Below are 72,089 nucleotides of genomic sequence, written 5' to 3'. Positions count from 1 at the left end.
TGTGATGGCCTATGAGGGTTTTATCTCATAGGCGACAATGTATTTGTTCACTTGAGCCCTAAATACCATAACCTACTTCAAACTAGTTAGCCTGTTTTTTGGTTGAAAAACTCGTATTGCATGGGATTGAAGGACCAGTGAGTCGATCCTTTATGTTTTGAAGGATTTTATCAATTCTCATACATATATCAGCTAGTTCCAATCAGATCATGTCGTCCATTCAACATTTGAAAAGTTAACCACATCGCTTGTAGTCGAAGTTTTGATTTTTACTTAACAGTCGAAGTTGATTAGGCCAAGGGTTTTATTAAGCGTTACCCTGTCGAAGTCGATTATGCTAGAGGCTTTAAGTCCGCTAGGACTTCAGTTAGGCCAGAGGTTTTATTAAACATTACCTGTCCGAAGTCGATTATGCTAGAGGCCTCAAGTGCGCTTGTACTTCCGTTAGGCCATAGGTTTCATTAAACGTTACCCGGCTGAAGCCGATTATTTCAGAGGCTTCAAGTGCGCTTGCACTTCAGTTAGGCTAGAGGTTTTAATAAACATTACTCGACCGAAGCTGATTATGCCAGAGGCTTCAAGTGCTTTTGGACTTCAGTTAGGTCAAAGGTTTTATTAAATGTTACCCGACCGAAGCCGATTATGTCAGAGGCTTCAAGTGCGCTTGGATTTCAGTTAGGCTAGAGGTTTTATTAAATGTTACTTGGATGAAGTTGATTATGTCAGAAACTTCAAGTGCGCTTGGACTTTAGTTAGGCCAGAGGTTTTATTAAATGTTACCCGACCGAAGCCGATTATGCCAAAGGCTTAAAGCGCGTTTGGACTTCAGTTATGCCATAGGTTTTATTAAACGTTATCTGACCAAAGCCGATTATGCCAGAGGCTTCATATTACATGCTTGACACAATATATTTCTCCAACCATGGGTGCCTCATTAAAAATAATCGTTAATGCAAGGGAAAAGAGTGCATTCCCATAATTTTTATTTATGATATTTATTACATAGATTAGTTATGATTAAACTTAATACCAATTACACTATAGGTCATAGATCTTTCTACATATTATAAATCATCCAACTTATAAGCCTCATTATTCACCCTATGACCGACACTAAAGGAACCTTCCCCATCCGGGATCAAATCACCTTTTTCCCTGAAGCCCATTATCAGACTTGCTCTGTGATATCCTTCATGTCAGTCCTTTACCTTGAACTTCCTGGTAATTATTTGCAGGATTGTCATGTTATATAGGCCTATGAATCTGATTTCTTCATTCGGTGTATGACGTCCTCAAGTAGACATGGTGTCCCTGGTCCATAACTTTCTGATTCTGCCTTGATCCTTGCTTACTCTGGACAATACAACTCTACTTGTTGGCTCTGATGTTTCCCCTATATTGAAGTGATCGATAGCCCCTACTTGAAACTTCATTTGTCCGGCCGTCACGAGTAGTGAGCGCGAAATCCTCGGTACCTGTTTACAAAACCTCCACATTGTGCTTAAGAGGTCATGTACAAGAGTGTAGTACCTTATGCTTAAATTGACTCCAACATTTCCATCCTAATCTTTTGATATCTGAACAACCCCAATTTGAGTTGGGTGAACTGATCGGACGTTGTTTTACATCCTTTATGTATTCCCCTGTGTGTTAGCTGGTTCTTTGGTAGCTCCTCTCTCGGATCAATATTGATTGAATTTACTTTTAACTGATCACTCTTGATTGGTTTGTCAGCATAACTCATTCTTTTCAGTCTTAGAATATCTTTATAACATTTCCTGGATAATCCTTGATCGCCTTTCATTATTCCGACTCAGCCTTCCTCTAGAGGATACTTTAATGTAAGATATAGGGTGGACAACACCGCTTTCAGAGCATTGAACGAGGGCCTTCCAATAATAATATTATATGGGGATGTAGCATTGACAATTAGGTACCTTACCTGGATACTTTTCGCATGGTCTCTAATGTCGAAGGTGGTTGTTATGGGCAGATGCCCTAGTACCTGTACATGCTCTCCCGAGAATCCTGCCAAAGTACCTTTGAATGGTAGTAACTTAGTGGTATCGAAGTTCATCCCTTTAAATGCTTCCCAATATAAGACATCTGTTAAGCTTCCAGGGTCTATCAAGACTCGCTTTATGCTCTAATCACAGATATGTACTTTAATCATCGTGGGATTGTTTTTGTCAGCCATAACTCCTTCTGAGTCCTTTATGGATAAGTTGATCACAACTGAATCCTCTTTTCCCTCTGAAGGCGACTTCTATTTAATGTGCATTAAGCATATATTTCCTAGCCGAGCTAGTTTCTCCTCCTCTTGTGAATCCCCATGGTATCGTATTCAGCGTATGACATGTTACCCAGGCTCCGCAAACCTCTTATATATTATTTCCCTTCTTATGTATACGATTTTGCGAATTTGGGTCCTCTCGGGGAAGACTTCTCTTTCTGGGTTGACCTCCTACTCTTTCACATATGACAACAACCGACCTCTCTGAATTAAGATTTTAATTTCTTTCTTCAATTGATGATAATTTTATGTGTGGTATCCTCGAAGTCTGTGGTATGCACACCATGCACTTCTATCTTTTCCCATCATAATATGCACCCCTTTTAGGCTTTCTATTACGGGGAAATTTTTTAGGTGATAGACCTATTTTAAGATATCTTAGCGTCTAGTGTTTAACAGTGTGTACTCCTGCTTTTTTCTGAATAGTCACCAGGATGGTCTTTCTACTGGCCAATCTCTGGGTCCCGGCTTATAGTATTCCTTCCTATTTCCAGCTCCTTCTTACTTGGTCTGCACTTTCTCTTTTACATCTAGGGATCTTTTTTTCATGTTATTTTCCTCTCCTTTAATGTAACATTCCACTCGGGTGATAACCTCATCCATGTTAGACGTTGTTTTTCGTGCTAAAGATTCGTTGAACTGTACGGCTTTGAGGTCATGCTGAAATGCCTCGGCAAACATTTTTGATTCGGGTGAGACACCTTGATTGTTTCTTTGTTGAATATTGTCATGTATTCTAGGAGAGACTTTAAGTGCCCTTGTAGGACGTTGAATAAACTAGTAGTCGACACTTTCCTATGCTTACTTTCTGAAAAATGTTGCACCATCTTCTTAGTTAAATTTTGGTAGCTAATGATCGAGAACCGGGGTAGACTCATATACCATCTCAAAGCACCCTCCTTAAAGGTCTCGACCATAAGCCTACATTTGAGTGAATCAGAAGCCCCTACTATTAATGGCAATAATATGCTCATGTGGACCAGTCTTACATTTGAAAGACACTAGCATTGGTGGCTTGAAGTTCTTTGGGACCTGATCATGCCAAATAGCTTCAGATAAAGGCTGAGAATCCAGAGACAATGTGTTCAACATATTATACCATAATTGATAGATAATATAAAACAAAATGATAAGTCATAAAGAAAATGACGAACACAGAGAATTGGTAACCCGATTCGGTGCAACATTACCTACATTTGGGGGGCTTCCAACCCAGAAAAGGAAATTCACTCTCAATAGTATTAGTACAAAATGTCTTAGATGAACAACCCCTCTTAAATGCCCATCTTCTTAATACTACACACGTATTTTTATTTAGGACTCCCCCTAAATATGAGAACCTCTCTCACTTTCTCTCAACAACTAACCCTAGTGATCAAAACAATAATAAGTTTAAAGATTTTTTAATTAAAACTCAACTAACAAACCAATATTTATGCCTTTAGATATGAATGCATGCGCTAGAATGGTGCACAAACAATAACATAAACAAAAGGCTCAAGAACTTCCAAAATATTTGGTGGCACTTAAGACATATGCTTCAGGAACTGTTGCAATTATGGAGACATTACTGGCATATACACAAGACACTTGTGTTAATGGAAATAGAATAGTTCATCGACTCTTTTGGGTGTTTCAATCATGCTTTAAAGGTTTTGCATTTTTCAAACCTATTATCCAAATTGATGGAACATAGTTATATGGGAAATATAAGGGGATATTACTTATGTAAGTCACATAATACGATAACATTAATATCTTTCCCGTTTACTTCGATCTAGCTAAAGGTGAGACTAGTGGTGGTTGAAGTTTCTTTCTTAAGAATCTCATAACACATGCCGCTCTAAAACCCAACCTCTTTTAAATTTTAGATAGACATGTACCTACTAAGAATGCATACAATAGTTCTGATAATGGTTGACAAAATCATCCTTCTACACATGTCTACAACATTATACATATTGCACAAAACTTCATGTGTGAAATCAAAGACAAGTGTCTTCAGAAAAAAGTTGTGAACGTAGGGTATTGTAGCGGTAAATTCATGACCATTAAGCTATTGATGAACTTAACATCAATAAAACCAGAGTCGCCATCACACTTTTATTGTTTCCAAGGGAAAAGGGAAAAGTATGAACAAAACCCAAAGATAAGAAGTTTTCAAATCAAAACTAATAAAATGCCAGAGATTACAGGTAAGGGGGTTGGTTACACAGAGGGAAGGTGTTAGCACCCAAAGTGTCCTAGGTACTCCTAGGGAGCCCTTTTTTGTGTGCATATGTGTTTTTTGTACAAAATGATATTTGCAATAACAAAGTGTGGGGATGAGAAAAGAATTCATTAATTACATTTTTGTGATTGACAAGACCTTCGGACTTGTGCATACGTACCAACATAAAAATGAGGGATCAAAACCTCGTAGTTCGTGGTATTAATTTCAAAGTGGATGAGTTGCTTTTAACAAAATTTTAAGTTTAAAAGAGACACAAAATCCTAAAAGAGTTTGAATGGGTGTTAGTTCTTTTTGTCTTTTCGAAATCTTAAGTAAATATGGTTAAGTTCATTTACAAATTTGTTTAAGAAAAAGAGTTTAAAAAATGCAATGGCATAAGGCCAAAGTTTCGAATTTGCAATAAAGTCTAAGTTTAGAAATCATCAAGCAAAGAAGATTTTAAAAGGAGGGAGAGATTTGAAATTAAATAAGTGAGAGGAGATGAAGAGACTGATCCTAAGCAAAAATTTAAAAGTTAAGAGTTGAAAAGATCTGACCAATGGAATGCAATCCAATAGACAAGAATGTCATATAGAAACCCAATTTTCCCTTGGACTTTAGAATCAAGCAATATCAATACACAAATAGCAAGATGAAGAGCAAGACATCAAATAAAGATAGTCACATCCAAGCTAGCAACTTCATGATCTTCTTCATAATCTTCCATGTATCAGACGAGCTCCTCCTTGATTGACTTATAATAAATCATTAGACACAGGTTCAAAGTAATAACTTCATCAAGATCATGTAGCAGATGAACTCAAAAGGGATCTCAATACTTATATCAGATGAAAGTTCACTTCACAAGCACTTGGTTTCAAGAAAGTTGGCATTGGCCAAGTCCTTTTGCATAGGGAGTGTTGCCTAATTCTAAGTCCAATGTCCCAGATCAAATCCAACAGTGCATACAAATCTTTTTTTAGAGTTTTTGTTGTTATTATGTACATTAAGGTCAAAAGACCACAAACAAAATACACAAACAAATATATTCAATCATAATACAATCACAAGATATGGCTAAAGTGAGCAACATGAAAATGGCATTAAAGTAAACAAGTTAAATGATATGAATAATGGTAAATGATAAAAGACTTGAATTTAAAATGCATAAAAGTAAATAACTTGAAATTAAATGTTAGTTGAAATGTTAGTTGATTAGAAGTTAGTATTGCTTTTGCTTTTTATTGTTTAAGTCATTCTTTGGAGAACACTCAACCCTCTATTCATAAGCATGGATCCTTGAGGCAAGACATCCAAAGGAAGTAAAAAAGACTAAGTTTCCACACAATACCATGAAAGGGGGGAGACTTACAATCTCACTTACTAGAATGATATGCCTTTTGTGTCAAAATTTAGCGCTATGTTAAGAAATCGTAATTGGACTCATGTAGAAGTCACAAATATTTGAGGTCGGGCAATAATATATTGGTGTTAGTGCATGTTAGAGACATGATATAATGAACCATGCTCCTAAAACATACCACACACAAAAAGAAAATGGCAAAAGGGTGAACATAATCTCATCCATACTTATGTTGATTTTTCAATCAACTAGCCTTAGGATATAGAGATATCATAGGTCAATGAAATGGATAAGGATAGAATGGGATTAAGATGAAGAGGGATGGGAAATGAGACAAACACAAATTGGTCAAATGATGACTTTTATCAAATTAAAATTATTCATTCATTTTGGAAGATGAAATGTACATTTCATCAATCCCCTAAATCTGATGATTTTAATCCAACAAAGTCAAATCAACCTTGACCAAGGTCCAACGACAATAGTCAAACTCAACAAGTCAATTAAAATAGATCAACATAATTTATTTGCAATTAAACAATTAAAAATCAATTAAAAATGCATTAAATTAAATTATGGTTGGTCAAAAACCTAAAACCTCTTCAAAACACCAAATAAATGTCCAAGATATTTATAATAGGTCAAACAATGTCAAAGGACCTTGGAGAATTTTTTTCATAATTTTTGGAAACTTAAAAGTATTTTTAAAGAATTAAAAAAAATATGCATAAAAATAATTAAATCATGAAAAATATTAATATTGATCCAAAAAGTAATTTTAATTCAGAAAATGAAATAGAAAATTATTTGAGAATTTTTGGTGAAAGTCCCATATTTTTTGGATCAATATTAAAATTAATATGAATTAATAAAAATAAGGCGATTAAAACAAAAATCAGAAAATAGCAAAAAACGTGGACCACTTGATCTCCCTCATTAATTAAGGTGGTAGATCAAGTGGATCAGAGCGCGCGTTCCACCAAGTAATCAGTCAACTATCCCACACGCGTGGTAATTACTTTGGACGCTCAAGATTAAAATATAATACGAGGATCATGTGGTTCTGAGGCGTGTCAACACACCACCGGAGCCAGAGCTCCGGTCTTCTTCTCTGGTGGACCTCACCGGACTGGTCCACCCTCAACCATCACCAAAATGAAAAAGGAGGACAGGAATTTAAAGTAAAAATGCTCAGGAGCTCGAATCTGACCTCAATTTCATCTAACTCCAAGTATATAGAAAGATACAGGAAGTTGAATTTTGAGGATCATGATTTGAGTTGCTTCGATTTAACCTCAAAGCAACTCAATCTTCTTGCCTACATTGGTAGGACTTCGGACAACCAAAAATGATCAAGAATGGTGGAGAATTGAATGAGAATCAAATAGATGAAAAATTCAAAAATTCATCTTCACTACAGGTTCAGATGGGCACGATCTTGCTCTTAATTGTGCTTGGCCTTGCTTATGATGCTTGATGGAGTGGAAATGGATCAAGGAAGAAGGAGGGCTCTTGGAGTTTGAATCTCAAAACAGTGGGAGAATTCAAACTCGATTTTTAATGAAAATCACAAAGGTTACCCTTTGAATGAGAGGGTTTAGTGTTGTAGCTTTAAAGCTGGCGCGCAAGGGTCCTCAATTCTGAGCATGGACACTTATATTTATATCTAAGGCACTTGATATTTGCACACTTCTTTAAAACTTTCAAAAATAGAAAATTCCCTTTGCATTGATGCATGGGCGTGTGATAGGCCCATGTAATGATGCATTCAGGTCCAAAATCATGTGCAAGCAATGCTGAAGTCATGTTAATAAGCCATGCATTCAAGTGTGGAAAATGGAAGTTCAAATATGCCAAATGGTCAATCAACTTTAATCCATGTGTAAGTCATTCATTCTTTTTCCAAATGGGATGAATTTTGACTTTTGGAAAGGATAGATCGAGAGGAACAACTTTCATGTTGAACACTTTTTCATTTGAAGCTTGGATCATGATGAACTTTGAGGTGGAAGTTTGGAAAATCAAACCTATCAAAAAAAATTCTAAGTACCAACCCATATGTTCACTTCTTCCACATTGAGTAACTTTTTCTACGAGCTTTAAATGAGAAAAGTTCCTTCATAAAAGTTGTAACTCTTCTAAATACCTTCAATTTGGTTACACATTTGACCTTATTTGGATTTATCATGAAGGAGTTATGCATTTTAGAAGTTGAGGAAAATCACTTGTTCAATGATATTGGCCCAAAATGACCTATAATGTTTCCTCATATCACATGTACTTGCAAGTTGAATTTGCACTTCCTACAAACATAAAAGTTGAAGTAGACATCTTGAATTTGATCATGAAACTTTAATGGATTTCATCTCATAAAAATTGAGCAAGTTATGGTCTTGGAAATTTGACTTTCAAGTTAGGGTTTAGACAAAATGACCTATAATCTTTCACCATAAAAAATGACTTTACAAGCAAAACTAGCTCTAGACCTCAACATGAAAGTTGTTCGAAATGTCATTTAGAGTAACGTTTATCTTGGAATCACTTTCATATGACAAAAATTGTAGGAGATAGGGTCTAGGGAACCCCTGTTTTGATCACTTGACTTCCTCTGGTCAACCACCATGAACCATCTTGCTAGCTTGCTATTCTCTTAACTTTTGGGACCCATGGGAGATCATATATGCATAATATGATGAAATTTGAAGTATCCCTTGAAAATTGTGATCAATTGTTAAAGAAGTCACATAAGATACCCATATGAATTAGGGTTTTCAAGGCAAACAAACTTCAAACTCTTGATGCTTTCTTGATCAAAATAACATGTTAAGATCATGGGGATCCATATATGATGTATAGAGCCATAGTAAGACAATATTGATTGAGATCCTTGCAATGAGGGTCTTAAATCCTAGATATAAACTTGATAGATCAAAGGTGAGCATGTGCACTACCTGCAAAAAAGTTAGGCTATACAATGACATGTTTTTAGTATTTTGGTTAGTAAACAAAGAAAAATGAAGTATGATACAATCAAATGTGCTTGGTGATCTCTCCCAATGTAAACCCAATGAATGAGGTGTAAGGAGGATGCCAAGGTGTGATCCCAATGCTAATGCATATGATGAGAATGACATAAGGGATATTAGGGTCAAAATTGGGGTCTTACAGGTATGCTTTAAATAAACCATCATTCATACACTAATGCGACGAAATTAGTTTGTCAAATATGGATGCATTAAGATTGGTCTATAATATTCCAATGGAAAAGTGGACTAGGGCATTTGACAAGGGTCGACGATGAGGCCATATGACAACAAACCTTGTGAAATTAATGAACTCTATCTTTAAAGGAATTAGAAACCTACCCATAATCGCATTTGTGAGAGTAACTTATTTTAGGTTGGGATCACTATTTACAATAAAAGGCAAAAAATGGAGTTCATTCTTGCAATCAGGGCAATTGTTCAGTGAAAGCTACATGAAAGTTATGAAGGAGGAAACTATCAAAGATAGCACACACATGGTTATAAGATTTGAATGTAATAATTACAATTTCAATGTAGATGAGACAATGTACCATAATAAGGGGAGGCCAATGGGATACTATCGGGTCGAACTAAATAAAGGTTAATGCAATTATGGAAAGTTTCAAGCTTTATTATGTCTTTATCTCATGTCATTATGGAATGTTAAAGTGTTCGCTAGGAAGTTTCTTGCATCTATGAGTCGTTTACAAAGTCATAAACTTATTTAGTGTATATAACAATAGCTTTCCAGTGGTAGCAAAAGAGGAACATTGGTTTGCATATCAAGGGGATGTAATTTGGCATAACGGAAATATGATAAGGAAGAAAATGGTCACCCCAAGAGAGTGTGGTATATGTCGTCAGCCCAGACAGACACAAAAACATGTTAGAACAAGCTTTATATGATAATTTATTATGTTGTTTAATTTTTATGTAACCTTAGAATTTAATATAGATACTAATTTTTGGTTACAACAAAACAAACACAAACATGCCTAAAATAAAAACACAAATAACAAATAAAAATACTTAACACTACAACATATCTAAGAGCATACAATAATCAAAACAATATCATCTGGTAAAAATATCATATCTCTAACATCATTGTCATATTTAATGGGCACCCACATACACTGGATATCGTCATTGTCATCCATAATAGAGATGCATGAAACAAGTCTCTCAATTATTCTAACTCTTTCACTATCATTAATCTCTTTGTTTAACCAAAGGATCAAGTTCCTCTCTGTTACAGTTTCAACAGGAGGTTTTTTTTACATTAGGGTCTTTCTTTATGAGTTACACACATTGTGAGACACACACCACATACTCACCCAAACCCTTAAGGTGATAGGTGTCTGGGTTATCTCACTTATAAATTATCAAGTATCCACTTTGCTAATCAATGTGAGACTTTCCCATACTTTGTTTCTCAAAGTTTCTAACTCACACTTGTTATTCTCAACACCCCTCTCAAGTGTGAGTATGTCCACAATGTCCCCCTCATGTAAAATCTCTTTTATCCACATACACTTGTACCGTCGTTGTCACTCTTCAACGTGACACCTTCTCACCACTTATGGAGAGTACTTTCGATACAAGGAAGTTGGTCCCCCACTCGAACCAAAGGCTTCTGATACCACTCCTCTTTGAATTTTTCTTCTTCTTTTGTTGTGATCATCATTAACACTTCATCTTCTTGTTTTGCAAGTATGACATTACTTTCTTGATTTTCTTTCTTGCCTCCTTGACATTGACTTGCATAATGTCCATGCTTTTGACAATTATAACACTTAATATATGGTTGCTTTGCTTTGAAGATTGTCTCTAACTTGGTGATCGAGCTTCTTGTTAGTGACTTATACTAGTTAAATTGTTGTTAGCCTCCTCTACCTTTGTTTCCATTCCATTTTCCTTTGTCTTTCTTATAGTTGGTGTGCCTACAAAGCCACATCACTTTTTGTCTTGCCTGCAGATCTTTCACCCATTATTTATTCATGAGATTCAAGCGTCCCTTGAGGTTCTTCTTTTGTCATGCTTGACAAATCCTTTGATTCTTCTAAGGCTACTGCCACATGATCGAACTTTGGAAGTAATAACCTTAAGATCTTTGCAACAGCTGATTTTGATGTCAAGACTTCTTCATGCATCTTGATTTGATTCACCAATCTCATTACTCTGGTGAAGAAATCAGTAATACTTTCGTTTTCTTCCATTTGAAGCAATTCATACATTCTTTTGTGAGTTTGTAACCCCACCTCTTTCACCTTCTCAACACCTCTAAAAGATTTCTCTGGGATTCCCCATGCTTATTTTGAGGATTCTACATCTCCTACCTTCTTAAAGTTGTCTGGATCAAAATAGTGGTGGATTATAAAGAGAGCTTTATAATCTTTCTTCTTCAAATATTTATGTGTAACCTTTTTTTTCGTCTATGGCATTCTCGTCAATTGGTGTTACTTCATTCTTCACAAGATCCCAAATGTCTTGATAGTAGAATACAACCTTCATCTGTTTACACTAATTATCATAATTCTGGCCACTTAAGATGAGAAATTTTGTTGGAAAATGCCCATTCGGATGATAAGTCATTGTTTTATGCTTCCAAAGAATCACAATCAATGCTCTAGATACCAAATGTTGGAATTAAACCCCAATATTGAAGATAATCCAAATCAATCTTGATGAACAAGAATCAATCTTTCTGATTGACCATGCCTCTCATTCTTCACTTGAGTGATTCAACCACACATTGGTTGCAAGATGATTCCTCCGCACAATAATTTGAAGGAGGGGGAGGATTTTGAGAAGAAAAGAGAGAGTGAGTTATGGTTTTGGGAGAAGAACTTTATTTATTTATTATTCTAACTGAATTAGTGCGTGTATTACAAATGAGAGTGTCTCCTTATTTATAGCTGAGATTACTTGCACAACAAGTAATCTCTGACTAACTAACCTTATTCGACTGGCTGATATCCAACCCTGTCGAGTACACAACTTGTTAACTAAAATATGTATTCGACCTCTTGTTAAATACAAGCACTTACCACTACTAAAGACTGTATTTGACTACTACTCTGTTGAATACGGCCGACTTCGACTCTGTCGAATCTTACAAGCATGCTTAACACCAAGAATTACATATTTAACATGTTGAGTCATCAATTTGGAGGTTTGAACAGGCTCTGATACCACTGTTGGAGTTTCAACATGAGAGAACATTTTTACATTGAGGTCTTCCTTTATGAGCAACACACCTTATGAGAGACATATCACATACTCACCTAAAATCTTAAGATGTTAGGTGTGTGAGTTCTCTCACTTATAAATGCTAAAGTCTCCACTTTTCAAATTAATGTGGGACTTCTCCACATTTTGTTTTTAAAAATTTCCAACTCGCACTTGTTAGTCTCAACACTCTCAAGTTGCTTGAAACTCTGAATATTTTAAAAATGCATCTTCATCGGAGGTTTGATACTCGAATAAAAAACATGTCCATGTCTTTTACTACTTGTGTTAGAACAAATGAAAAAAATATTAAGAAGAAAACGCAAAGAAGCGTAAAAAAAATGGTAGAAGACACACCTATATTTATAAAAATGATACTTATTAAAATATAATATTTTATTTTTAATTAAAAAAAAGGCAAACAAAGTATACACCATATGAATTGGCTCCTTATTTGAACTCCAAAACATAAATGCAAATTGAATTGACTTTGACCATTATAAGAGTCAATTGTGCTAACTTACCTTATGCAAATTGAATTGACTTTGACCATTATAAGCGTCAATTGTGCTAACTTACCTTCTAAAATGTATAATGCATGCGTCAATTCGTTTGACTTGAGCTTCGCGCTTCAATTTTTTATTTATTTGAAACATGAGCATTTTAAAAAATAGTTAAAAAAACAGTTATTTTAATATTTTAATTATAAAAAACAGAATTATATAAAAAAATCAATGTCCTTTTTAATTGAGAAATATATTCATATTTTCAAAACTTATCAAAATTTCTCCCTTCTCTGTTTCTCTTTTTTGTTTAATATCGAATAATATATTAAATTTATTCCATTTCTTATCTTTTTCTCTCTTCTCCCGCTCTCTCTTTTCTTTTTCTCTATTCATACATTTATTTTGTTTTCACTGATTTTATCCTTGAAACTTCTTTTACAAGATGATCTAAAAAATGCCAGCTTACCAATTAGATTTTGTAATTTAATTCCTTTTCACATTTAAAATAGAAAAGATTAGCAATTTTTAGTCAAAAATAAAAGAGTGAAACTCATTCGTGTGGACCAAGTATGGTTCCTTTAAATGTCTGTCGTTTTTCAGACATGCAATGTCACAAGCCACGCGCCTCACTCACTCACGTATCATCAACACCTCTTCCCATTGGACTACACTGGCGCGTACACTTCCACACCTACACAAACGAGTGTTAATGTTTTATCTTTTGAATCTCTCCCTTATCAACGGCTTCTCCACACTGCTCCAACACTTTAATCACAACTTTCAAAAAATGTCTTTTTTTCAACCTCTCATAAAAAAATACATAAAATAATAGAGTAAAACCAAAGCATTCATTTCCATTTTTATATTCAAGCTTCAAATTATTACCATTATTTTTAGTTCAAACCTCAAGCTTCAAATCTTGGTACCTTTTTGGTCTACACTCTCACTCCACCCACTACAAAAAATCATCACTTCAACTTCAACTTCAACATTCTCTCTCTTTGAATGCTGCATCAGAAACTTGGTTTCATTTCATTCCCACCATAGAACTTCAAAATGAAAATCACCATTCTAGCTTCTACTCTCTTTGTGATCTTCACAACACTTTTCAACCATTCTTCACTTGCTCTCACTCAAGATGGTAACAAAAAAACTATGAAACCCTCTTTTATGTTGTGCTCTACTTTTTTCTACAAATTTTTTTATTCTATTTTTGTATAAAATAATAATTGCATTTAGTACTTTTCTACCCATTTTAGGATTTTGTTTAAAGATTTAAACTTTAAGTGATTTTTTTTTTCTTTTCAAATTGTTAGGTCAAGCATTGTTGGAGATCAAAAGCACTTGGAATGATACTAAGAATGTTCTTAGCAACTGGCAGGATTTTGATGAGTCTCCTTGTGCATGGACTGGAATCTCATGTCATCCTGATGCTGAACAAAGAGTTCGTTCAATGTATGCAACTGTCTCCAACCATTCTCTTCATTTTTTTCTGAGCTGAATATGATACTTTATTTGTCTTTTGCTGTTCAGAAATTTGCCGTACATGCAGCTTGGAGGAATAATCTCTCCCAGCATTGGTAAACTCAGTAGATTGCAGAGATTGTAAGTAGAAAATGTTCTTCTTTTCATTGTGCAATTTGTTTGTTTTAGATTATTCTCATTCTTATTCTGTTTGGTTCTTTGTTGAATCAGAGCACTTCATCAGAATGGTTTGCATGGAATCATTCCGGTTGAAATTACCAACTGTACTGAGCTTAGAGCCTTGTAAGTGAAATAAATAGTTCTCTATTTTGATGTAATTTTTTCTAATACAATCATGAATGATTCATTTGACTCTATTGAAAGGTACTTGAGGGCTAATTATTTCCAAGGAGGCATACCATCAGGCATTGGAAATCTTTCATTTTTGAATATATTGTAAGTTCAACTGAATGGTTTTTTATTTTTAAGGGCTTTTTTTTTCATTTTCATTTATGATTTTAATGTAAACTTTCAATGTAGGGATGTATCAAGCAATTCACTGAAAGGAGCTATACCTTCCTCTATCGGCCGTCTCTCGCATTTGCAAGTTTTGTAAGTCAATTTAGCATATATAGCTCAGTGGCATGATGATACTTGAAACATTGATTTTCTGTTATGCTAATCTTCTTTGTTGTGTTAGGAACCTGTCCACCAATTTCTTTTCTGGTGAAATCCCCGACATTGGAGTACTAAGCACCTTCCAGAAGAACTCGTATGTACTCTTGCCTTGTAAATTCTTGTGGTTTGGTTGATGCATTGTAGCTCTTAGACCGAATAGGATTTGAAATTTTGTGGAATTTTGTAATATGAACAGGTTTATTGGAAATTTAGATCTTTGTGGAAGGCAAATCCAAAAGCCATGTCGAACATCACTTGGTTTCCCTGTCGTGATACCGCATGCCGTTAGCGATGAAGCTTCAGGCAAGTCATATCTTTGGACTGGTTTCGAAATACTATCTAATATGACTTACTATACTCATAAATGGTTTTCATGTTTGGTTTACATTTGCTTGAAAATCAAATTTTTTTTAACCTATGCAGTCCCTCCAAAAAGATCTTCTTCGCATTACTTAAAGGCTGTGCTAATCGGGGCAGTGGCAACCTTGGGCCTTGCACTTATCGTAACCCTTTCATTACTCTGGATTCGTTCATCGTCGAAGAAGGAACGAGCTGTTAGGAAATACACAGAAGTCAAGAAACAAGTTGATCCATCAGCAAGTAAGGGCAATGTCTCAATTATTACAAACTCCACTTAATAGCAGAAAACGAAAAATGAATCTCATTTTATTTATAAATGCTAACCTATTATTTTAACAGGTGCTAAACTTATTACGTTCCACGGTGATATGCCATACACATCATCTGAAATCATAGAGAAGCTGGAGTCTCTTGACGAGGAGGATATCGTAGGGTCAGGAGGATTTGGTACTGTTTACCGAATGGTGATGAATGATTGTGGCACATTTGCTGTTAAGAGAATTGACCGAAGCCGTGAAGGGTCGGATCAAGTGTTTGAAAGGGAACTAGAAATCTTAGGGAGCATCAAACACATAAATTTAGTGAACCTTCGCGGTTATTGCAGGCTCCCTTCTTCAAGGCTCCTTATCTACGATTATTTGGCCTTAGGCAGCTTAGATGATCTCTTGCATGGTATGCTAAACTAATTTGTCTATATTTAAATAAAAACTCTTCCATAATAGTGCAATCCTCTTAACTTTTCGAAAATACTATTTTTCTCAGAAAATATCGAACGACAACCCTTGAACTGGAATGATCGTCTAAAGATAACCCTTGGTTCTGCCCGGGGTTTGGCATACTTGCACCATGAATGCTCCCCGAAAATTGTGCACCGTGACATAAAATCTAGCAACATCCTTCTTAATGAAAACATGGAGCCTCACATCTCTGATTTTGGTCTTGCAAAGCTCTTGGTCGATGAAGATGCGCATGTTACCACAGTGGTTGCTGGCACATTTGGCTATTTGGCACCAGGTATGTATTCATTAATTTACAAATATCATTGTTTTGGCTGATATATGCTTAACTCATGATTCGGTGAAGTGGATTTTGAACATATTATTTATATATCGATCAGAGTATCTTCAAAGTGGGAGAGCGACTGAGAAGTCGGATGTATATAGCTTTGGAGTTCTATTACTCGAACTCGTAACCGGAAAGAGGCCTACGGATCCTTCCTTTGTAAAGAGAGGTTTAAATGTTGTTGGTTGGGTAAGCTTTTAACTCATCCAATGCATATCCATAGCATCACTGAAAGCTTTCGTACACGATAATGTATCGAAGTTTTGAATATTTTTGTAGATGAACACATTATTGAAAGAAAACAGATTGGAAGATGTGGTAGACAGAAGATGCACTGGTGCAGATGCTGAGACTCTTGAAGTGATTTTGGAGCTAGCAGCAAGATGCACCGATTCAAATGCAGATGACCGTCCTTCGATGAACCAAGTATTGCAGTTGCTGGAGCAAGAGGTTATGTCCCCTTGTCCAAGTGAATTTTACGAGTCTCATTCGGATCACTGATAACGGCTTTTTATCAGTGTTTCTTCCCCCTTAATTATGGTTTGGGTTTGTAGAAAAGTTTTGTAACAACCATTTGTGAATAGATTTGTCATTTTTCTCATTGTCACCTTCTGCTGATTGATGCTGGTGGTGCCAAAAGAAGGGACAAAGTGGACTTGGCTGTAGTTTTTGTATTTGGAATGTTATCCATTCTTGGCATCTTGCTATAGGAAGGAAATGCCGTCATTTTCTGATTCAAATTATTATGATTTCTCAATCTCTAGTTTATTTTTATTGGTTACAACAACAGAAACTATTTTGTGAAGCATTATGATCAATATATTTATTGTCAATAAAAATAAGAAATCTGTGTAATACATTTTTTTACCAGAAGAAAAATACGTTCATTTTAATTGGTTGAATTTATTGAAAATAATGAAAAAAATTTAATTTTGTTCAAATACATTACTAATTTATAGTCTGTTTTTTGGATTTGGACCACTACTAGAAAATTCGTATTCAGTGACATATTTAGTGATTCTCCAAATTTCGATCATTACGCCCATTAGGGGTGTGGATGGATCATGAACCAAATCAAATTGAACCATATATATGATTCGGTTTGGTTCTTAAAACCATTTTCATAAAACCAATTTATTTTTTAGAAATCAGTTTATAAGTGGATCGGTTCGTTTTTGAACCGGTTTTTCAAAAAAAAATAGTTTACAAAAATCAGTTTTAAATCAATTTCTTTAAAACCAATTTTTTATTTTCTTAAAAAAATCAATTTTAAAACCAATTTTATAAAAAAAATAGTTTTTAAAACTATATTTTTAAAAAATCAATTTTATATCAAAAATAATTTTATTTTCTTTTAAGTAACTTTTTTATTTTCACCAATTATAAAACCATTTTATATAAAAAAAATATTTATTTTAAAAAATTATTTTAAATTTGACTTTTATAATCACCACAAATAATATCTCGATTAAAAACAATCCTAAAGTATGATGTGTTACATAAAAACGGTAATAAAATAAAATAATTATGAATCAGATCTCTATAAATCATAATTGTTCATAAAATAAATAATTCATCAAAAAAATTATTCAAATTTCTAAAATCTCTCATAATTGTTCATAAACAAATTTTATAAGGTTTTAAAATATATAATTATGAATCATATCTCTATAAATCATAATTGTTCATAAAATAAATAATTCATCAAAAAAATTGTTCAAATTTCTAAAATCTCTCATAATTGTTCATAAACAAAATTTATGAGGTTTTAAAATATTTTTTCTTTTAAAATTTAAAAAACATAAAAAAAAAAATTTAAGAAAAAAATAACAAATATTCAGAAAAAAGAAAAAGAAAAAATATAAAAAAATTGAAAATAATAAAATTATATTTTAAAAATTAAAAAAAAAACTATTTTTTTACTGAAAAAAATACAAAATATTTTTGATACAAAATATCTTTTTTATTTAGAAAAAAATAATAATTTTATTTGAAAAAAAATATCAAATATAATTTTTTCGAAAAAAAATCCAAATATAATATTTTTGGTGAAAAGAAAAAAAATCTGATTTTTAATTTTAAAATAATTTTTTTATAAAATTTAAAAAAGTTTAAAATAAAAAATTGATTTATAACGTGATAAATCATCAAAACATACAAATATAAAAATTTAACGCATAGTAAAATTTGGATACCAATAACAAAACCAAATTTTTATAATGGGTAACAGTTTATATTTGGATAACAAAATAGATACCCAAATTTTTATTTTAGTATTTGGTTTGGTTTTTTTTTAAAGTAGACCAATTTGGTTATGGATAACCGGTTTTTTTGCACATCCCTAACGGCCATCCGAAATAACCACCAAACTTTAACATGTTAATAAAAATTTTAAAATTGATAAATTGATCACCAAATAAAATTAGTCATCGAATTAGTGACCAAAATTTTGTGATCATAATATTCCGTCACAAAATATATTTTTATACAAAATTAATTTATTAAAAAAATTCAATGATCAAAATTTCGATCATCATTAATTTTGGTGGTTTTTTTTAAGTTACTGTTTTTTTCCTAATTTTTAAAAAAAATATTTTTATGTTCATCCTAATTTTTAGTAAATATTTTAGGTTGATCCTAAAGTTATTGTTAAATTTATTAATTTAATAAAAAAATATAATTTAAATAACATTATAATAATTTAAATGTATTCTAATAATATATACCAATTTAAATATGAAATTGACAATTGTTATGATGCATCCCAGTGGTAACGCGTATAGTCCTCAACTCAAGGATTTGAGTTCGATAATTGAATGAGGCAATCGGTCACTAAAGGTTAACGACTAACACTTTTTCCAATTATTGTCGCTTTATTGGTCACTAAATCTTATAGTGACTGATAATTAAGCTTTTTCGGTCACCAAAAACAAAGTTTTTAGTAGTGGGCCTTACATATGGTATAAACCCATTCTCTGACTTATGTAATAATTATATAAATGACTTTGTATCTTTTTTCGGTTGAAAATTTCTTAATGCATCTTTTATGTTTCTTAACCACCACACGAAAATACCTAAATACCCTCGGATTTTGGAGATGTATCTCTGGACTTATCAAATTCGATTGAACGGTAAAATATTTCAGAGATGTATCTCCGTAACAATTTAAAACACAAACTATTCATTACACTCAAAAGCCATTATACACGTGTATTATACCGGAGATGCATCTCCGCGAATTTGACGAAAATACATCTCCAAACATATCAGAACATAACTCTCTGATTGAACGTTAAAATATTTCAGAGATGCATCTCCGTAACAATTTAAAACACATATTATGCATCACACTCATAAGCCACTATACACATGTATTGTACCGGAGATGCATCTTCGTGAATTTGACAAAAATGCATCTTCGTAACGTATCAAAACATAACTCTCTGATTGAACGCTAAAATATTTTAGAGATGCATCTCCGTAACAATTTAAAACATATATTATGCATCACAATCAGAAGCCATTATACATGTGTATTGTACCGGAGATGCATCTCTGTGAATTTGACGAAAATACATCTCTGTAACGTATCAGAACATAATTTTCTATGTTATATTTTGTTTATGTGTATTTAGATACAGATTTACACCATAAAATAAAACGCAAAAAATGACGTACACAAGTCCAGATGGTCTAAAAATAACATATATAAATAAAATATCAATAAATGTAAAAAAATATCGAGAACAATGATAAATTAGCATGATATCAAAATAAAATACAATCCATAATACTACTACTATATACTAATGAACTACTGTGTATATTATACTACATCTCATCGCCCTCCTCTGACTCTTCTGCCAGCTCTACCTCTCCATCCTCCGACGTTGTCTGTAACACCCCAGACTACCTTTAAGATTATCAACTGACCCCACAAACTAACACGAGTCTTTTCAGCATGTTTTATCCTCACTCACACGTTGTTCGGAAAACTTCCCAGAAGATCACCTAACCAAATACTACTCCAAGTCAAACACGCTTAACTATGAAGCTCTTATCTGTTAGGCTACTGATCAGTGTATTTTGGTGCACGTTCTTCCATGTTTGTATTTAAGCATTTCTTCGGTTTGCTTTGATTATTTTTATGTTTTAATGTGTTTTCATAATTTATGTTATTTTTGCACTTATTTAATTTTCGTATTTAATTTTCAGCATTAGTAGCTTTCGCGAGAAAAATAATATCTTGAGCTAGGAGTATCGGATTGAGACGTGCTACCAGTCGATGGAAAGATAAGAAAAAGATCTACAACTTTTATTCAGAAGTAGAGAGCTGAATCAGACTGTAGCAGGGCCAGAAAAGTCGTTGAAGTTGCAACATTAGTTTTATTTAAGTTTTGGGTCATTAGTTTTGGGCTTGGGTTATGTTTTCGATCCAGTTGGGTTGTAAACCAAATTCCTTGTTTTCCATATACCTAGCAGCCGCATAACATTAGGATCAGGACGATTCATGAAATACTTGAAAGCTTTGGCAAGAATTCTCATGAAGAACTAATCGAGCCAAACAATTTGCTGTATTCAGGTTCCGATACCTTGAGATTTTAGTAATTCTTATTCAGGTTTTTATTCCTTTCAATATTAATATATGTATTTTGTTTGCTTAATCCGATTTACATATACTATATTGATTTAATCCGATTGATTGTGTGATCCTAATTATAGTCACGATTTCGTTTGCTTAATTCGTTATCGAGTCCGTTTAATTCATGTTTGCTTAATTCATGAAACTTAATCTCGTTTGCTTAATTCGGATAATAGGAACATACAACTTATACTATCAATTGCGCTTGTCAGTTGATATTATAATCGAATAGGAATAGTTAATCTGCGGGTGGAATTACGATAGTCGATGATAGGCAAAGACCGAATCAGTAAATTGTTGTTACAACTTATTTCAATAATCACTTATTTTAATCTATTTTTTTTAATTGAATCCTAAACCAACCAAAACCCCATTAATCGTTACTATCATTGGTTAATTCATTCAAGAATCCTTGTGAGAACGATAATCCGAGTCAATTTGTCGCTAACTACGTTTTGTCAAAAATACTCGTTTTTGATCCGCGCGCGACAGCGGACCAGCTACCAAAAAAAAGATGCACATTGTTGGTATAGGTAGTACAATTTAATCCTTATAAGAATTTCTTCAACCATGCAGTCCCATACCTACACAACCTCAGGATCCCTCTCATTCCGATGTAAATTTGGTTTTTCCCTAGAAGCCGATAGGAGTGTCTCATTGTCATGCCTTGTGCACCAACAACCACTCCATCACCCTCGGGTGTTACATGTAACCACTCCCCGTCCTCTTCGGTCTCAGGTATTACACTGTCTTTGATACATTAATGCCTTTGTGCCTCCGTCATGATGGCATTAAGGACCTGCCTCACATCAGACCCATCAGAAAATATATCTATGTCAATGCAATTTCTACTTATTTCTAACCTTAATCAACAATTTCTACTCATTTACACAAAAACTTAAAAACTTATCAAAAACTCAAAAAACTTACAAATTTCAACATTCCTTCAGGGTTGGATGATGTTTCTGATGTTGAATGAAGTTCCCTTGAGCTCTGTTGATGAGATTTTTTTTTAGAGTTGAATATAATTTTGAGTAAAATGGGAAGTGAGGAAGAAGAAGGGTCTGATATGATTTAACCTCCAAAATATTTCGGAAATGCATCCCCAGAACATTTTAACGTTAACTGAGCATTTGATGCGTCCGGAGATGCATCTCCGAAATCTATGGGCAATTATATATTTTTGCGTGGTGTCTAAGAAACATATATGCTGAATTAAGAAATCCTCTTTCCGTTTAACGAGAAAAACATAATTTTCTTTGGGAATTTCTTAATGCATCATATATGTTACTTGCGCACCACGTAAAAATACAAAAATGCCATTCAGATTTTAGAGATGCATCTCCAGACGCACCATGCACCAACCTTATGGTGCACCAACTAAGTGTCACCTTAGATGAATACTAATTTTTTTTCCAACAAATATGTTGATACACTACTACGGAAAACACATATAACGACGATTGCGAAACACATATAATAAGGGTTGAACGTCCGTTGTTAAGTAGCGTGTGGTTGTATGTATGGTGATTTCCACAACGAACGTGTGGCCGTTGTTATAAGCAAGGTAGTGTGTTACCTATCACAACATTTATATTAAACAAATATTATGATATATATTAAGGTCATGAGTTCGAAACCCAGCAGCAACAACAATTTAATTGGAAATAATTAACATTTCACCACAGTTATAGAATCCAACCGTTGTGAAAAGTACCATGAGTTTATTATAAAATATATAGATTGTTTGTTTTTCCTTACACTGCACTAAACATATACAACCATAAAACTTGATGTAGAAGATAATAATTTTAAAAATTAAATTATTCTTGAAAAACTACTTAAACGAACAACTATTTTTCAAATTGCATTCATACCGTAATTCATCTCTTGCTTCTTAACACATAGTATTTGATTCAATTTCCCAAATTCTACAAAGCAATAGTTCATTCTTATTTTATTTTGCAAAGCATCAATATGTTGACTAATTAGGGATCATCATCATCGCTATCAACATCATTATTTTAATCAATGATGAAAATTATTATGATGACAGAGATGAAGATGATCCAATTTCTCAATAAATTTGATGTTTTGCAATATAAATTAATAGATAACGTACTATTTATTTGAAGAATTTGGGGCAATAAAACAAATTATACGTGTTAAAGAGCGATATAGACGAATTACGAGATATATGCAATTTGAAAATCATGTTTGATCTAAGTTGCATTTCAAATATAACTTAATTTTCAGATTATTATTTTCTAAATCACTTTAAAAGAGTGTATGTTCAATGAAGGGAGTGAAACAAACATTCTACATACATTATAATAAACTTAACAACAACATATACATCAACAAAACAGTAACAACATACCTTTTATTGAAAAGATTCATGGAATGATCTGAAGTTGATCTACTTTGTGTTGCCATGAAGAAAAAGTACAAGGAGGTTGAAGCTTCCGAAATTGATTCATACTTCTTTTATTATTTCTCCATAGCAAAACAAAGCATTTATGAACCACCCATAATATGAGTTAACCTATTTTGAAAACATAAACTAACATCAATATTATAACATAACAAGCAACGACAAAGCATTAGGGAAGTAAATCATGTCACAACAAAAAGTGACATGTTAACATAAATAAGTAGTACACTATAACATAACAAGTAACAACAACCACAACATAACTACCATTAATATTGTAACATAACAAGCGACAACAACCATCAGTATATTGTTAACTCAAAAAGGAAGTAAATCATGCCAGGACAAAAATAAACATGTTAATAACAATTAACAACAACTATCCACAACAAATAAAAAAAAATTCAACAATAACAACTAACAACAAATCATGTAAAACATAACAATGTCTTCAATATTCATACCTAGTTTAATTCATGTAGTTCTTAACTTCTTCATAGTTCTCAAGGTCTTCATCTGATTCAGAATCATTTACATCCAGATTTATAAGGTCATTCATAATAGCTTCTACCTTCTTCATCTTTTCAAGGTTAAGATTCTTGAAATGAATCTTCATATAGCCCGTTCCATCAGAAGGTTCAACAACAATAATGTGTTTCCTAACAGGTTCAGTTTCCTTGGCTTTGTTCAACCATAACTCCACCATATCAATAACCTTTTATTTCACACTTTAGCAACTTTGATACATTATTCCACACTTTGACATGACTTTGACTCATTATTTCAATGTATTCATCCAAAATTTCTTGTAAAAATCCTGTAGTGATGCATGTCATCAAGGCGCCATCATCTCCCAACACACCAAGGGAATCATCTCGCCCCTTCACTCGCACGAACTTGTCTTTCCAATACTAATAATGATTGGAATGTGATGCAAAATGGGGATTTCAAAGCTGAGTACTCAAAGACACCACCTGCTCTTTATTGATTTGGTGGTGTAGAAAGAGAAAAAGACTCATAAGGTCAGAGTAACCAAGGTCTTTACAGACTATCTTGAAAGCCCTAATATAACCCCAACTGTTAGAAAATAGATAAGAGGATGCAACATTGAGGACCCTTAAAACCTCTATAGAGAAGTGGGGAAAATACCCCCATATCCTTGATAAAAGGGAGGTAAAATTCGAATTATGGAGAAGAAGGATTGGAGAAGACGGGAACAGTCGCCCTCTCCAATGACGAACAAGCCTCCAAAATGACTTGGTGTTCATCCTTCGAAGAGGAAATCTCCACTCCCGAATGAAGATGGAAGATCTGTTCGGCAGAGGTGTAACTAGATCGAAAATATCTAGCATCTTTGGGCACGATGGAAGAGATATACATTATCTATTTTGTTCCTAAGAAAGTAGTAGAACAAATCTAGAACCTTATGTTTTAGGATAAGTCTCATCTCGAATGCATCTTAGTAAAACCTATTTACTATAGAAAGCAAGAGAAAGGGAGATACATACCTGGAAGAAGGTTATGAGCAAAGAGGTGAGAGATTGAATAGTTAAGGCAAGCTTGCAAGAAATAGAGATTGAAAAAGAACAAGAGAAATGAAATAATAAATCTTTTATAAGGGATTGAAAACCATAAGGGACCTTTCTGAATTTCCATAGGATTTTGAAAAAACTCAGCACGTTTATGACACATGTCATTAACAATTGAGTCTCGAAAAATATGCCATCATTGCTTACATTAAATGAAAGTAAATGTGACAAGCTAAATAATTGATTGATATTCCCAGCTGACATTTTTCGGGTAATTGAGAGACACTTGGAATATGACTCATCCCACCATTAAAGGATTAAAAAGATCACCTCTAACTAGGGCAGTCGCCCTTTAATAATATAAGCCTTCGGCTCAGGGGTTCACCCCCAAGCTATGAGACTCTCCCAAAGTTAAGGGAACATTTTCAATAAATATACGACATCCACTCATGTAGGGCGAGGGTCACGTCTTGAACACAAAAAGGTCTTAAAGAAACTTCACCCTTAGCAAAGTCCTCATGCTTGAAGTGAAGGTGAGAAAAACAAGAAAGGGGGGTTTGAATTGTTTGAAAAATAAGCGCTTTTGCAAAATGAAATCACACAATGATTTTATACTGGTTCGCTTATAACACAAAGCTACTCCAGTCCACCCGGCCAAGGTGATTTTATACTGGTTCGCTTTTATCAGAATTAGAATCATACCCAATTCCCCTTTTATTATTCTGACTTACTCCATAAATCATGGATGCCATAATACTCCTATCTATTCCACTCTTCAGAAACTTCTGAAAGGCTTCTTCATATTTATAAATAATTTCATTTGAAGTTTGTGGTGCTTGAGACAACGCTTCTTCTAATTTTAAGCTTTTTGTTTTAGCTCCATCTCTTTCTAACGTTAAAGATTTGATTGTATCTTCATGTGCTAGAATTGTTGTCTCAAGTTCACTACATTCTTCAGATTTTGCTTTAAGAAGGTCTTTAATGCTTTTAACTTTTTGTTTTAATTTCTGAAGAGAGGTAAGAGTTTCTGATAAACATGATTCTAAGTCAGATCTAGAAAGTTCAGAAAATACCTCTTCAGATTCTTCATCTGAGCTGCTGGATGTGGTAGCCATAAATGCTACGTTGGCTTGTTCATCCGAGTCAGATTCTGATGATCCTGATTCACTTTTGAAGTTGACTCTGATCTATCCCCTCTGGGTCTTGATCTTCTGAAGTTGTTGTTCCTTCTTTTCCAGAGTTGCTTAACTCTTCTGGTTAGTAAGGACAGTTCTTCTTCATCATCAGAGTCTTCAGGTTCAGAGTCGTCAGTATCTGCAGTTTCTGCCTGGAGAGCTTTGGTTCTGTCTGACTTCCGTCTTTCAGGTCTGGACTTCAGCGCCACTGACTTGTTCCTTTTCTGAGGCTCATCCTCCTCTAGTTCTATCTCATGGCTTCTGAGAGAACTAACAAGTTCTTCAAGGCTGATATTGTTCAGATCCTTTGATAACTTCAGAGCAGTAACCATTGGTCTCCATTTCTTTGGCAGACTTCTGACTATCTTCTTAACATGATCTGCAGTCGTGTATCCTTTGTCTAGCACTTTAAGACCTGCAATAAGAGTTTGGAATCTGGAAAACATAGCTTCTATAGCTTCGTCATCTTCCATCTTGAAGGCTTCATATTTCTGGATCAACGCCAGAGCCTTCGTCTCCTTGACTTGGGAGTTTCCTTCATGGGTCATCTTCAGAGAGTCAAGTATATCTTTAGCCGTCTCTCTGTTGGTGATCTTTTCGTATTCGTTGTATGATATAGCATTTAGAAGTATTGTTCTGGCCTTGTGATGATTTTTGAACTCACGTTTCTGATCTTCTGACATTTTGCTTCTGGGAACTTCAGCTCCATTTAAGGTTGGAGGTTTGTATCCATCTGTGACAATGTCCCAGAGGTCAGCATCATAACCAAGAAAGAAACTTTCGATTCTATCTTTCCAGTAATCAAACTTTTCTCCATCAAAAACAGGAGGCTTGGCATTGTAAGAATCTTTCTCATTTGAGTGGGCCATTTGTTTTTCTCGCACTGGATCTCTCTACACGGTTAAGTGTTTGATTTGAAAATCAATAACAGAGCCGGAGCTCTGATACCAATTGAAGGTGAGAAAAACAAGAAAGGGGGGTTTGAATTGTTTGAAAAATAAGCGCTTTTGCAAAATGAAATCACACAATGATTTTATACTGGTTCGCTTATAACACAAAGCTACTCCAGTCCACCCGGCCAAGGTGATTTCGCCTTCAACAAGGACTTAATCCACTAATCTTGAAAGATTACAAACAACCCCTAAGAGAAAAGAAAATCTCTTAGTCCTCTCAAGTCTACAGACTACAAAGAGTCACTTGAGGAAATCAAATAAAAATAGATACAAGATGTGTAATCTAGAGTGCTTCTAAGAAAGCAAATATTACAAACTTAAGAACAAAATTTTTCACTTGATAAGCAAAAGCTTAGTGAAAATCTTTGAAGAACAAAGATGTTTTTCTTGAGCGTGATATGATTTCAGTATAGTTTTGGCTAGTGATTTCTTCGTATTTACTGAATGAGATTTCTTCTCTATTTATAGGAGTTGAAGTAGAGTTGAAGTAGCGTTGAGTCTGTTGGATATTTAGATGTAGTTACGCCATTCCATTAATAGCTTCTGCAGTAGACTTTTTCACTTAGAAGTGACTACTTACCACAATTAGTATCTTCTCTCTTGGAAGTGGAGATTAACGTCTCTTTCTAATTGAGGAAATCCATTTGCAGAACTTTAACTTGGCTTAAACGTTACTTCATCATGATTAACAATTCTGATTAGAGTCTTTGTGTATCTGGAGAAACTGGCTTCTGATGTTATCTCTTGAGAGTTCAGAAATCGCTGATAACTTCAGAATTTACAGAAGGCATTTGTTCAGAGTCAGAGCTTCTAGATTTTACTTCATGTTCAGATGCTTCTGATACTTGCAGTTTTGTCCAGAGTCAGAGCTTCTTGAATGAGATTCCTCTTTAGATGCTTCTGATACTTGAGATTTTGCATCTGATCTTGTTGTGCATCTGATGACATCATCAGATTTATTTCTTCTTTCTTTAGAACCCTGCACACTTAGAAACTTTTCGTTAGGGTGCCATTTTTGGTTTCATCCTTTGTTATCATCAAAATCATGGAATCTATTGTAGAACTATTTTTGTTCTTACATGAAGGACTATGTAATGTTATATTTATAAGCGTCCTATATTAGAGCACCCTCGCCCAAGAGCGATATCGCCTATGTGGTGACTTAAGGACTCACCCTGGACACTGATGACATGTAAACTTGTTAGTTAAGGAAAAGGTAGTCCACCATCACTTCTGAAAGAATAGGTGGCTGATAAATTCCCCTGATTATGAGGGCGTACTTATCGCTACTTAGGGTTACCCAAACCCTAGTCCCCAAAAGACCTTTATAAATACACCTACCTCAAAGGAGGGAAAGATATATGATAATTCATACTAATAATAACCCTCACACACTTACAACAAGAATATCATCCATCAATAGAGCCTTTCACCTCAAGTGACCAGGACTCCTAAAACCACGGTACAAGGTAAACCCTAACCACCCTACAATAGTTATAAACCTACTAAGGCATCTGAGTCCCCCTGTCCTTACAGGAGGAACACACACACCAGTACCTTTTGACCAGTACATACATCTTGGAGGAACCTACTGCAAAGATAAAAATGAAGGCATTTGGTGGAAATAAAATACATCATAATGTACTTGTTATTCCATTGGATAACGCCTCGTTTCACTTTGAGAAGAGTGTTCTCAAATGGAAATATATGTTCCAAAAACGTATAGCCATTGAAAGATAACTTTATGAAGATGCCAAGAAGTTTACTAAAATAATGGAACTACTCAGCGATGCACAGGTCCTAAAGATTGTGATAAACATTGGTCATTTTTATCTCAAGCTCGTTAAAGAGTTTATTTTGAACCTACTTAAAGGATTCCATGATGATGGAAGAAATGTATAGGAAAATGTATCTTCGATGACACTACTTTGGACTTTCACCTGCAATAATTAATGATTATCCGAGGAGAGGAATGATCATCACTACTGAATGTGTACCATCCCTGAAGACCATTGCTCAAGAAATAACTGTAAACATTCATGATGATTGTCAATCCAAGGGCTTGTTGATTGCTTGAAATCTTACGGTCAAATATATTATTCTCTACAAAATTGGTGTTGCCAACTGTACACTCTCTATCCATGATTTATGAATTACTCATGGCCTTGATAACTTATTTTATCAAATAAGAACTATGACAATTTTCAATTTTGGTGAATATGTGTTTGAGCAAGTAGTCAGGCACATTGAATTTATAGCGTAAAACTTTCTATTGTGTTCCCATCTCTGATTTCTAGAATTTTGATTAACAAAAGTAGTGATATTGTTTTTATTGAAGATTAAGTAGACAATTCTCCTAGTTTTTTTTAAACTCTAGGTATAAGCTATTTACGGGGAAACATGACCCCGACATTGTTCTTCCCACTATTCTGAATATTGATGACTATAATCTAGTTGTTGATGAAAGTGTGATTGATTTTCCAACCATGTATGGGCCTTTAAGAAGCTATCTCCTAAAGGTCCTTATGCAAGAAGCCAAGGCGTTACGAGAAACTAGAGCTACATACACGACTAAAAAGGGTGTATGTGAAAGACTAATTCAAATGTTGAGTCTGAAGACTGTAGGTGCTTCATCTTCTCAAGCTACTATGTCAGATGTTGAGAAAGATGTTGTTACATTGGATAAAGATGAAAACATGGCTAGTGCTGATGAAAATGTAGATGTTAAGTATGAGGCCAAATCTATGATGACTCTGTTGCCCCTCTCAGCAAAATGTGTGAGTGGGTGTATGTGTAAGAGTTTATACATTGATATTTAATCATGAATTTTTAGGTAGAATTGATACATGTTTCTATTCCCCAAGATGATAAGTTGGATTCTCCACCCCCGAACTCTTATGAGTGGTTGAATGATAATGACAACCTTCAATTTCAACAAGTCAACTCCTTCCTCCAAGCTCTTATGCTTTTTTAAGTGAGAATTGTGTCCCTTTAACATTATATAAGTTTGACATCACCACGTCTTAAAAAAGACGAGAAATGTGACAAAACACCACCGTCAAGCCATGACACTTTCGTATATTTTCTATTGTGAATCTGAGTTCTAAATCTTAATATTTAATATACATATACAAATGATAAAGAATAACTAAAATATTAGTTAAATATCAAATTTTATTTTTTATTTTATTAATTTATTCATTTTAGAGAAATTAAATTGTGATTACGGTGGAAGGATTAAATTCAGACAAAAAATGAGAAGAGACAGTTGCAGTCCCACTCATCTTATAATTACTAGTACGAGGTCCCTTTCGGGCGATCATATGACCCATTGATCATATGGCCCATTGAGGCGACTTTTGACTTTACAAGGTAGCTCGTCCATTGCCATTGTGCCTAACCTCTAGTCTTCTTTATGTATTATCTCTTTTGGGCCAATAAAATTAGATCACTACACTATAATATATATATATATATATATATATATATATATATATATATATATATATATATATAATTTATTCATGTTATAGAAATTAAATCGTGATTACGGGGATATTGGATTCAAACAAAAAAAATGAGAAGAGACGGATGTAATTCCTCTCCGCTCATCCTACTAATATTAAGGGTATGTTTAAATGAGTGATATGAAATGAAATGATAATTAATTGAGATTTTATTGTTTGAATGAAATGGAATGGAATAGTCCATCTCATTCCATTCAATCTCTATTTTTTATTTCATTCGATTTAGAATGTATCCAATAAAATAAAATATTTTTACTAAAATATTCGGATAATATAATAAAATTTATATTTCATTCCACCCCAATTCATTTATACCTGTGCTATGTGTGGACAAGATAAACTATTTTTTTTTTTGGTTTTCCATTCTATTATTTATATACCACAAGTTTTTAAAATTTAACATAAAGAAGATTAATTACTCTTTTTGTTTGTCAATAAGTGTAATTTTAACAATATATATTTTAAATATTAAAATAAAATTTTTTTATAATATAAATCAATTAGTATTTTGTTAATATCAGTTAATTAATAGTATACATTATTATCAAAATAATATATTTCATTTGTTTTAATAGAATCGAAAACAGGGGGAGTATAAGTAGAGGAAATAGAAATAGTTGTTGGTGGTGGGTGACCTTTGAGGGTTTTGAAAGGCTAATATTTGAGTCCAAACATTTCTCTCAATGGTCGTGTCTTTTCCGGTTACTCTTGCGACCCTGTGATGTCACTCATATTTAGTATAGTACTCTTAGGCAGAGACTAGAGAGGGAAGGGTTTCTGAGTTTGAGTTTTCAGATGAACAATCAAGTACTCAAAATGTCATCTACAATTGCATGCGGCGGTACTTCCAAATTTATGGCACCACTATCATTACCACAATCTTTTAACAGCTTCGCCATTACACAGAACAAGAAGATGAACAAGGGTTTGGTGTTAGATTATTGGGGCTTTAGTAACACCAGAAGGAATGTGATTATTAAGGCATCAAGCGACGTCGTTTCACCATCCATATGGGAGAATTGGAAACCTCCCAAATCCTCTTCCACTCCTTCCTTCAGCGATATTCTATGGCCTTCTGCAGGTTCCTTTCCACTTTTATTTCTTTTTCTTTTTTTTTTAATTCCATTTTTATCTCACTATTATGTCATTTTTTCTTTTTTGTGTTCTTTAAAAATCATCAGGGGCATTTCTAGCGGTGGCCATATTGGGAAAACTGGATCAGTTATTGACACCAAAGGGACTCTCAATCACAGTTGCACCATTAGGAGCAGTTTCCGCACTCTTATTTGCCTCACCTTCAGCCCCTTCCGCACGGGTACGTCTATTAGTACTATCTCATTTTCGATTTAACTTATATATACTGTCACTTTAAAACAGTTTTACACTATTGTTCGATCATATACTCCCTTGTTGTAAAGAGTTTCTAAGTAAATTGTGATTATTATGCAGAAGTACAGTATGTTGATGGCTCAAATAGGTTGCGCAGCCATAGGTGTTTTGGCGTTTACTATATTTGGACCTGGATGGCTTGCCAAGAGTGCTAGTGTTGCAGCTTGTGTTGCCTACATGATTTACACCGACTCCGTTCACCCTCCAGGTATTTTTGCTTCTACGTTATTTGAAACTAGTATCTATCTGTCTATCTATATCTCCAGCATTGTTATTAAGCCGTCAAATTTTGCCATATCTACAGCCGTAAGCATGCCGTTGCTTTTCATTGACGGTGTCAAGTTGCAACACTTGAGTTTCTGGTATGTTTTGTATCCTGGAGCAACTGGATGCATTCTGCTCTGTTTCATTGTAAGCAATTTATCTAACTTGTCTTAGTTTTTTTTTCTGCCCGAAAGCGGTTTTTCTTTACTACGTTACTTAGTCTATAGCATCCATGTCTATCTCCTTCCCGAAATAAGCTCCTCATTGCAGGTTTTCTAATTAGTTGATATGATTTTTGTTTGTTCAGCAAGAGGTGGTTCTATACATGAAGAAGAATTTCAGATTCTGACAAATGCTTTGCTTTGCTTTGCACAACCGTGATAGATTGCTACATCTCTCCGTTGGTAGCCATGGAACGTTGTTCTGCTATACCTTCCAAATTCCGATTTGAGTTAATCAAGGTCTCTCTGGTGAACATCCTCCAACTAAAAATAAAACGTTGTTTTAGATGTCTCTTCTAAAAGCAAGGCTCGGGTGGAAACTATGTGGATGGTTCAAGTTTGCAGCATGCAAGTTGGTACGTTGTATATTTGAATGAGTTCATTGTGTACTGTGTATTGTCTGGTAATTATTTGACAGTAATGCTTTTAATTTGAAACATTGCTTAAGAATGGTTCCTCCTCTGGTAACGAAGTTGTTCAAAATACTGCAATGAGAACATTTGAGTCTCTACTTTAGTCCTTTAATTAGTTTCCACCCAACCTAGACAAATTATGGGTGCTAAAATGTCACAATATTCGTATCTCGCATTTGTCTACTTTAACAGCGAGAGATTCTATCTTGAATTTAGGTTCGCATAGATCACCCCTCCGGTCGACTTGAAACCCTAATTAGAAATCCAAATTAGAGACTCTCTTGCGATACCCAAACAATTGAAGAGTTGTGAAGTTCAATTGATTATCGTTCACTCTCGATTGACAACGAATCTCAATTGACAACGAATCTCGATTGACAACGAAGAGAACATATTATTTAATAATATACGTATATTATGAATGTCAAATGAAAGATTTATGTCAATATATATTGTTCTTTCCATTTTTGTAATTGGTTTGTGGTAAAACCGAAGATTTCAAATTTTAGTATCTGGACAACCTTGAACATTATTTATCGTTTCTTCTGTGTTTTAGTTTTATCATAACAGAAACATTCTGGATGTTAATATTCGACTAACCATTGAGCATTATAAGAATTTGAGTTTGAGAATGAGATTGATTTGAGCGAATCTGAATTTTAAAATTCGAACTTATTTTTACCTTTGATTTGATAAAAATATAAAAATATGAAGGAACTTAGCATTTAAAGTTCCTTTAAAATCTAAAAGTATTATTGAATTCACCGGAGGGAGAGAGAGAAAAACACATGGCAAGAGTAATGCCCTTGATATATTCAAATAAATCTTAAAGTAACAAAAATAAATTATGCATATGATAAAATAACTTCACGGTTACACTATTATTTAATTATTCTGCCAACACATATCTGATTCATGAATAATTTGAAACAAATTAAATTGATGATTTACGTTTCCTGTATCTGATCCAAATTACGCAATTCGAACCTCATAAAATATCCATTATTTTCACGTCTGAAGGCTTGTGTTTTGGAAAATGTTGAGGATGGGAACAAATTACTAGTTCCATCATGATAAAGCTAAAGGAACCAAGGGAAGCAACTAATAATATCTAAGTCCAACCATTGATTTGTCGCATAGTCTCATCCAAGTTGGATAGATGATGATATAAAAATAATTTCTTTTTCCACACCCTTATGGTGTGTCTCAAATCTAAAAATATTCTTAGAAATTTTCAATGATGTATCTTCTAATGCGTCTTAAATCTCATTATTCATTATAAATCAAACAATCACTTGTCAAAAATATTGTCCGGAGATGCATCTGAGAATATTTTTGAAATAAATTCGAAGATGTATCTACGAAAGCATCTTCTTCCTTCTTATATCAAGCAGCCACCCAATTTTTATAAAAAAAAAATAGTCTGGAGATGCATCTGCGAATATTTCTAAGATAAATTCGAATTTGTATCTCTCAAATCTTCTTTGCATATTTTTTGGACAAAAACATTGTCCTAAGTTTGTATTTTTTTAATTCAAAATCATTTTAATTAGACTAATGTTGCCATTATTTGATTCAAGCATTAATAAACACGAATATCATAGAGCAATGTGGACGTCCAAGAGCGTATGATGTCATGACAGAGTGTGACACAATATAAAACCAAGTTATGCAACCATCCACATAATGCTATTGACTTGTGGCTGACATACTCCGATACTCCTCTGGTACTAGATGACACTCGTAATCTGCCAGTATGCCATCAAGTTGTCTGCAGAAAATGCTGTTATGAGTAGCCACGGAGAGGGATCTCAGAATGACCTACACATATCCAAACTGACGAATACATCGCTCCGACATATGCTTGTACATCAGATTCGTCCCACATGCCAATCATCCAGAGTAAAATAAAATGAGGTCGAAGGGAACAATGTCCCGATGAGTGTTGTATGGTGTCCAGTTGATGTCATCATACTGAGTCCAGTCAATATACATATAGAACGGCAACACAACATCATTTCCTCTACGTGAGCAATATAGGAAAGCATGTGGACAATCCTCACTATATTCTAGCACATGATCAAACCCATGTATGCGGCAAAAGTGGAATAAGATCCATCCCTAAAAATGAATAAGAAAAAAGTTTTAGTAAAAGTATAAAAACAGAGCGGTTTTAATATTAATAGTGACTATGAAAATTACCGTCAGCAGGGTGCAAAAGCCTCTCATTTGTTTTGTCGTCCAAAGAGAACCTTCGCTCAGCTTGGAGTATAGATATATCAAACAGTCGACCATCTTATTCCGCTCGTGAATGGCCGATAAGTCGCTGAAATACTTAAGGTATGCCACATCGCCTTAAGAGAAGATGGAGGGTCTGAATTTGAAATTAAGGGTTATTTTGGAGAAACATATGCGAACAAATCCTAAAATAAATATGAAGATGGATCTCCAAATTAAATTTTGAAAAAATGAGGAAAGAGTATATTCGAAGATGTATCTTCAAAAATTTAAATATTTTTTACTTTTCACTAACAGTTTAGAAGAACCTATAAGGGTGAGAAAAAAATTACCTATATAAATTAGTTTTTATTTATTGTATCAAAGATGTCTTTACATCTAGTGTTTTTTAAAATTTTCATCATTTTAATTATTTGTTTTGATATAGTCTTTAAAATAATTTATTTACCACGGTAAAGAAATTTATTTGTTTGATTAACTCAATTCAATTCAATTGATAATTATATAAATATTTAATTACATAGATAAATGTCTATTCAAATCATGTGTTTTATTCTTTTTTAAATAATAAAATTTTGATAATATTAAACTAATAAATAAAACAAAATATTTTAAAAATAGACCGTCTTTAATAATAATTAATTTAATGATATGGGGACCTAAATCCATAACAAATAGTTTTAAATTAACTTTTTATTAAAAAAACAATTTCTTTTTTTATTTTCAATCTTCAAACCGAAAATAAAAATAGTATTATCTTCTCCTTCTTAATTAATATTTTCTCTTAAAAACCTTTATAACAATTTTTCTTTTTCTCCTCATGAATAAGATTTCAAAAATCATGTGAGATACAAGGGAATCACATTACATTAAGCAACATCCACGTCTTTTTTACACATCAATAAATTAAACAATATCCACATCTCATTTTCTAGATTTTTTTTGTACAATAGCTTAAAATGTAAGGAAGGAAAAAACAAAAACAAAAACACCAAAACTAAAACCGAGCCACAAGCATCTTAACAGATCATTATTTTCTACACACAATTTTGCTAACATCTTCATAATAGGTGTGATAGCCTTCTTCCCAATGCACACAAGGTTTCTAGCCATCTACCTGCAAAACAACCTTGCTAAAAACAAGCTAGCATTGATTAGAAGGTGACATGTTTCTATGATATAATAGGTTGTTAATAACACGAGATTCATGTTATGGCATAATAGTGTAGAGCTTAGACAAGTTCCAATTATCATCTCTTAAGACATCTTTGATTCTGAGGTGAATATCTTGAATAAAAACATAATCCACATGATGGAAAAGATGTTGTTGAGTAATCCAAAGAGTATATACTAGAAAAGAGAATTACCGTCATCCACTCTATAAGTATAACCTGCCTTTAAGTACTTCCTTATCTTTAAAAATGGAATTCCATCTAGATGACCTATCTTTCTTGTTAACAAATACTCCATATACATGGGCTACCTTTTTATGTGGTTATTAATGGATTAGTAACTCATTCTAATCAATCAAGAGGGTACTTTTACATGGAATAATCAATCATTCAATTAGAGTTAATCAATTATCACTTTTACATGGAATAATCAATCATTCAATTAGAGTTAATCAATTATCACTTTTGTAACTCTCATAATCAATTATAGGAAGTGATAATTAATTAGTGATTACACTGTTTAAAAACTTTTTATATTTAAACTATATAATCGGTTATGTGACATGCATAGTCAATTATAAGCATTAAAAATGTATTCATTCCATTTCCAAGCCACACTTTGTCCTATAAATAAAGAATTTATTTTTGATTTTATTTACACTATAAAATGTATTTTGAGTACTCTTTCTCACTCTCCACTCTCTTCTCTCTTTTTAATTCTTCTTCACTTTTTTCCTTAGTGCTTTAAGAGTGAAATTTTATCTCTAAAGTATTTGGTTATGGTGCTAGGCATTTTTGTAGTGTCTCTTGTGAGATTTTGTTATTTGGTTCTTAGCTAAACCAAAGGAAAAAAATCTTGTTTAGATTGTGGGGTTGTCCGATAAAATCCCGTGTTCTTATCGTGAGTTGCACCGGTTATAAACGCTCTTGTTTGATTTGCAAGATTGTCCTTTAAAATCTTTATTTGATTAGTGAGCTGCACTTGGTATAAAATCTCTCATTTTGTCTGAGATTGACCTTGTACAAAATTTCGTGTTTGGTTTGAAGGATATCCAATATAAAATTTCAAAGAAGGTTTGTGGGCAGGATATAACATCTCATTTTTTGAATTTATTTTATTTTATTGAGTTAATATATACTTATATAATTTATTGGAGTGTTGTGTGTATTTTGTGGGATTATTTGAGGTGGGGTAGAATTTATACTATTTATCATTATTTTTGGATTAATTAAAATAATGAAAATTTGGATAAAATATAAAATGGTGAGATATAGTGTGAAAAAAAGAATAATAAAATAAGTGGATTTAAGGAGAAAAATAGAAATTATGGGAATTAGGGAGGTGAAGTGAATTAGTAAGAAATAAGGGAATGAATGGAGTTATTGAAAAATAAAAATAAAATAAAATTTTATTAGAGGGATTGAGGGAAAAAGGAATCAGTACATGAAATTGGGAGAAAATGCAAGAAATGAGAACAAAAACCCTATGAGTGCTAGAGCAAGAAGAGAGAGTTGTCATTGTCAAGTTTGGAGTTTTTTTGAGAATACAAGTAAGGGGGGATTATTCATCTATGAGTGTATTTTTCATAAATGATAGAGAGAGATCCTCACTCTCTTCATTGTTTGATTGTGTTCCATTATTGACGTTTGTAAATTGTATGAGGTTTGTGCAAAACCTCTACAATTGATTTGATGTATTATTGATTCTATATATGTTAATTATGCTATGTGTTTTCTTGATGAAAATTGTATGTTTGAATGCCATGAAAACATTAGAGATGATGATGTTCATAAGTTGATGAAATTCATGATGTATTGATATGATGAGGTTGATTTTGATGATGTGATGTGTTGATTTCCCTTTGATTCATGTACCTTAAGTTATGATATGTTTTAGGGTTGTTAGAAGTCAAAATTTGGAGTTTGGTGTCTGATGCAAGGTTGGAAAATAAGAGAAATCGCACAAAAGCGCGGATAAAGTTTTAGGGTTCTAGGAGCTGTTACGGACCATAACAGCTGTTACGGGCGGCCACAACAACCCTCTGGTTCTTATAATAGAGTGGAAAAAAGAGGGGGAGGCTAACTTAGCCATTACGGGTCGTGTTGGGTACTATGGGGGACCATAGTAGGCCTTTGGATATTGTATGAGAAATTTTGTTTTACGCGTAACATGAGTTTTGTGACTCCATCTGAGGTGCGGTTCGAAGCGTTAGGAAGCTGACGCGTAGTAATACCTCATTGTAATACCTTAGATGTTATATGTTTGTATGATGACTGTAGCACCTCAAATTTGAACCTCCCATTTTGTACATACATTTTCATTATTATGTCATTAACATAACATAGTCCACTGCATAGCATTGCATTGTCCTTTGCCCAAGTGCAAGTCATCAGACAAGATTAGGTCAAGATGATCAGGAGAATCAGTCAATCAAGCAAGCAAGTGCATTTCTCAAGGAAACAAAGCCCTAGGGTTGGTTTATCATGTTCATATGATTATGTGATCATTTTGAAGTGGGTTGGCCAAAGATTGGATGATCAAAGCTCAACAGTCAAGCTGAATTTCATCTGAAACCCTAGAAAGTCAACTGTGGTCAACTGTGCCTGAATTCATGGATTTGAAGGTGGGAGATGGTTTGAAAGGCTTCATTCATGTCCATACAAGTCTCATTTGATATTTCAAAGATCAAGATTGAAGAATTTGAGGTCAGATGAAAAGTTTCCAAAAATAGTAAGTGACCTGTAATTTCAAACTGCCAAAAATGGAAAGGTCTTCTCCTCAAATTTATATCATCATACAAGCTTCAAATGGAATTTTGTCCAACATGAAAGTTGAAGATCTTGCTCTCACCTTTCCAAAAAGTCAAAGAACACTCATTTCTCATGTGTGGTTGGCAAGTTGTGATCAAATTATTGTCAAGAAAAGTTGAACTTCAAGGAGGCATAACTCTTGAACCATTTGGTCAAATTGGGTGATTCTTTTTTGAGCAAATTCCATTTGACATGCTCTTTCATAATCCATCATTACATTTCATCAAAAATCATCACATAAAAAGTGCATTTTTCAAGTGATCAATTTAAATTTTGGTGGGAAAAAAGGTGAATTTGAAAAGTATGTGCAATTTTCATTCCAAACCAATTCAATTGGCCTTGAAACAGGATTTGTGATTTGCTGCAACTGGATTTACACTGTTACATTGCATGGCATTGCATGAAGGGTACTTTGGCCAATTTCCATTAACATGTGCATTTCACTAATCTCATTCATTTTGCCTAAGCATGATTAACAAGTTGGATTAGCAAGGAGTATATATTCTTAATCCTAACAGAAAATCAAGAACACAATCACAATCTCAGATCCAAAACAGAAAATTCTCAAAATTCTCTCAAATCCTCTCAAAATTTTTCAACTCTTTCCATTGATTTTTCTTCATTTCTTTGCTTGTTCCTTGCTCTAACCTTCATCTGCAGGCATTGTGGCATTGAATTGAAGCAAAACAGGGGAGAATTCATGAAGAAATTGCAACTGTTACATAGAGCATCATCCATGGCAGTTTGAATTTGGAGCAAGATTGAGCATAATTGAGCTAAAGACTCGACTTCATTCATCTCCTAAAGCATCAAAGAGCATCTGTTTCAAGCTTACACATCCAAAAAACTCCAAATCGAGATCTGCACTTCACACAAGGTTGGAATTCGATCTTCACAATTGTTGTAATTATGTTAGGCATTGGATAGATCTTGGATTGTAGAGTAGCATGCACTTTGTAGAATTGAAATTCATTAAGATTCGAGTGAGATATTGTGATTTGAAGATTGGTAACCAAAACTTTCTTCGCTCGATCCGTCCATGTTCTTGAGAGTTAGAGGAAATAGATGCTGGATTCATGATGTAGGTGGAGAGACGAGTTCATTGATATATGATTTGTAAATTTCTGTGCACTTTAGTTCATGATGATGATGAACACGTTGAAGGCGCCAAGAACCCTAACATTTCTCAATCCCAGAACGTGTTAGATCTTCTGGCCGTGTGTTGTATGAGGTTTAGGTGTTAGTGAGCCATGAGCCAATCATATCGTGCCACTGCATAAAATGAAACGCAGCGTTTCACCATTGCTGCTCCATAATTACGATTTTGCCATTATTTTCCATTTAATCCATTAATTCATTTTTGATTTCAATTTTTATTTCATTTTGTATGCTGATCTTAGAAAAATCATAAGTCATTCAATATTTGTCCAAATAATGTAGAATTTTTTGTGAAATGTTCCTCATGATCTCTAGTTTTTTATGGTGATTTTTCCAGAATTTATGCACGTGTGGATTTCTGTTTTGCCTAGGGTTTGTTCATGTGTATCCAATTTGTTCCTTCCATGCCATTTTGCTTGTGAAATAATGATGCTTAATTGGATGAGGCTGAAATATTTTGTGCTTATTCTAGACACCTTTAGGAGTATTTTGGTATGTGGTTTGTGATTTTTGAGTTTCTGGATTGTGAGATATGATTTTTTGAATAGAGGTGTGACAATTTGTGTCACACCATTCTTGTCTAATTTGATGATTTTTGTTACCATTCCATAGGAACTCAAAATAATCTGGATTTTTGCATGTTGATACTTATGAATGTTGAGAATGCTTGGGAATTTTCCTGGAATTTTTGAATGCATTTCCTATTTGTTTGATAATTTCTCCCCTGTTTGACCAAATGTGGACTTCTTGTGAGACATGATTTTATTTGATTTGTGAAATCCTTGTGGTTAATTGGATGGACTTGAAATTTGGCATGTGTATTATAGACATCTTGAAGTTTGCCATGGCTTTGATTTCATTCATTTATCATGCTTGGTCTCTGTTTTATGATTGCTTGAAGTGGATGCATGTTTTGATGCCTTGTATGAGCTTGTTTGAACTTGGCTTGACTTTATGAATTTAATTGACTTGCTTCCCTTGGTCTAAATAACTTGAAATTTGGTATGATTGTCATGTTATGATTGCTGTTTGACCATGAATGTTTTGGGGATTTATTGAAATGTTTGTGAATTGATTTGAGTTGAATCTTTCTGTTTGGTTCTTTGAGGTTCTAAATTGCATGCTTTGCACTCTTTGCCTTATGAAATGATAATGGTTGATGATATGAATGTGAAACCACTTGGATTTGTTTCTTAATTGATTGATCTTGATTTTTGATAAGTTTCATGTTCTGTTTTGACTTTTTGTTCTCATTTGGACCCTAGTCTTGTACTAGTGGTTTGTGTTCTCACATTTGAGCTTTGTTTCAGGTTAAGAGCACAATTGCTTATGCTTGATGATGTGCACTCAATTGGAGTTGGCTTATAGCTTGTTTATGACTAACTTTGAGTTTATTTTGTAGGCATTGAGACTTGAACTTGTGTCTTATGGCTTGCACCTTTGTGCATTGATGCTTGTTATCTGTTTGTGTTGTGGACTTGTAATTGTCTGTTTGCTTTTTGTTTGTCTGGTATACTGATTATGTTGGATTGATTTCAGGTACCTTAGTTGCTATAGTTCCCTTGTGAACTTGTGTTTGCTTTGCTTGCTAGCTTGAGCACTGAGGTATAATGATCTCTTCTCCATGTAGTCTGGAAGACCTGGCCTGTTACTTGGCCAGGCACCTGTCTGAAGTCCTCCTTAAGAGGCAATGTTTGTGCTTGTTTATTGTTGTCCCCAAACAGGAAAAGACCTTTGTTAAGGCAATTGGCAGACACAAGAGGTGTGTAGTCCACCTCCTGCTATTCTGTTGAGTCGTCCCTTGGCTCACATCACATGTTGATGCCTTGTGGACATTAACCCAAGATCAGTTGAGTCAGTGTCATAAGTGTAGAAGGGTTCCCACTTTCTGGACCCACACTTCATTGTCTGAAGCTCTCCCAGGCCAGGGATAAGAGCTGTGAAGTCTAATCTTCACTCACCTTTCATCTGGCTTCACCTTGACTCTCAATGTCAAGGTTAAGAGCTAACATTACCCTTCCAGTTGGCTTGCTCTTGCAGCCTAACCTTTTGTTTGAGCCCCACTTGGTGTGTATATAGTGTGTGCTATCTGTAATTGTTTGCTTTGCTATTGCCTGTGCTTTAGGTTTAGCTTGCTTCCTGTGCAAGTTAGATAGCAACCTTGACTTAGGGATGATTATGCATGATAACATCTAGGCTCGAGTTAGTCTCCCTAGTTGTGTCTCCCTCTGTTATCTGGTTAGGTTAGTCTTGTGTCCCTTCGTAGGGGAACTACGTCGCCCTGATCCTCATACCAGATGAGGTACGTAGGCAGGAGATGAGCTGATCTCTCCGGGCGCCCGTTTTTGTTTTGTCTTGTGTGTGTCAGGAGATGGATGTAAGCCCAACGATTGGCATTCCGTATCCTCTTGTTGTGTGCTTGGAGTCCGGTATAAGTCTATCAAGTGGCATCTGGTTTCCAGTGTGGGTGTGTTTGGTTCGGAATCCGATGTAAGTCCAGCGATTGGCATTCGGATTCCACGTTTGCCTGTGGTTGTGTTTGGTGTGCGTGAGCCGAGCTACGAATGCTCTGATTCTTCTTAGTCCAAGAAGATACGTATGCATAGGATGCGACCTCCTAGCGAGCATGTGTTTTCCCCTAGTCCGAACTACTTCGACTCTGATGTCTATGCCTGATAGACTAAGTAGGCCCAGGATGCGATATCCTGCCGAGTCAGTCTTGTTTGTTTTCTTGTGTCTCTTCCAGCCAGTGTGTTTGTTTGTGAGCAGTGTTTTAGCAACCATTTTCCTTCCTTTTGTGCGTGGATCCCGTCGAGTACGACGGATGCGTAGGGGTGCTAATACCTTCCCTTCGCATAACCGACTCCCGATCCCATTCTCTTTGGTCGCGAGACCATGTCTTTCCCAGGTTTACTTCGAGCGTTTCCTTTCCCTCTTTTGGGATAAATAACGCACGGTGGCGGCTCTGTTGTTCTTGTTTCCCGCCGGTTTTTCGCGTAATGCGACAATGACGAGAATCAAATGTCCTAAATGCGCGTAACATGATTTATTTTCTGCTGTTTGCTACTGTTGGTGAGTTTGTTGAGTTAAGACGGTGTGTTGTGATGAAATCAATTGTCGGTGATGTGTTTTTACGTGTTTATATATATATGGGTTAAATACACTTTTCCCCCCTGTAATGTTAGCGAGTTTAGGATTACCCCCCTGTAAAAATATTTTTTGTAAACCCCCCCTTATGTTATGTAGATTCCTTCATAGAACCCCCTAATATCCAGGTGGCATGGAATCTAATAAGAGGTCATACACCTGGCATATTTTTAATTTTGTTAAAGTGATTATGTGTCATTTTACACTTTTTAATTTCAAATACCCCCTTAGAAAATTAGGGTTCTGAACATAGCAGGGAAGACGAAGACGAAATTTCCAGGGGAAGACGAAGACGAAGAAGAAGAATGCAGGGAACAAAGCAAACGAGAAAGACGACCGCAGTGAAGACGAAGATGAAGACAACCTCAGCGAATACGAAGAAATGTAACTTAGTACTGTATTCTCCACAGATTCAAAAGATAAACGAGGAACAGAAGAAACAAATCCGCAAAACTGAACGCGCTCTTAAAGTTGCCGAGGTATGTGAGACTGCCTACATAAATTTTCTTGTTAATGTTCTGCAAAATTCTTGGTGATGATTTTGATGCAAGTTTATTGTTTTTCAACTGATATTCTTGTTTAGGAAGAAATGTTGAAGGCAAAGCTAGAGGCAACTTTCAGAGCAAAAGAGCTGAGTGAGGTAATGATTTAGTTGATCCCCGAAACCATGTTATCCTTAGTACACGTGCTTAAAATGTTGTTAGCCATGAGAAAACCTTCAAAGTAATCTAGGGTAATCAGCTATAGGGTGGCTTCAATCTGAAACTGAAGAATTGTTTTAATTCATGTAATTTTTTTTTGGTATATAGATGAATGTAAGCCTTGCTCAAATCTAAATAATAGTTCACCTAGTAAATTTTTTCCTTACATTAAATCTCATTGGTTTTATTCATGATTTCAAATTTTACAATAAAAATAAGCTACAGTATGAGGCAAGGTATATTGTGATTTTCAACTTTTATTAATTGGTGCTTACTCGTTTTAATGATCAGACTCATGGTGCTTGGCTTCCGCCTTGGCTTGCTGTACACTATCTCCGTAGTAAGGTGAGTTTATGTTTGTATAACATGTGACATTTGTTAGAACAGCCTTCTTCACAAGTTCTGAGAATTTCAATTTTTTGTTAGTCTGTGGTTGAGACTCATTGGAATGAACATGGGAAGCCTCTATTGGAAGTGATAACGCAAAAGGTACTATTTAGTATTGTTTTTGTCTGTCAGTCTTTTCTTTGGGTTATTCCTTCAACCACTTTAGTAAATTACAGATTGAGGTTTAATTATTCTTTATCACTACAAGCAATTCCTATTGATTTTGTATCTTAATGCTTTGGCTATGTATTCTAGGCTCTAGAGAAAAAGGCACAAGCTGGAAAGTGGGCTGAACCTCATTTGGAAACAGTTAAAACTGTAAGCCCTTCATTTATATCTTTCATACTTTTGATCTGTGGAATACTGCAATGACTCTGCCCTATGCTTCAACCACAATTTGTTCGTTTTGCCCCTAGTCCTCATAATTTATTAACCATTTAGGAATTTCAACATCTGTGAGATGCTTCTGGTTTGTTAAATACTTAGGCAAATTGGATTATGTTATTTCTCACTCTTTCTTGTTTTTGATTGAAGAAATGGATCCCAGTTGTGAATGAACATTGGTCTGTGGTGAAAACAAAGGTTGAACCTCATGTTCAACTACTGACTACAAAGACTGTTGAAGTTTACAAGTCCTCAAAGGATGCACTTACTCCCCACTTAAGCTGAACTGTATGGTTTGTTTGTTTATGTTTTTCTTGAGGTCTTCTCAACTGGTTGGCAGGAAGTTCGAAAGTTTAGCAAGCCATACGTTGATCAGGTCGCTACTGCAGCTAAGCCTCACGTCGAGAAAGTACAAGTAGTTCTGAAGCCCTACACAAAGAAGGTTGTTCATGCTTATGGGAATTTCTTAGAATCAGCCACTGCATATCATAGCCAGGTTTCAGGCTTTGTTTTTATGCTATTGATATATTTCTGTTTCCCTCACTCTTATTCTCTGAAATTCTTGTTAATTCTGGATCTTGAATAGCTTTTTTCTTTAATAGTACACTAATAGTTTTGTTAGCTCCTTATTGAATGTTGAATTATGTTTTGTCATTTAGGTCCAATGCACTTAAAAGAAAGGTAATTCATTGTGATATACATTTTGTCTTACATTCTACATTCTGTCTTACATTCTTCATTGTGATATGCATTGTGATGACAACCATACATTGTGTCTTACATTGTAGAGAAAACCTAAAAAAGGACATGTGCCAACTGCAACTGATATGCCAACTGCAAATGATATGCCAACTGCATCTGATATGCCTGCCCCAACTGATATGACTGTTCCAACAAATGTGCCTGTTCCAACTGATCCACAGCCTCCAACTGATATGCCTGTTCCAACTATTATGAGTCAAACAGGATCTAGTGTGGCTGCCTCAATCACAAAACAATCCAGAAAAAGGGTTGAAAAAAAACCTATCATCAAAAGAAGGCAAAGTGAGAGGATCAAGTTGAGTTGGTTTAAAAGACCCATAACAGGTGAAGGAATATCTAGTGACAAACCAATTACCCTACCAGAAAATGAAGACATACCCACTTCAAAATGAGGGACTGATTATTATGTTTCTGCTATGTATTTTGTAATCCTTTTGGAAAACTCTTTTGTAATGCCAACTGATCTTTGAAGACATGTATTTTGTAATCCTTTTGTAACAAACATATGCACTTACTGTGATGATCAATTCTGATGTATCAGTTTAACATTATTGGTGTGTATTGTCTATAAAACACAATGGCTAGTCTGTCACATTTTGTAACTTTGGTGTTTTCTCTGTTTAATCTCAATCGGTTTTTAGCCGCCGAACTTGAAATTTTGTTTTTATGGAGACTGTGTATTGTACTCTTTTTAATGCAAATTTTTATAGGATCTTGCTTGCAATATGGTTAGGGCACTCTAAGAATTCTTAGAAAAACATTTAAATTTCCAGTGAACTAAATAAACTGATATTGATAGGAATCCAAAGTAAGAGAAAAGAGAAAATAGTATTATTGATTGAAGGTGATACTATTACAGAAGAAGATCCCTGTAATCCCAGAGCTAATGCTCCCAAATTCTAACAACCTACCATGCCATATCCAGCTTAGTTGAGTCCTATACATAGAACAAACCAAACCTATCCTTTTGTGCTACAAAACCAAGACTAATCTGCTGCTAAAGTCTTATTCCATGCCTGGCACAGAAAAGTTATACAGTAAGAGAAATGCCTCTATATGTTGGCAACCAGTTGATCCAAGGTATCTTCAGCAGACCTCTTGACACGAACAACAACCTTTTCAACCTACAAACAACATCATAGATCCATTCACACCTTCCCACGCAACAAACATTAATTCAGAACATGAAATAGAAAAATCTTAAGTCTTGATTACCTCTGCAGTCCAATCTGTTCTTGCAGTCAGAATGATCAGTGTAACAGTCTGTATAAAAACTCCAAGGATCATTCCCCACCAGATGCCCTACAGAATCCAAGATTGCATTAACTCCATAACTTTGTACAAATTACAGAACTATATAATCAATAGAGAACAGTTTTAAACTTACAGCTACTCCTAAAGAAGTTTTAAAACCAAGAACACATCCAACAGTAAGACCAATAACATAGTAACATGCCAAGTTTACATAAGCCACTAAAGCTTGCCATCCACTTCCAATTGCAACCCCTGAAAATTTCCAACAGCAAACAAAAGGAGAAATCAGATTCAGAACTAGGAAAAACCGAAACCGGTGCATGTGCTTGTGCTTATAACTTTATTACCTGACAGTATAGGTTGAATGCCATTTAGTAGGACAGAAATGCAAAGCAATGGAGTCAAGGCAGATACTTCATCAATGACTTCAGCATCAGAAGTGCTATGCTAATGAGGACGCTATTTCCATTCACTACATAGACAGAAAATTTTGCTACTCTCGGATGAGCTGCTCCTAGTTCATTGCTTATTCGCACGCTGCAATCATAAAAAACCTAGTTTAACATGGACGAAGATGAAGGGGACACGGACGAAGATGAAGAGAGGGATGGATTTGGGGTAGGGATGGATTTCACGAAGAGAGAGAGGGATGGATTTGGGATAGGGATGGATTTCACGAAGAGAGAGAGGGATGGATTTGGAACCCTAATTTCTAGTTTATGCCATGCTGGAGACCTAATGAAGATTCATATGTGAAAATAAAAAAATTAAAAAGCCACGTCTGAAATAAAAAACCAAGATTCCATGCCACCTGGATATTAGGGGGTTCTATGAAGGAATCTACATAACATAAGTGGGGTCTTGAAAAAATAACTTTACCAGGGGGGTAACCCTAAACTCGCTAACATTACAGGGGGGTAAAGTGTATTTAACCCTATATATATATATATATATATTGGTGAGTTATTATATGGTGTTGCATGATGGTGAATCAGGTGGTTCAGATAATAACTATTTGTGATGATTTTTATATTATATTATTGTGGCATTTTCATGCATCATGTATATCGGAGATATAGATTGAGGATGATTAGTAATGAGACTAAACCAGTAATATAACCCTGATGTCTAAATATTGGCAATGGGATTGTTCAGTAACATAACATCTTCATTTGGTGAGTAGGTTGGTACCACATGCATCTGGTGATGAGGTGATGAGTGCATTGCAGATACATCTTCACTTATGATTTTTGATGATTGTGTGCGTCATATATAAATATGTTGATGATAATGAATGACATAATTAAGAGCTACATTCTTCTTTTCTTGACCTAGTTTTGAGTTTATTAGATGGTGAAGCTCTTAGGAGTTTGGGATCCATCCTTGTATTTTAATGTTGTTCTTATTTCATTTTTTTTATGTTTCAATTCCATTTTACATTGTTTTTTTTAATTTGGTTGGGCAAAGGACTCCTTGCTTGGATGATGTCCATCTTTTTGACTTGTTAGTTATGCTTGAACTTTGAGTTTGTGGGTTTGTTGGTACCTCTTGAAGTTTAGAAGTTGTATTTGATGCTTGGAAGAGGATTTTGTTATTATCCCATGACTTATAAGCATCCCTTTCTTTAATCTTTTATCATCTTGTTGATTTTTGATAAACGATTCCTTTTCTAGGATGATATCTTTATTTGTTTACCAAGATATTTAGCTTAGATGTGTGTGTGAAGTTTTGGTGACTTACTTTGTTACTCTTGAACCTTATCTTGAGTTAGATTATTGTACAAGTCACAACACTCCTTGATATCATATGTGTACCTTCATTGTTTGATTACTTGTTGCTTAAGCTTCTTTGAACCTATGTGATTGGTTGCATATCTTTTGGCCTATCTTGAAGCATAACTTATGTGGTTCATTCATAATGCATGATTTGACTTGTATGTGAAGTTTAATATGCCATATACTTCTGACTTGTTTGGTTTGATACCATTTTACCATGATTCTATTTCATCTATAATTGATTAAAGTTCATCAACCTTAGAAGCATGACTAGGGTTTGAATTTGATTATTACCTGTCTTAACCTTTGAGTATGTTTTGATATGGTACCTTTGTGATATATTAAGTTTTTTTTTATGTATTGACGCTTTGATTTGATCTCAAAATTCTATACCATGTCCTTGGCTATGCCTAAATTTTCCACACACTTGTGTTCATTTCATTTTACAAATTTACATGTTGATTATATGCTTTGATGCTTAACTTGGATGTGATGTTGTTGCTCATTTTGATTTGATAACTTGTCATTTGCTTGTATTCTTCTTCCATGACTTGATATGGATCACTTTATTTATATATCATATACCCTTTCATGACTTGAAATGTTTTGTTTAGTTTCCATATTTTTGTTCCATGACATGATATGGATTACTCTATCTACCTTCTATTTGTTCTCCCATGACTTGATATGGATTGCTATGGCTTGTATCTTCTTTCCATGACTTGATATGGATTACTTTGTTATCTCTTAACTATTCTTCCATGACTTGATATGGACTGCTTTGCCTTTATATTATCTTTTCTTTCCCCATGACATGATATGGATGGCTAATTACTTTTCTTTTACCATGACATGATGTGGCTTACTTTGTGAGTTTGTTTCTACTTTCCTGATAAACCTCCTCAAAAGGATGACATGCACTTTACAGATCGTGCCATTAGGAACCTAGTAACTAGGATTCTAAATAAAGGGCATGCAGTCAAGGGTGTTTCTACCCCTCTATCTAGAAGGGACCCCTCACTTGAGGTGGAACCCCAAACTGAGAAAGATGATGATTCATCTAGATCAGAGAAAGAAGTGGCTGCTGAGGGATTATGCTCTCTAGGTAAAACCTTGCCTAGTAAGAAACCAGCAGATGTTTCTCATGAAACTGCTGAGAATGTTATTAATCTGGACAAAGAGAGTTCAGAGGAAGAAGATGACACCTTGGTCCATCATATGAAACCAAGTGTTGCAAAGAAACTGAGGACCAGAAAAAGGAAGACTGTGGCTGAAATGATGACAGCAAGAAAAGGTAAAAAGGTTACTGGTGTAGGACCCTCTAAATCATGGAGTAAAGTTGAGGTTAAGAAGAGGAAGGTCAGAGAGAGTTCTGACTCTGAAGATGATGTCGAAGACGATGTCCCAGACATCTCTCCTGCTAAAAGGCAGATTGTTAAAAAGTCTCCAGCCAAGGTTGCAGCTGTGCACTTAGACAACATTTTTTTCCATCTAGAAGATGGTGCTGCCAAGTGGAAGTTTGCCATTCAAAGGAGAGTTGCTGTTGAGAGGGAGCTAGGGAAAGAGGCTGTAGAAGTAAAGGAAGTGATGTAGTTGATCAAAAATGCTGGTCTGATGAAAACTGTTGTTGCTTTGCCCCAATGCTTTGAAGGGTTAGTGAAAGAGTTTGTTGTGAATATCCCAGAGGATATTTTTGAAAAGAATAGAAAGGAATTCTGCAAGGTCTTTGTGAGAGGTAGATGTGTAAGGTTCTCCCCAACCATAATCAATAAGTTCCTAGGGAGAGGAACTGAAGGAGGTGTGGAGTTAGAGGCTACAGACAATGAAGTCTGTAGGACTATTACTGCTGGCCAAGTCAAGGAATGGCCTAGTAAGAAGCATCTATCAGCTGGCAAGTTAACTGTTAAATATGCCATCTTGCACAAGATTGGTTCAGCCAACTGGGTGCCAACTAACCATATCTCAACCATCTCTAATGGTCTTGGAAGAATCATCTATGCTATTGGAACCAGGCTAAACTTTGATTTTGGAAGGTTTATGTTTGAACAAATTGTGAAACATTCCTCCACTAATGCAGTAAAGCTGCCTATTGCCTTTCCATCTATCATCTGTGGAATTATTTTGAGCCAGCAACCAAGCATTCGTAACACAAGTGATATTCCCAGCAGAAGGAAGCCTCCACTGTCCATTCACTACAAGTTGTTTGAAGGAAGCCATGTCAATGATGTTGTCATGACATCTGCAAGGAAGGAGCCTGCCTCTTAAGGTGGCTTGATTGATCAATTGAAGGAAACTTGTAAGGAGCTGGATATTGGTATTAGGGTTGCCAAGGCAAGAAAAGAGGCTTTAGAGGTTCTTATTAGTAGCTTAGAGAAGGAAGAGATGGATAAGGTTGGTGAAACCAAGGAGTCAGATGCCAATACCTCAAGTGAGAGGTCCAATTCTCAATCTAGTGGCAGTTCTGATTCTAAAGGAGAAGATGATGCTACTTCCTCAGACTGATTGGTAATGGTTCCCCCTGTTATGAAGACTGTGTGTGCTGTGTGCTGTTATGAAGACTGGTCCACCTGGTGGTTTGGCTGTTTTGGGTGCTGGATAATTTGTTGTTTTTTCTGTTGAAATGTTTGTAACTTTGGCAGTCCTTACTGATGCCTTGATGTAATATTTGGGATCTTTTTGAGTTCCATGGATTTCTAATTATCTTAGCTATTGCAGCTGTGTATAATTATGACTTGTATCTCCTAACATTTATGTTTTAACATTTTATATGTTATAACATCTCTTGTGACATTCTCTGCTAGGCTGATTGACATTTATTTTGTCTAATTGGTCACCTTTGGTCTATTTTGACTAAAAAGGGGGAGAAGTGATTATGTGGAGAGCTGCAGTTAAATATGTGGAGCTGTATGGAGATGTATGTGGAGAACTGCAATTAGTAAGGAGATATTTGATGTTCTGTTCTGTGATGTTGGGGGAGATGTCTGATGTTCTGTGCATGCTCTGTTCTGTGGTGCACATGTGATGTTGAAGGAGATGTCAGAGGGTAACTCTGAATGTTACAGGTGCTGAAGGAGATGTATGTATTAAATAGACTTAGGGGGAGAAGAAGTACCCATGTTTTATATATGTGCATTTGTGTGTATTACTAGTTGCTATTATAGCTAGTAATTGTGTTTGCTTCTGCTGCTGCTTGAACTGCTGTTATGTTGTTTAACTGCTGATGTGTTTCTCTTGTGAACAAAATGGACAGATATATGTTTTAGCCAAAATTTGCCAAAGGGGGAGTTTGTTGGTTCTAAGTGTTGGCAGCAATTTTGGTAAAACAAAGAGTGTTCACAAGATGTTGCATGTGATATCTTAACATAAGATATCTTGTACCTACTGGAGTTTAAAAATATAATTATGCAGGATTGTTTCAGGATGTCATACACGATGTCATGACATCTGATATTATGTACCTGCTAGATATTTAAAATGGAATTATGCAGGATTGTTCCAGGATGTCATACCCGATGTCATGACATTTGTACACAGAACATTCAGTCAAAATGTTATGTGTTATGTGATTGCGCTTTTAATGGCAATCTATGTTTGATTGATGAGTTAATTGCAAATGCAATCAATCAATGATTATAAATTGATTTAACCTATTTTCCAAAGAGATCTAACCAACTGTCATGAGAAGATTTAAAAGGAAAATAGTTATAGGGTTTTATGATGTCCAAGCCCAGCCAAATGTTTCTATAAAAAGGACATGGAAAACCTGATTTGATACACAAGAAATACAGAGCAAAATATTGAGAGAGAATAAGGGTTTAAGTCTTGTGTGGTCGTGTGACTTGTAAGCCATTCAATTCATCCATTGATGATTGAATTGGTCTGATTTGTGAGTTGTAATTTGTCACTCAAAGCTGTTAAGCATGAGTGTGTGTCTACTTGATTGAAGCTGCTAAGTAAGATCAAGTGTGTGTCTTTGAAGAGTGTCTTCTATTCATAAGTAATTATTGTTTAATATCACTGGTGTGATTGAGGGGGAGTGAGATGGGATCTCATATCTAAGAGTTCTTAGGTAGAAGTCACACGGGTAGAGATTAGGTCAAAAAGACTGTAACTTGTGTTGTTTACTGAGAGTCTTTGAACTGATTCTATTTTAGTGGATTCCCTGCCTGGCTTGGTAGCCCCCAGACGTAGGTGAGTTGCACCGAACTGGGTTAACAATTTCTTGTGTCTCTTCCACTATTATTCTTTATCTTTATCCTGTTTGTTTTACTCAGATATTAGTGTCGTGACATTACCTTCGACATCTCATATCTGATACCAAAATTTCAATAACTATTTTTCTTGAATTATTCAAAGTATGCTTATTTCTTGTGACACATTTGCTCCTAGTTGTTTATTTTGGTATGCACTTGTGCAACCATTTAGGGATCTCTTTCCCATTCTTTCTTGACCTCTTCATCATAATTTAGGAGTCCTAAATTCACTCATGTGGACCATTTTATTTATCTCCAATTGATGTTTCTTTGCTTGTTTGTCTAGAGTGCCATTTGCTTGCTTGTGAGACCATAGTTTGGATTTGGTCTTGTGCATTCAAACTTGGGTACTATGGGTCCAAATGAATTTGATTCCTCTTATTTGTGTTTCTGATTTCCTTGGTTTTGGTATCCTTATACTTTTATCTTATGATTCTTTGAATGGTATTCCATTGCCACATCATCATGATGACACATTAAGAGCTACATTATTCTTTTCTTGACCTAGTTTTGAGTTTATTAGATGGTGAAGCTCTTAGGAGTTTGGGATCCATCCTTGTATTTTAATGTTGTTCTTATTTCATTTTTTTTATGTTTCAATTCCATTTTACATTGTTTTTTTTACTTTGGTTGGGCAAAGGACTCCTTGCTTGGATGATGTCCATCTTTTTGACTTGTTAGTTATGCTTGAACTTTGAGTTTGTGGGTTTGTTGGTACCTCTTGAAGTTTAGAAGTTGTATTTGATGCTTGGAAGAGGATTTTGTTATTATCCCATGACTTATAAGCATCCCTTTCTTTAATCTTTTATCATCTTGTTGATTTTTGATAAACGATTCCTTTTCTAGGATGATATCTTTATTTGTTTACCAAGATATTTAGCTTAGATGTGTGTGTGAATTTTTGGTGACTTACTTTGTTACTCTTGAACCTTATCTTGAGTTAGATTATTGTACAAGTCACAACACTCCTTGATATCATATGTGTACCTTCATTGTTTGATTACTTGTTGCTTAAGCTTCTTTGAACCTATGTGATTGGTTGCATATCTTTTGGCCTATCTTGAAGCATAACTTATGTGGTTCATTCATAATGCTTGATTTGACTTGTATGTGAAGTTTAATATGCCATATACTTCTGACTTGTTTGGTTTGATACCATTTTACCATGATTCTATTTCATCTATAATTGATTAAAGTTCATCAACCTTAGAAGCATGACTAGGGTTTGAATTTGATTATTACCTGTCTTAACCTTTGAGTATGTTTTGATATGGTACCTTTTTGATATATTGAGTTTTTTTTATGTATTGACGCTTTGATTTGATCTCAAAATTCTATACCATGTCCTTGGCTATGTCTAAATTTTCCACACACTTGTGTTCATTTCATTTTACAAATTTACATGTTGATTATATGCTTTGATGCTTAACTTGGATGTGATGTTGTTGCTCATTTTGATTTGATAACTTGTCATTTGCTTGTATTCTTCTTTCATGACTTGGTATGGATCACTTTATTTATATATCATATACCCTTTCATGACTTGATATGTTTTGTTTAGTTTCCATATTTTTGTTCCATGACATGATATGGATTACTCTATCTACCTTCTATTTGTTCTTCCATGACTTGATATGGATTGCTAGGGCTTGTATCTTCTTTCCATGACTTGATATGGATTACTTTGTTATCTCTTAACTATTCTTCCATGACTTGATATGGACGGCTTTGCCTTTATATTATCTTTTCTTTCCCCATGACATGATATGGATGGCTAATTACTTTTCTTTTACCATGACATGATATGGCTTACTTTGTGAATTTGTTTCTACTTTCACCATGACTTGATATGGATTTGTATTCTCCTTCCATCCATTTCCCTTGTGTGAATAACATGCTCCCTATAAGATTTCTTTGGTTCATTCTTGGTTAAGTTTGAACCAAAGTAGACCTTAGGTTTGTTAAGCAAGCATGACAACATTAGGTAGACCCCTTTATCCTTAATCCTAGGTCAATCTTTGCATGATAACTCAGGCAGACGTTTCCCTATTATCCTAACTTTAGGACCACTATTGCATGCCAACCTTAGGGTTTATCTTGAGAATTCACTTAGATTTTCCATTTCTCTTTTGCATTCATTCTAAGACAAAAAACCTTTCTTAATCAAAATTCAAAAACATTCTAAATACTACTTGAACTCTTTCAACAATAAGAGAGAAGTACTCAGATACCTCTTGCTTTGAGTGGATTATCTGATGTATTCTTTCAACAAAATACTAAACCAATCACTTTTCTTTTGTCACTTGGCTTTTCTTATGAAAATTTTCAATAAGGGTGGTTACCCATAAAAAACACCAACAAATCAATTTTTTTGAGAAGAACTACGGTGTTCTGATTCTTTTTTATACACAGGCATTGGGTTGCAAAACCTAAACGAGCGCAATAATAAAAGCTTTCTTTTTATTTTGTAAGTAACTCATCCATTTGCATGAATTCCCTTTAGTCAGTAAGTTTTAGAATAAACACACCTTTTTGATTAGAACAACAAGAGTTGATCCTGTAGAGTATTACAGACGTGGGGGGTGCTAATACCTTCCCCTTCCGTAATCGACTCCCTTACCCTTCTTTTGGTTACGAGATCATCAGATTCATCCTTCTGTAGGTTTACTCAATGTTTCCTTTCCCTCTCTTGGGATAAATATCATTGGTGGCGACTCTGTTTCGTGTGTGCGTTCCTCGGAGATGCGACACTTACCACCATTTCTTTCGAATATTCATGATGTTTTTCATGTATCGCAATCTCAGAAGTATATTCCTTATTCGTCTCATGTGATCCAATTGGATGATATGCAAGTGAGAGATAATTTGATTATTGAGGCATCACCCTTGCAGATTAAGGATCGCAAAGTGAAGCACCTAAGAGGTAAATAGATTGTTTTAGTGAAGGTAGTATGAGGAGAACCTGCTGGAGGGAGCGTGTCGTAAGAGCTGGTGAGTTGGATGCTAGAGTCATATCCAAAGCTATTTTTTCGAGGTAATTTTTTAGGGCGAAAATCCTTTAAATAGAAGAGAGTTGTAACACCCTAGTTTTTGAATTTATTTTATTTTATTGAGTCAATATATACTTATATAGTTTATTTATGTGTTGTGTGTATTTTGTAGGATTATTTGAGATGGGTTAAAATTTATATTATTTATCACTATTTTTGGATTAATTAAAATAATGAAAATTTGGATAAAATATAAATGGTGAGATATAGGGTGAAAAATAGAATAATAAAATAAGTGGATTCAAGGAGAAAAATTGAAATTATGGGAATTGAGGAGGTGGGGTGAATTAGTAAGAAATAAGGGAATGAGTGAAGTTATTAAAAAATAAAAATAAAATAAAATTTTATTAGAAGGATTGAAGGAAAAAGGAATCGGTACACGAAATTTAGAGAAGAAGCAAGAAAGAAGAACAAAAACCCTAGGAGATCTATAGCAAGAAGAGAGAGTTGTCATTTTCAAGTTTGGATCTTTTTCTCAAATTCAGGTAAGGGGGGGATTATTCATCTATGAGTGTGTTTTTCATAAAGGACAGAGAGAGATCCTCACCCTCTTCATTGTTTGATTGTGTTGTCCTCAATTGTTGACGTTTGTAAATTCTATGAGGTTTCTACAAAACCTCTATAATTGATTTGATGTATTATTAAATCTATATATGTTAATTATGCTATGTGTTTTCTTGATGGGAATTGTGTGATTGAATTCCATGAAAACATTAGAGATGATGATGATGATGTTCATAAGTTGATGTTAGATGTTGATGAAATTCATGATGAATTGATATGATGTGGTTGATTTTGAAGTTGTGATGTGTTAATTTCCCTTTGATTCATGTACCCTAAGTTATGATACATTTTGGGGTTGTTAGAATTCAAAAATTAGGGTTTAGGGTATGATGCAAGGTTGGAAAACAAGAGAAACCACACAAAATCGCGAACAAAACTTTGGGATTCTGGGAGCTGCTACGGGATGTAGCAGCCCTCTGTTTTTTTATACCAGAGTGGAAAATACAGGAGGGTAGGTGATATCAACCACTATGGTCCGTGTTGGGTACTACAGGGGGCCGTAGTAGCCTCTGAATTTTGTATGGGGAATTCAGTTTTGTACGTAACTTGAGTTACGTGACTCTGTTTGAGGCGTGGTTCGAAGCGTTGGGAAGCTGATGCATAATACTACCTCATAGTAGTTCTTTAAAGGTTATATGTGTGTATGAGGAAAGGAATAAAATGTCCTAAATGTGTAAAGTGAGTTGTTTGGTTCGACTTTGGTGACTGTTTACTGCTTTTTGATAGTGTTGGTGAGTTTGGTGATTTGAGGTGGTGTGTTGTGATGAAATCAATTGTCCATGATATGTTGTTGCATGTTTATATATATATATATATATATATATATATATATATATATATACATACACACACATATTATATATATATATATATATATATATATATATATATATATATATATATATATATATATATATATATAATATAATATATATATATATATATATAATATATTATATATATATATATATAATATATTATATATATATATATATATATATTAGTGAGTTATTATATGGTGTTGCATTGTGGTAAACGAGGTGGTTTAGATAAGAAATGTTGGTGATGATTTTTATATTACATTGTTGTGGCATTTTCATGCATCATATATATCGAAGATATGGATTGGTGATGATTCATGATGAGACTATATCGGAGATAGGGATTGGTGATAAATGTTTTGTCGAGTAAAATGTTTGGTGAAGAAGGTGTAATGCCCTATTTGAGAAAATTTAATTGAATTATTTTATAAATAAAGAGTTGGGGTTTTAGAATTTTACACATAACTCGTGAAAATCTCTGACATATAGTTGAACTTTCAAGAAGTAATTCTTGGGAAGAGCACGTAGGCCAAGTGGTTGGGCCGTATTAATCTCTAGTGCATTCTTTTTATCCCTTATCTCTCTTTATTTCTATTGCTTATTTATTTCCACTGGTTCATGGTGAAAGACGAGATTTGAAATTTTTATAAAAGCAAATGATTTTAAAATATGGGATTTTTAATCAATGGTCCATTTATTTCTACTTTTTTTTTAATAAAAAAGTAGTAAATAAACTCGATTTTCATTGAACTGAAGAAGACAAGAGGAAAGTAAATCATAATTTTAAAGTTAAATATCTATTTTATAAATGCTTTAAGCTCTAAGGAATTATTTTACGTTTTTCATTGTGATTCTGCCAAGAAAGTGTGAGACATTTTTAATATGATCTATGGAGTTCCTTCCAAGATCTAACAAGAGAGAATGAACACACACATACAGGAAGTTAGAGTATATCAAGTAAAAAACTCCAAGTTCGATTGTAAGAAGGTTCATGGGTATGACTTGTGAAAAGCTCTCACATATAGTGGAACTCTTAAGAAGTAATTCTTGGGGAGAGGATGTATGCCAAGTGATTAGGTCTAACATCTATAAATCTTTGGTGTATTCTTCTTATATTTTAACTCTCTTTATTTATATTGCTTATTTATTTTCTTTGTGTTCAAATATGCTTTTATCTCTGATTTCATTCTATTTATCTGTTTCGTTGCAAAACCAGAAATGATGATGATTGCGGAACCTACTGTGAAATAGAGCTTCCGATGCACTATACTGATACTACATCATGGATCAAAATTTGCAATCACAATGCTTCTTGAACCAGAAAAATCGATCTTGATGCAGTGCCATTAATCAATGTTGCTATTTCCGATATGGTAGACTCAGGGGGGAGGGGTACCTGCATGGTTAACACTTCAATGTCCAAGTCAATTTAGGGTTCAAGATAGTGGAAGCAAAATTGGAGATAAAGATTGTGTACCTTAGAATGATTTACGAAGGTATTTATACCTTGGGCATGGCAGAATAGGCTAGATAATGAGCCTCGTTCTATTGGGCCTTTGGTCGACGAGGAGCAGAGAGTCCCGGGTCTTTGGCTGACCCAAAGTAGTGGGTCCCGAGTCTTTTTCTGGCACGGAACAGCTTCCACAAGACTCTTCGGGAATGTTTAATGTCGGGGGAGTGTTTCATTAACAATGTACGACCTCAAATGGATTTCATCCAAGCATCGACTGTCATGCGCCGCTTTGGTTTTGCCAAAGCGTGATGCAAATATGAACATTAAATGCAATCCCATTATTGAAATGTTTCGCCGTTTTTCTTTGACGTGTTTCCTAAAAAGGTATGGGGTGACGTGACATAGTTTTCTGCATACTTGAGTACACTCGAGTGTAGTTGTCTTCCCCATGTGAATTCTGACCATTAATTTGTCCTTATTTCCTGATTTCAATCTGATCCATTTGATTTCCTTTGCATATATAAAGATGAAGAGTGATCATGGAGAAATTTTTTTAGCCCTCTTGTATATTGATTTTCCCTTGTCTCTTCAAGTTTTTACCTCTTATCTAAGAACACTTACTTCACAGAGTAACTGTCGTCACACGTTTGTTATTTTCAAGCACTAAAGCTTAAATTTTCTAACTCCCTTTCTTATTTTAGCGCCCTCGCCTTCCTATGTCAAAACACTTTATCTTCTCCTTAAATTTTACTCAAGTTTTTATCGCATTCTCATTATGATGAGTGGTAACCCTATTATCGTCAAGACGGAGTCAAAGGGTAGTGTTTCTTCATCTTTAAAAAGGGGAATGAAGTCCAAATCGCATTTCTTCTCATCTATCAGTGAGGGATTTAATTAGGATCATCATCTTGAGTGATGATTCAAAGATGGATGAGTCGTCTGGAGAATCTCTGTCAGATGAAGCCCTCTCCATGAATACTCCAAAATCCTTGTTTTCTGTGACATTTGACAGGGTGAAAACCTTGTCAAGAGATCGATGTCTCCTCCTGTATTGACCGAGGTAGAAATAGAGGTTTCTAATCAAAGGAAGAAACATGTTGGTCGCTTCATCCAAATATATTGGGATTTAACTTGTCATAACCCAAGTGATGTTGAAATTATACGTCACCTGAAGTGCGAAGGGCAACGAGATATCGTGTCCTAGGTTAATCTCGATAGTCATTATGGAGCTGATGTGTTGGCCTACAAAGGTATTCAAATAATATAGACAACCAATGTGAGTAGGTACCATTGGGTAGCTGCTGAAATAGTCGCGACTCCTTCTGCGTTGAATACCATAGAGGCCTTAACCCACGCCAACTTCACAATTGGAAATTCCTTGAATTGGCCGATTCTGCTAGTAGGTCCAGATGAGAGAGTATGTAGCTCTTTCAATGGTTGCTCGATTCCTATATACAAGTGTCTCTTCACCCAGTTGGGAATACGTCTTCCATTCTCTGACTTTGAGGTGGTTGTGATGAGAAATCTAAAAGTTTCCCCCTCGCAGCTTCATCTTGGAGCCCGGGCCTTCGTGGCATTGTTCCAGCTTTGTGCTGGGTACAAATCTTGGAAACTTTCATTGGGGCTCTTTTTTGCCCTTTCTACATGGCTCGTACTTTGCTGGACGATGCTCGAGATCAAGGATTAATCTCCCTTCTTCCCCTAAGTACCATGGTTTAACTCTTTCGCTTTTGACTAAGGAACTTTCTGGAGCATTTCTTACTGGAGAAACCCGTCACTTCTGAGGCGCATATGGCCTTCTACTCGTGTTTGGATCTGGTGAGGATTTCCCATTCTTGTAGAGGTAGTTTTCAGAAATACTGGTCCATAACTCATTTCTCCCCGCATATCCCTGTTGGTGTAAGCCCTAGAGGCCAATACTTTTGGTACTTGTATCGAATTATTTATTAATAATAAAAGGCTTTTTCTTTATTATGTTTGTATAATAAAGTCCCTAGAATAGATAGTCCGTTTAATGTATCAAGTATGACTTAATCATGAGATCCCATTAAACATAAGGACACTATTCTTAAAGTATCCATAGTCGAGCTTTATTGTGAAGTGGGATAACATTAAAGCATTAAGACTATTATGTATATAGACTGATGATCACATCTCATGGATCATGGATAAGGAGTTATCAAGTCTTAAACATAAGTATGAATATTAAGAGTACGATTTATACTGGATTGACCCGTTATGAGAATACTATATAGAATGTTATGCAAAGTGTCATAAGTTATTCTCATGGTGATAATGGTGTATACCACCCTTCGACCTGAAACCACTATGGACCCTAGATGTAGAGTCGAGTGCCTTATTGCTGATCAAATATACTCCGTAACTGGATGACCATAAAGATAGTTGATGGGTACTCCACGAAGCATGCTAAGGGACATGAGTGACCTAGATGGAATTTGCCCATCCTGCGTAACAGGATAAATGTCTATGGGCCCAATGTTGAACTGGACAAGGATGACACGGTCTATGCCTTGTGTTCAATATAGACATAAGGGCAAAAGGGTAATTGTACACATAAGTATTATCACAGAAGGATTTGTCAGATCACATGAAATTTTCGTGTCTTGGGTAGCAGTGATGTGTTGCTAGATACCGCTCACTGTTTATTATGTTAAATACACGATTTAAAATAATTGCCAATACCGCGAAAACCTACAGGGTCACACACAAAAGGACGGATTGATGAGAGATAGAGTAACTAAGGAACACCGTAAGATATGGTGCACTTAAGTGAATTATAGAACATCGTAAGGTACAGTGTACTTAAGTAGAATACGAAATATGGTAAGGTACCACGCGCTTAAGTGATTTTGGTATATTATAAGATATGGGCCACATACACTTGAGTGGGCTTTTTAGCTTGCAGCCCACACAAGTGGTTCTATAAATAAAACCCTTGTGTAGAAGCATTAGTGCAGTTGCAATTTCGTTTCTCTCTCTCTCTCTCTCTCTCACACTCAAAGCCTTCATTTGTAGCAGCTAGCACTGAGATTGAAGGAATTCATTCGTGTAGACTGAGTAGAGGCGTTGTCATCGTTCAACATTCGTGATCGCTCCGTAGATCTGCATCAAAGGTTACAATCGCCACAAGAGGTAACGATTCTATCGCTGATCATGCCCATTCGTAAGGATCACTAAAGGAGAAATTTTAAATTCCGCTGCATTTTGGATCGCTCTTCTCCTTCAATCCCTTCCTATCATTTCGGGCCAACCCCTCTGTGTTTCGAGGAAGCAAAAATGAAAAAGGATTTATATGTATGGTATTAAGGATTCAGATATGAAGAAGGGTTTGGTCTCGATGAAGTACTTTCTTTTGAGAAAAAGAAAAGATGAATAGATACCTAGGTGATCATTAGTGCCTCTGAACATTCTGAGAGACATAAACTCTTTGGTGAGGATGGGGATCAAAGTGCCCTTTTTTTTAACCGTGTAAATTGTGCTTTAGCAAATAACATGAATCAGTTGAGTCAGTTGCAGAAAACTCTGGCACTCACGAATGATCAGAACCTTACTGTTAGCTTGTTCATCTCGGTGCCGACGACACCTTTCATTGCTTTAACTTCTGTTCCGGAAGCTCGAATTCCTATTATGGTGATTTCCCTAGGTGTAGTCAAAACTATAGTCATAGTTCTGACTTCTGAAATGGGTTAGTCGGTTACTACCGCAACTCATTTATCTGCTTGGGGACCTCCACCTTCTCTTTACCTAACCAAGAGGGTTAGGGTGATACTATGTCCACTCCTGTTGAAGGAGGTTCTCCCAAATAGGCTCGCTTGGCGGAGGGTGGCGAGCAGGATGCTTTGACTTAAATCTTCCAACTTCTTGCTATTCTACCTCCTGGGTACCTAGCACTCCGAAAGAGTTTGTTGCTGTCGTGGTTGCTGAAGACTTGGATTTCTTTTGGAGTTTATCCGTGTCTGACAGACATAGTCTTTTTTCCAAATGCTTCTCGTAGTTTATTCAAGGCCGAGTCCCTTTTTTCTATTGTAGCTACTGGCTAGGATCACGTTCTGGGTTCTGACGAGCTTTTAAGGGAACAAGAGGAGTTAGGGGATATGTGTGAAGTCCTTGAGCGGCAAAATCTTGATGCTGAGAAGGAATTGGCCAAGCTTCGAGAAAATGTTGATGTTTTAGCTCTTTGTGGAAAGAGGCAGATCAGTATGGTTGACCATCCATTTTGGCTGCTCGGATAGAAAGGTTGAAGGCCTCCCTTGCTGACGAGGAGAAGCGTTGCAAGTAGGTTTCTCAAAATGTAGTTGAAGCTTGTCGGGAGTTTGAAGCGGATCAAGAAGCTCTTAGACATAAGTAATATGAATGGGTCAATGATTTGAAGGCTCTCGAGGAGGAGGTGGTTGTTGCTCAGCAAGAATCTTGGTAATTTCTTTAATGGGCAGTAGAGGTCGTGCACAGGGTTCAGGATGAGATGTTGGAACATGATATGTTGTTTTGTCCTGACCTCACTATCACTACTGACCAGATATACCCTTTGGCATATTTTTCTAAGAAGGATGCCGAAGGTGGTCCTGGATATGAAGAGTCGTGTGCCGATGTCTAAGTGGAGTTTTGTTATTTTCCTTTTTATTTTCTCATGTAATATTGGTCGGGCCTTTGTGCCTCGGTTTGCAAACAATATTTTCACATATGTATTTCAGTTTTTACCTTTGCATGTTTGTGCTTTTTGGTATGATGTTGTTCCTTTTTTACCGTCTTAATTGTTTACCTGGGATCCGAGGAGAGTTTGGATATGAGGATAGCTAGGGATTGCTTTAGAATCATGGAATTTGCATAATTGTTTGTTGTAGAAAGCGATAAATAGTAGTTGCTTAAAGTGTAAATGACCTTAAGTCTTTTGTGAAGATGTTGTTGAAATCTCTTAGATATGGTAATTATTTTTGTATCATCTCCACATGGATTAGTGTGATATCACCCCCGTTCCACAATTAATATTGTTGTAAGGATATGTTTAAAAGGGTTTCGATTATGAAAAAACATAATTGCTATAAAATGTAACAATGGTAAATAATACGGAAATTAACGAATAAAGAAACATGTCAGGATTCGATTTCATTAACCTTTTTCATATGTTTTCAACCAATCTAGTATATGAACATCATTATCAATCATTATAATCACGTATCACTGTTCAACACCACTTATGTCTAACCGGTAATGTGAAATTTACCGTATTGTTTAATCGATGATCTCTCAACTGATTAAGAAATACAATAACATTAAGATTTGATACTAGTGAATAACAAACCCCAAAAATATGTCTAGACTTTGGTCTTTGATAAATGATGATCTTAGGTCAAGGTTTGAAAGGTATTTCTCAATAATAGTTCAAACCATAAAAGAAAACATGTAAACAAAGATATATCTATATTGATTCATAACTAGTTCATATAAGAAGGATCAAAAGAAATACATATGAGTATGGTTAATTACATCTAATATGGACACAAAGGATTTGGATACACATCGTCATGGTAGCTTGATTCACAAGAAAAGAGAAGAGATGAATGAGCATCAATAATGATTTCTCGAGTATTGATGCATATCCAACTCCGATTATATGATTTTTGAGTTTCTCTGAGTTTTTGGTGTATTTGGTTCCCAAAGTTGGTGTCTCACCCTAAAAAGATAAAGTGAGATGGCTTTTATACAAACACAAAAACACATACCGCCTAAGCCCCATCAGACTGCTCTTAGCGCGACTAAAGGCCAAAACTTATTAAAGCGTCTTAAGTGGCACTAAGCGCGGGTATCTCCTATCTAGAAAAATCGGGTTGCAGTATGACCGTGCTTAGCCCCAGCTGCAAGCATGCTTTTGATCCAAAATTGCATGTTGAAGTTATTATTTTACTTTTTAACTTTAAGAGCTCCTCCAATGCAACGACACTACAAATAAATTGTAAAAATTGATTAAACTTCATAAAATTTGCATGATGAATTATATTTCTATATTTACACAAAAGTTGAGGGACTGACTTGCAAATCCAATGAATTAAGCTAATAAGTGCCACTAATTTATACAAATAATCAACACAGTTTGACCCTTATTAGATGTGTATTGAGGTTTTTCCTGGAAGCAAGTTGCGTTAAGGTGTATGTGATGCCTTGATAGAATTATGGGGTAGTAGTGCACGACTGTGCTTGCTTGAAGGAAGTATTTTTTTTGCAGTTTGAAGTGTTCGTATATTAGATTGACACTAGTGGAACATAATATTTGTTCCGATCATTTATGCTTTTCTTCGTACCTGTAAGTATTTCATTCCATACTAGTTAGACGCGACTATGTCTTAATCATCTTTACATGGATAAGGTATAAGTCTAGTTAGTCAAGGGGGTGTTTTGAATTATATTTACAGACAATGGACATGAGACCGATTAGATGAGACCATGCTTTAAACTGTGCTCTACGTCACAAAAGATCTTACTCGGCCAGAGGTAGAGGATAACCGTCCCTTCTCTCGAAGATATAGCTTAGATCGAGGTCGACGTCTCCAGGCTTCACCATGCTCGCCCTCAAATTGGCTAGATCCAGAGCAAGGGGGTGTGCTACCTACGTATGAAAGCGTGCATTTCTTTAACATGGGTTATTTGAATGTTGTATTCGGACGTGCAAAGTGTCTCTAATAGCACCCCTGAGGAATTGGTTGTTGTAGTCAGACGTGCAAAATGCCTCCGACAGATCCCATGAATTCTTAGCACAAGGTACTATGGGAAATTGATTGATGTAGCTGGGCACTCGAAGCATATCTAACATTACCCCTGACTTCTGAAGGCGCACAATGCGATGTATGAAATTGATTGCTATAGCCGGGTGCTTATAGTGTATCTGGAAGCACCCCTAATTTTGTGTGTGTAATGTGTCGGGTTTTTTTGAGTGTTGTATTCATACGAGAAAAATGTCTCCGATAGCACCCCCAAGTTTTTATTGACGGATATCAACTGTGTGAAGGAATCAACCTTATTCGTATGAGAAAAATGTCTCCTATATCACCCTAGGAGCTGAAGAACTAACTCTGAATAAGTCATCTCCTAAATAGGTCAACATTCAAACATCAGAGTCTGAAGGAATCAACCTCTGAAGAACAAAATTTGGAGAAGTCTGCTTGTGGTGATCAGAACCCGAGCCATTCAAAGTACAAGGACCAAGGTGACACTGATGGGTTATTGTTCATCTATGAATATACTTTATCAGGTAATAACCTAAGCTCTATTTTCCTCATAGGGTCTGCTGGGATACAAATGCTAATTCCATTTGTAGCAAAGGTTTTTCAAACTAGGTTTCACCTAACCTGATAGTTTGGTGAAACATCCCAACGTCTCATTTGAAGCTTATTAACATACTCTACTATGCTTCATCTTCAGCGACTATTTCTATCCTTTATTTAAGGAGCTAAAAGACTTGAAGAAAAATGCTGAACATGCTCATGAACAACGCTTGACAAAAAGAGAAGTTACTCTGTCAAAGTAAAAGCATAAGTTAGACTTAAGATTTCTTATCCTTGTATATCTTAGAAATTCTTAAGTCTTAAAAGAGTCTTATTGATTTGTATTATTTATACATCTCTGATTGCATATCAAGTGTATTCATCCAAGAATCATTTATCTGCTAGGTAGATTGTTAGAAGTCTCTTACTAAGTATTAGAGAAAGGAAGTCTCTAGCTTGTATGATTGAGCGAGGAAGACTCATACTTGTGTGTGTGAGCAAGGAAGTCTCAAGCTTGTATGCTTGAGCAAGAAAGTATCAAAGTAGGTGAGAAATGAAGTCTCTAGATTGTATGATTGAGCAAGGAAGTGTCTAGCTTGTGTGATTGAGCAAGGAAGTCTCACTCTTGTGTTTATGAGCAAGGAAGTGTCTAGCTTGTGTGATAGAGTCCGGGATGTGAGGACCGTTGTTCCGATAGGACTCAGTGAATTGTTTGGCACCAATTTTAATCTTGAATTATTTTTTGGATTCTGGTTTTTAAGATTTAATATTCAAAATGTTTTGCATGACAATGAAAATGTTTAGATACGGGTCAACAACACGATAGTGTGAAACCAGTATCCAATCAATAAAAATCGGATCTTTAATTTCTAAATACAGCGACAACCCTTTAGACATTAATTAGGACTTAGTAGTTTTCTAAAAGTCTTTCAAAATTATACGTGTGGAGAGACAACATGACATTTGCGGTTTCGAAATATAACACAGGTCAACAACACGACGGTGTGAGACTAGTGTTTTTTAACTAATTCTTTCTCCAAAAATATTTTAAACCAAAAAAAGTACCGCAATTCATCTGAGTCCCAAGGTACGTAGGAAATCATATCCTGGTCTCATTTTTATTCAATCTTTCAAATCTAAGTTTTTAAACTTTCTTTCGAAAATCCATTTTTAGTTAGCCTTAGATTTACATAGCAATAGTGGATATCAGTTTAGTTGACTACAAAGTCTGTGTGGGATCAATATCTTTTATTACTACCGCGATATGTATGTGCACTTGCAGTTAGATCGCATCATCCGTTGCCTATCTCTAACTAACTTAAATTTTATAACCTAATGTTTAGAATCTGACTTAAGAGTCTTAAAAGAAAGAAAAAGCCAACACAATTCAACCTCCTTCTTGTGTTTTTCTCACCTTCAAACACCATAGCGACTTCGAACTTGCGAATCTGAAAGCGTCCAGCGATAGACTTTCCCCAACACTTGAGGTTGATGCCCCCGATCGACCATGACGTTCTCTGATGGGATCTCGATCTGAAGTTCCAGTTGACGCCGTTCTAAGATGGCTCGAAAATGACGTAACTGTTTGTTCGATGTAGGATCGGAGCTCAGTGGATCCAAACAACACAAATATGAGATTCTGACTTCGAGAAACTTTGATTTCTTCGTCATAGATTTCCTCGAAACCCCGATCTGAGGATCGAACGCCAAATCATGGAAATCGTAGGAGTTGGAAGTCGATTCCCAAGGAAGGCGCCTCTATTTCGTTGTAGAGCCAATAACGGTGATGGTTGCGGAAACTATGGTGAAATTGAGCTTCTGATGCATTGCGTTGATACGACATCGTGGATCAAAGGTTGCGATCACAATGCTTCTTTAATCAAATAGATCGATGTTGATGCGGTGTCGTTAATCAGTGTTGTTATTTTTGCTATGGTGGACTCATGGGGGTACCTGCATGGTTAGCACTCCAACGCTCAAGTTAGTTTAGAGTTCAAGATGACAGAAGTGAAAGTAGAGATTATAGATTGTGTACTTTAGAACCCTTCACGAAGGTATTTATATCTCGGACCTGGCGGAGTAGACTAAATAGTAGGTCTCTTGCTATTGGGCTTTTGGCCAACGCAGAGTAGAATATCCCGAATCTTTGACCTATGCAGAGCAATGGATCCCATGTCTTTTATCATAACAAAACATTATTTATTATGCTTCTTAGTCTTTTTAAAACTGTTTTAAACAATTTTTTTATGACTGTTTTTTAATTGGACATCGTTTTCAATGAACACTATTCATCCCCGTAAACATAACAAACATGTAATTAGAGAGAAAATCATCTTGCTGTAACCCTCTATCAGGTGGAAAAAAGATTGCTTCAATTACCATTTTAAATCAAAGCTAAGGCAGAAGACGCAACCCAATACATTATGAATTTAGTAATTAAGGCATGAAAACCAAAGTCCACAACAAGACATAATTCTAGGAGACTCTGCATTTCATGATCATAAGTTTTCTCCACATCTATTTTATAACTCACCTCACCATTTTTCTTCTTTAATTTCTTCCTAGAATGAAAACCTCTCGAAGCTCAATTGCGTTGTCACAAGTGTCTCTCCCCAATAAGAAACTACTTTGAAAAGGGCCACGAAAGTGTCAAGAATATGTCTCAACCAATTTTGACTAAGTAAGTTTTTTAAATACACAAATTTCAATTAAGTTGTTATTTAATTATTTGTTACAGAAATAAATCAAATAATATTGGTATGAATAAAAAAACAAACACCTGGATAGTTTAGTTTCCTTAAAGAAATGTAACAAAGTTAATGGTGATGTAGAACTTGACAATCACTTTCATATTTGGTGAGTAGTGCACAACACAACACATGTGATGATCCCCATTATAAGCCAGCCACGTTGTGATATGTCAACGTCGGTTGGGACCTAGGCATTATGCAAAGATTCCACTCTGGAGATTTTGATTGGCTAATCCTTCTTGCTTGCTTGCCCCTCATGAACACGATCTTACATTTTTTGTTTGACTAAAAATATAAACGATGGCGAGAAAAAAAGTTGCAAGAAGACGACGCGTGTGGTTAATCTTATTCGTTCACGTGATCCCAAACTTGTGCACTACTGTTTCCAAAGGTGTGTTGACCCGGTTGGTACGAAATGCGGGGGATGGTGTAAACTTAAACCGTAAAATTTAAAGTAACCCTTTGTGTTACCAAGGGACAGGACATGTGTAGAATAACACTTCCACTACATGTGTACAAATCTTAATTTATTCATAACTCAATGGTGTTGGTAAATGGATATCCCTCCCGTTAAAATCTATTATGCAAAAGTTTTTTAAAAAATTGAGGCGGAGCAAAGGAGGCATTATATAGAGCATGAGTTTAAAATTTCGGTCCGTGTCATAAAAAATTGAGGGTGGGAGTAGCGGATCCACGGACGCTATCTTTTTTTAAATTAAAAATTATAAAAATTTATGTTAATGTCGGTAAGATATAAGACATGCGAGACAAATATATTAGAGAGTGTGAGTTTAAAAATTTAAAATAGATATGTCCAATAGATTAGACTCGTTTTGACACTCTTAATCGTGACAAAACATATAGATATATTTAGTTATAATTTAAGTGTGACAAATGTATAATGAGCGTATATTTACCTAAAATTTAATGATAATAAATTTTAGGTTATATATTTACTCTTTAATAAACATCTCTCTTTTAAAGTGAATGATATTCTTCTTCTATATAATATCCAAATTTATGTACATGTTCACTGTCTCATCATGAAAAGAATCATAAGTTTTAACATTATTTATCTAGCCTTTCATCTATCTACAATTAAAATCTCACCATGAATTTAGATTTTCATGAAGTTAGATTATCTCTAATTCATGTTTTGTTCATGTTGATAAAGATCCACTGTATGCAATAAAAAAAGAATCGACTCCATTATTAAAATGGACTAATTTGAGCCATATATGATCATAGAAGAAAGCCACGTTGAATATGTAAGGCTATTTTGTCCTTTTACTCAAAACACAAACACACGTGGAAGATCTGATAGTTGATGGATAATCATGAAGAGTATCTATATTGAGTTAAAAGCAACACACAAGTGAGAGAGACACCACATATTCATCAAAAATCTTAAGGTGATATGTGTATGGATTCTCTCACTTATAAAGTGCTCAACCTCCATATTTCTAAGCAATGTGGGACTTCCAACTCACACTTGTACACAATAATTTTCTCCTCAAGTGTGAGTCCATCCATTATGCTTCTCCTTAAGTGAGAGTTCTTTCATCCACATACACTTGTACCGCCGTTGCAGGCACTACAACAAAACATGTCTCCTGACCACCACATTCTCAGGAAGACTTTCGATACAAGGAGTCAGCCCCTTAATTGAACCATCGACTTTGATACCATTGTTGGATCATCCTGAAGAGTATCCACATTGGGTCAAAAGAAACATACAAGTGAGAGAGACACCACATATTCATCTAAAACCTTAAGGTGATAGGTGTATGAATCATCTCACTTATAAAGTGCTCAACCTCCACTTTTCTAAGCAATGTGAGACTTCCAACCAACACTTGTACACAACAATAGTAACTCTAGTAACATTTTGTTAGAATTTTTTATTGTAAATTGACTATCCTCTATGCATAACTATATATATCAATCTCTTGAATAAGATAGAAACATAATGTATCACATAGCTTTTCCTAAAGAGTTCTAACATATATGAATCATCCCCCAAATATTATTTTGACTTGAAAAATCTATTTATATTATAAATAGTTTAAATTATATGAAAGTTATATGAAACTCTTCCATAAAATTATATGAGACTCTGCCACTGTTTAGAGATGAAACTTATTTTTCATGGAGATCAAACTATAGACCTTACTCTTATTATCCACGTGGAAGATATGATAATTTTATGGAAGAGTTAAAAATAAATAAATTATATTTTGACTCTTCCATAAAATTATACGAGATTCTGCCACTATTCAGAGATGAGAATTATTTTCTACGGAGATCAAACTATAGACCTTACTCTTATTATCCATTTAACATCTCAATCCGTTCCACTTAAATTCAACGTCGTTTCCATTACACAATGAAACTAATATGTAGTACAAATGTGGATCTATATGTTGTGCATGTATATCCTCAGTTGGTTTAGATGATGATAGTTGATGATAATTGTCAAGCAGATATTAAAGATGATAACTTAATTAGTCAATAGACTTTTGGTGTTGATATTAATTGTCCCTTAATTCTTGATAATGACATTTGATCAAGAAGAAGATATCTTAAGCTTTATAAGTCGAATGATTCAAAGCTCTAGTTGAAGTGCTAATCAACATAGAATCAAGCGGAGGAACGTGAATTATGAAAGTGAGAAAGTGTGAAAGCTCTCATAGTCATGCGCTTAGCGTCTAAGTTTGACCAGTTTAAATTGTAAAAGGATAATATAAAGTATTAAGGTATTAAAACAACATGCACACACGCACACAAACACACATACACACACACACACACACATAAACATACACACACCACCCACACCCCCCCCCCCCCCCACACACACCAACAGAAACACACATACACATACACACACACACACACACACACACATAACACACACAATGAGAAATACATTCCAATTAATTAGAAAAGTCATTAATTAATTAAAATAAATAGTCGATTTAGGGTTTCCTTCTCTGAATTAGGGTTTTTTTGAAGTAACTTAATCGATTAAAATATATTTTATTTGATTAAATAATTTACATGGCTCATGGATCATTTTGTTTTTTAGCCAAATATTTTTTTTTGTAAATGAGGCTTCTCTTCATTTTAGTTTACACCTGATTTTTGTATAGAAAATTATCTACTATTTTTCTACTCTCTTTCTTTCTGAAATCAGTTTTTCTACTCCATCTTTTATTTAGGAGTGTGATTCTCTTGTGAAATATCGTATTAAAGGATTTGAAGGTTGCAAGCTAAACCTGGAAAAAAACTTGAGTGAAGGTTCTTGAGTTAAGCCTGTGTAAAAGATATATTTGTTGTTAGAAGGTTTGGGGATTGATCATGTGTAAAAGCTCCAAGTATTGTTGAAGG

The 72,089-nt window shown here is 34.9% G+C and overlaps 4 protein-coding genes across 4 annotated transcripts; 3 read left to right on the top strand and 1 right to left on the bottom strand.

Moving 5' to 3' along the window:
* Positions 1-13,423: 13,423 nt before the first annotated feature.
* Positions 13,424-16,952, top strand: LOC127073843 (LRR receptor-like serine/threonine-protein kinase FEI 2). Its single transcript, XM_051015073.1, has 13 exons — positions 13,424-13,772; positions 13,948-14,086; positions 14,165-14,236; positions 14,327-14,398; positions 14,480-14,551; positions 14,636-14,707; positions 14,796-14,867; positions 14,970-15,076; positions 15,197-15,373; positions 15,473-15,805; positions 15,896-16,147; positions 16,251-16,384; positions 16,475-16,952. The coding sequence occupies exons 1-13, from the start codon at positions 13,688-13,690 to the stop codon at positions 16,694-16,696; spliced, it is 1,809 nt and encodes a 602-aa protein (XP_050871030.1). The 5' UTR covers positions 13,424-13,687; the 3' UTR covers positions 16,697-16,952.
* Positions 16,953-31,063: 14,111 nt separating this feature from the next.
* Positions 31,064-32,840, top strand: LOC127073842 (uncharacterized). The gene is made up of 5 exons (XM_051015071.1): positions 31,064-31,536; positions 31,637-31,770; positions 31,905-32,052; positions 32,149-32,255; positions 32,416-32,840. The coding sequence occupies exons 1-5, from the start codon at positions 31,251-31,253 to the stop codon at positions 32,455-32,457; spliced, it is 717 nt and encodes a 238-aa protein (XP_050871028.1). The 5' UTR covers positions 31,064-31,250; the 3' UTR covers positions 32,458-32,840.
* Positions 32,841-43,567: 10,727 nt separating this feature from the next.
* Positions 43,568-45,042, top strand: LOC127073841 (uncharacterized). Its single transcript, XM_051015070.1, has 6 exons — positions 43,568-43,747; positions 43,852-43,908; positions 44,261-44,314; positions 44,396-44,458; positions 44,612-44,674; positions 44,891-45,042. Exons 1-6 carry the CDS (start codon positions 43,574-43,576, stop codon positions 45,023-45,025), a joined length of 546 nt encoding a protein of 181 aa, XP_050871027.1. The 5' UTR covers positions 43,568-43,573; the 3' UTR covers positions 45,026-45,042.
* Positions 45,043-46,605: 1,563 nt separating this feature from the next.
* On the bottom strand, positions 46,606-62,358 carry LOC127136265 (protein DETOXIFICATION 41). Its single transcript, XM_051062847.1, has 4 exons — positions 62,245-62,358; positions 47,104-47,203; positions 46,890-47,008; positions 46,606-46,804 (listed from the first exon to the last, which is right to left on the bottom strand). Exons 1-4 carry the CDS (start codon positions 62,356-62,358, stop codon positions 46,703-46,705), a joined length of 435 nt encoding a protein of 144 aa, XP_050918804.1. The 3' UTR covers positions 46,606-46,702.
* Positions 62,359-72,089: the final 9,731 nt, after the last annotated feature.

Source organism: Lathyrus oleraceus, chromosome 4 (assembly GCF_024323335.1).
Source record: "Lathyrus oleraceus cultivar Zhongwan6 chromosome 4, CAAS_Psat_ZW6_1.0, whole genome shotgun sequence".
Taxonomy (NCBI): domain Eukaryota; kingdom Viridiplantae; phylum Streptophyta; class Magnoliopsida; order Fabales; family Fabaceae; genus Lathyrus; species Lathyrus oleraceus.
The sequence above is the reverse complement of the archived record's forward strand: the minus strand, read 5'-3'. Positions and strand labels throughout refer to the sequence as shown.

Excerpts from the sequence above, each read along its gene's own strand:
- LOC127073843 (XM_051015073.1), top strand. The coding sequence starts at position 13,688 with ATGAAAATCACCATTCTAGCTTCTACTCTCTTTGTGATCTTCACAACA. Across the intron at positions 14,399-14,479 it reads TGTACTGAGCTTAGAGCCTT|GTACTTGAGGGCTAATTATT; the intron begins GTAAGTGAAATA and ends CTCTATTGAAAG. Across the intron at positions 15,077-15,196 it reads CGTTAGCGATGAAGCTTCAG|TCCCTCCAAAAAGATCTTCT; the intron begins GCAAGTCATATC and ends TAACCTATGCAG.
- LOC127073842 (XM_051015071.1), top strand. The coding sequence starts at position 31,251 with ATGAACAATCAAGTACTCAAAATGTCATCTACAATTGCATGCGGCGGT. Across the intron at positions 32,053-32,148 it reads CGACTCCGTTCACCCTCCAG|CCGTAAGCATGCCGTTGCTT; the intron begins GTATTTTTGCTT and ends CCATATCTACAG. Across the intron at positions 32,256-32,415 it reads GCATTCTGCTCTGTTTCATT|CAAGAGGTGGTTCTATACAT; the intron begins GTAAGCAATTTA and ends TTGTTTGTTCAG.
- LOC127073841 (XM_051015070.1), top strand. The coding sequence starts at position 43,574 with ATGCAGGGAACAAAGCAAACGAGAAAGACGACCGCAGTGAAGACGAAG. Across the intron at positions 43,748-43,851 it reads GCGCTCTTAAAGTTGCCGAG|GAAGAAATGTTGAAGGCAAA; the intron begins GTATGTGAGACT and ends ATTCTTGTTTAG. Across the intron at positions 43,909-44,260 it reads GAGCAAAAGAGCTGAGTGAG|ACTCATGGTGCTTGGCTTCC; the intron begins GTAATGATTTAG and ends TTTAATGATCAG.
- LOC127136265 (XM_051062847.1), bottom strand. The coding sequence starts at position 62,358 with ATGACTATAGTTTTGACTACACCTAGGGAAATCACCATAATAGGAATT. Across the intron at positions 47,009-47,103 it reads CATTCAACCTATACTGTCAG|GGGTTGCAATTGGAAGTGGA; the intron begins GTAATAAAGTTA and ends GGAAATTTTCAG. Across the intron at positions 46,805-46,889 it reads AAACTTCTTTAGGAGTAGCT|GGCATCTGGTGGGGAATGAT; the intron begins GTAAGTTTAAAA and ends TGGATTCTGTAG.